Below are 72089 nucleotides of genomic sequence, written 5' to 3' on the forward strand. Positions count from 1 at the left end.
ACTGTTGGAAAATTAAATTGTTGTTTCAAGACTAAATTGTTTTGATAAATTATTATATTATCAATTGAATCAAATTATTTCTGAAACATGTGTGAACTTGGCATACTGTAAACTATTTGTTTTGGTCTCATGTTTATAATGATGAAATACCATATTTTGCGAAACTGATGTGTATTGATTATTGGGACCATGTGTGTATTTAGTCCAGGGAAATTATTCCACTGTGTGTGGTGACTCTGGCCACTAGGGAACAGATCCGGGTTGGGCCGTGATGACTCTAGTGCTCAACGATTGTAAGGAACAGACCTTTAAAAACAACTAGGTGACCTTCAATCGGATCGTCTTTGAGAAAAGGCCCAGGTGCCACCCTGAGGATGACTCTTAGTTCGGTATTGGATCCAACGGGGCTTATAGCCTGAGAAATGTGTGGCAGATTATTTGTTTTTATTGGTACCCAGAAAATTATTGGTGTTCATGTTATAATCTGTTTTAAGTGAAAAATGTCGTTTATCATGTTCTTGCGAGACATGAGTATTTTAAGTGTTGAATTGTGGAACCTTCTTTTTGAAACAGATTGTATTTACCAAACTGTATGCCAATCTAGTTTCTGTGATATATATCTTATTTTGGAATTGAACCCTGTTTTCAAAACTGTATTTACTATCCATGTTGCTACTCACTGAGCTATCAGCTGACTTAGTTGTTTACCATTTCCAGGTGTTAGAATGACTTAGAATGGACTCATGGCGTAGCGGGGACTCAATTGCATGGACCTCTAGGGCATTCCTTTAGTTTAGAGTGTTATGTCAAGTTTGTGCAAATTTATATTTATTCTTATCGAAGTTCATTTAGGATTATTTTTGATATGTGGGTTGTTTATATCCCATAAGTTTGGATGGCTTTTGATTACGGTTGATTTTGCCGTTTATAATTGTGGCATGTCTGGATTGAGTTTTGGTTATTTATTATTGGACTATTGTTCAGTTGTTCAATGTGATTGGATTCGTGTTTAGGCTTACGTGTGCCTTGGGCTAAGTCCCTGTGGGCCACGGCCGGTCATGCTCGGATTTGGGGTGTGACAATTGTGGTATCAGAGCTATAGATTTATCAAGTTACATATCTTGCATTTCATCATTTAGACGAGGTCCGAGTCCCTATAGTCCTTAGTATTGTATGGTTAAGTTAGTTTTTTTTTTTTTTAAGCTTATGTTGAATCTTTCTTGATTTCATTTTGAAGGTTAAGAGTTGGTACCTAGATATTTACACGGATTTTCGATTCTTTGTGAGCCTTTGATGTTTGTATTACCGTGTGTAATCCATTAGGAGAAACAGTAGTGTTGAGAAATGTTTGTAGATCTTGTCAGATAAAGATGGATGGTAGGATTTTTCAAGTGGATTTGATTTCTTTAGAGATGAAGGATTTTGATGTGATTTTGGAGATGGATTTGTTGACGAAGCATCATGCTTCTATTGATTGTTTTAGAATAGGGGTAGTTTTTGCTATGTTGAGGCAACTTGAGTTTTTCTTTCAGGGGGATAGGAAAGGGTCTTCTATCTGTTTTACTTCTTCCCTTTAGGCTAATCGAATGTTAAGTAAAGGGTGTCATGATTATTTAGCTTGTGTGGTGAGTATCGAACAACCAGAGTAGAAGTTAGAGTTGCCTATAGTAAGTGATGTGTTGATGTTTTTCTAAAGGATCTACCTAGACTTCCTCTAGATCGTGAGGTAGAATTTTCCATTAACTTGGTCCCTGATACAACACTTATTTCTAAAGTGCCCTATATAATGGCACCATTGGAGTTGAGGGAGTTATAAACTCAGTTATAGGAGTTGTTAGACAAAGGTTTTATTAGGCCTAGCATGTCACCTTGGGGAGCACCTGTGTTATTTGTGAAGAAGAATGATGGGTCTATAAGGTTGTGTATTGATTGTTGAAAACCGAACAAAGTCACAGTGAAGAATATGTATCCTTTGCCACGTATTGTTGACCTATTTGACCAATTGGAGGGAGTTCAAGTATTCTCTAAGATTGACTTGAGGTTAGGCTATCACCAGTTGAAAGTAAGGGATGAGCATGTTCCTAAGACAACTTTTAGAATCCGTTATGGGCATTATGAGTTCTTGGTGATGCCTTTTGGTCTCACATATGCACCAGCCGCATTCATGGATTTAATGAACATAGTATTTAAACCCCAGCTAGATAAATTTGTGGTAGTGTTTATTGATGACATCCTAATTTAATCGAGTAAGGAGGAACATGAGCCGCATTTGAGGGTAGTACTGCAGATCCTCAGGGAGAAGAGATTTTGTGCAAAATTTAAGAAGTGTAAATTCTAGTTGAGCAGTGTATCCTTTTTGAGCCATGTAGTGAGTAAAGATGGGGCATCTATGGATAGCATGAAGGTGATAGCAATTATTGATTGGCCACGACCTACTTCTGTGACAGATGTACGTAGCTTTCTAGGGCTTGTTGGATATTATAGACAGTTTGTGGAAGGATTCTCCCGTATTGCTTTGCCATTTATAAATCTCACTAGGAAAGAGGTAAAGTTTGAGTGGAATGATGATTGTGAGTGTAACTTCCAAGAGTTTAAACAAAGGTTGATATCAGCTCCAATCCTTGCCTTATCTACTAATGGTGGTGGTTTTATGATTTATAGTGATGCTTCACGACAGGGTTTAGGATGTGTGCTCATGCAGCATGGGAAGGTGATTGCTTATGCATCACGACAGTTGAAAATACATGAGAGAAACTATCCTACGCACGACTTGGAGTTAGCAGCAGTGATTTTCGCTCTTAAGATTTGGCGACATTATTTGTATGGAGAGTCATGTGAGATTTACACTGATCATAAGAGTTTGAAGTATATTTTCACACAGAAGGAACTAAATTTGAGGCAAAGAAGATGGCTTGAGTTGTTAAAAGATTTTGATGTGAATATTTTGTATCATCCGGGGAAGGAAATGTGGTGGCAGATGCCTTGAGTAGGAAGGTCGCAATTGGAGATATAGCTGCTTTGTGTATTAAGAGTTGTTTTGTGGAAGACATGAGACGTTTGAGGCTTGAGGTTGTTACGCCTGGTGATAGGGCTTATTGTAGTCAATTGAAAGTTCAGCTGACCTTGAGAGAACGGATTCGTTTAGCTCAGGAGATTGACCCCCAGTGTGAGCGTATTAAAAGAGAGATGGCAGAGGGTAAACACGTAGACTTTATGGTTAGTGATGATGGGTTGCTTAGATTTCGTAGCCGAATTTGTGTTCCTGCTAGTGGTGATTTGAGGAAGGAGATTATGACGGAGGCACATAGTTCTAGTTACAGCATTCATCTTGGAAGTACTAAGATGTATCGGGATCTTTATGAACATTTTTGGTGGAATGGTATAAAGGGAGATATTGCAGAATTTGTGGCTCAGTGTTTGGTGTGTCTACAGGTTAAAGTAGAACATCAGAAACCTGCGAGAAAACTATAACCCTTACTTATACTAGAGTGGAAGTGAGATCATATTACCATGGATTTCGTGTGCGGATTACCTCGTACTAGTAGCAATCACAATGCAGTTTGGGTTGTTGTTGATAAATTAACCAAGTCAGCACATTTTATTGCAGTACGGATGACCTATTCTCTAGCTCGATTTGCATAGTTGTATGTGAAGGAAATTGTTAGATTGCATGGTGCACCTATGTCAATAGTGTCAGATCAGGACCCTCATTTTGTGTCTAAGTTTTGGGGTGCGTTACAGTCAGCTATGGGTACTTGGTTAAATTTTAGTTCAGCTTATCACCCTTAGACAGATGGGGTATCGGAGAGGACTATTCAAATCCTTGAGGATATGTTGAGGGCTTATGCTTTGGAGTGGAGAGGTAATTGAGATGATTATTTGCCGCTCATGGAGTTTGCATATAATAATAGTTATCATTCTAGTTTGGGAGTAGCCCCTTATGAGGCTTTGTATGGAAAGAAGTGTAGGTCTCCTTTGTGTTGGTATGAGGTTGGTGAAAGGCAAATGTTGGGACCTGATTTGGTGGAGGATGCTACACAGAAAATTATCACCATCAGAGAGAGATTATTGACAGCTCAGAGTAGACAAAAAAGTTATGTTGATCATCGTAGGAAAGACTTAGAGTTTCATGTGGGGATATGGTATTCTTGAAAGTATCACCATGGAAAGGAGTGATCAGGTTTGGAAAGAAAGGAAAGTTGAGTCCTAGATACATTGGTCCATTTGAGGTATTGGAGAAGGTTGGTGAGGTTGCGTACCGTGTTGCTCTACCCCCTAGGTTGGCAGGAGTGCATAATGTGTTTCACGTGTCTATGCTGAGGAAATATGTGCATAGTTCGTCGCATGTGATAGATTATGAGCCACTTCAGATTAGAGAGGATTTTTCGTATGAGGAGATGCCTGTTCAGATTTTGGATTCGAAAGAGAAAAGGTTGCATACAAAGGTCATTAAATTGGTTAAGGTACTGTGGCATAATCATCTAGTTGAAGAGGCGACATGGGAATGCGAAGACGAGATGTGCGAGAAGTACCCACATCTATTCTCATGATTTACTCAGGTTAGTTTCGAGGACGAAACTTTTTTTTAGGAGGGGAGAATGTGAGAACCCGAATATAAAAATTAAGTAAATAATTAAATAATAATATTACAATCTCAAATATTTTGGTGGTGAATTCTAAGGTGCAAATTAAATATTATTGGAGGATCCTTTAATTAATTTTTAAACCTAAAATAAATTTATGGTGAAAGTCATTGATTTAGAAGCAAGATTTATTATTAAAAAAAAAAAATAGAGAAGAGGGTGTGACTTGAACTCTAGACCATAAAATTAATAAGTTGGGCTTTTACCATTTGAATTGCATGTAACTTATATATGTATTTTGTATATTTATCTATCTATTTGACCTAAGTGTGCCCACAACTAATATAAAATAAAATAAACACAAACCCTAACTCTTATTATAATTGTTTTCCACAACACTAGCAGCCCTAGCAGCCGTGGGTTTATGAAGAAAAGAGAGGGGTTTTTCAATCATCAAGATTATTGTTGTAGCCAAGAAGGAGAGCTTTGGGTGTGTTGTGCTGTGTGGCTTCCTAGGTTTTCTTCTCTTCTTTCTTTGTTCTTTATCCTAATAATATTGTTATTTAATTCATTGATGGAGAGATTGTAGGTGTCTGTATTTTGTGTATATATATATGCTGTTAAGAAATCTAAGGAGTTAAATTCATGTATAAAGAATCGGTGTGAATCTTAGTCCAAAAATTCTGCACATAATCGCTAACTTTAAAAATCAAGAAACTATATCAAACGGATGAATTTTAATCTGAAATTTTTACAGTAGATCAATTACACATTGAATTGCATATCTGAATTTTTTCATAATTTTTGGGAGTCGAAATCCATATAAATTGAGGTATTCAAATCTGTCCAGGAAACCAGTCCGAAACAGTAAATTCGGGATTGTTGTTCTCTTTGGATATAAATCCAAAAATTATCAAATTAGTGTCATTAGAACCGGTTACGAGTCTAGTTTCGTACCTTTTTGGCCTTGCATTGATTGCTCGTGTATATTAAGAGAACCGTCAATTCACTAAAAAATACATAATTGGGCCATAAAGAGAGACTTTAAAAAAAAAAATAGGCCTAATAAAATTGGGCTTATGACTAATACATATATATATATATATATATTATTTTTTCAATTTGGGCTAATAACTAACACTTATAAATATTTTTTAATTGGGCCAATCAGAATTTTTAGACCTTTAAACTGACCTAAATTAATAAAGGGTTACTTAACTAAAAGTCCTATTTACAAATGTTATGGTAGCTTAGATCCAATTTAAGATTTTTTGAACCAATAAGTCATATTTAATAAAACTGAGAATATTATCAATTTTTCTCAATTTTTAAAATTAAGAACATTATGAATTTTGCATAGTAATATTCTAGATAATTATTTCACTAACTGATGAAAAAAACAGAATATGAAATTAAGCGTTTTTGCCCTTCTACTTATTAGTTTGATTCAACCATCTAACAAAACTGAGAACATTATCAGTTTTTTTCAGTTTTAAAACTGAAAACATTACTATTTTTTTTTTTTTCAATTTTACACGTCAATGTTCTATCACCATGCTCCTTTATAGATAAAAAATTTCTAGTTTTGCATAAAAAAATAATTCAATTTTTTCAAAAAACAAATTAACTTTTTTTTCACATAATTTTTTTTAGTTTTTTTCAATTTGCAAATTGATGTTTTAAAGTTTTGAAAATCAAAATAAATGTAAAATCATCATATTTCTTTATAGATAATCATAAATGATGAACAATTATTATTTAAAGAGTAATTCCGACTATTAAAAATTTAATAGGACTTAAACATCTAAAAAATCTTAGTTAATAGAGTATAAGTTTATAAATTAGGACTTGTATATAAATATTCCATTAATAAATAACATATAATTGGATCATTTTAAGTTTTTACTATAATACAAGACTAATTAAGTTGGAGGCTTTTTTTGAGACCTAATTTTTTAGACTCCAGATACAGGCCTTACGAGTCTTAACCCAGGACCAGCCCTGGTTGTCGTTAAACGGCAGAAATAGGTTAAACAATTAAGAGCTAAAAGTCTTTGCACACAGAGATTTGAATTGGGCTAGTGGCACTTGGCATAATATCTACTTTTGTTGGGTTTATAGTGTTGGAAATAATGGTTTTATAGGCTTATTTTGGGTCATCTTTGAGCCCTAATTTGAATAGAGCCCATACGTCTTTTGGGGTGGGTCCAAAGAGGTGGTGTGTTCCTTGTCGTATGGTAAGTCACACAATGAAGACGGTTCGTGAAAACAATTCATGAGTGAATGTGAAGTTGACGTCATTTTCGGGTTCGTGAAATGGACAATTAAAGAATTAAATGTAGGTTTCCTTGTAAGGCTTGTCCCACATTGGAAACTTAAGAGAACTTATGTGTGTATATAAGTTCTAGGTGGCAACACTTGGGTTGGGCTCCAATGAGCACCCCAAGTTTGTAGAAGAGAGAAGTTATGGACAATGTAAACCTTAGGCAAAACCACCACACACGCGCACGCACGCAGCCGCTGCCGACTGAGCCGGGCCATGCCTAGGTTAGGTCAGTTCTAACTTTAATTTTTTGGGCAAAATTTATTTGAATTTTTTCTAAAAATACTTGCTAGGAAAATTAATTTTATGAATGAAATTAATTCAAATTTTGTGTCAAATTTGAATTCAATTTCTGTCCTAAATTCTTTCCTCCTTCGGTCCAGTTCCAGCAAGTCCAGCAGGTTCAAAAAGACCAAATATATTCGATTTTTTTCCAGGACAGAATCAAACTGCTTAGCAATTTCTGAACAGATATGAAACTGCTGCAGTTATCTGTTCAAAATTTGAATTGTATCTGTTGCACCTGTTCATTCAAAAACCTACCTATTCTGTTGGATTTTCAAACCTGTTCGCGTCTATATATACAAGGCCATTTCCAGCAGTCAAGGTATTCCGAAAATCATCTTCTTGCCTTCTTTTTACTCTCTTGCATAGATGTATTCTTCATATTATTTTAGGAAAAAATTCAGAGAGTAAAGAACACAGGTTTTTGTTTACCGTACAAATTATTTGGAGTGCTACTACAATTTGTGAAGATCACTGTATCCTAAGAGATAGACGCCATTAGTCCGTAAGCACCGTAGCGGGGCGAATCTGTCTTAAGGATAGAGTGTCACACACTCAACTTGATCTTTTTGTACTTTTACATTTCGATAAAATGAATTCGATAAGTAATTTATTTTTTATTTGTTTGATTTGTTTCAAGTTATTTATTTCACATAGAAGATTGTTCCTACAATCTTATGATAGATTTGAATTCTTCTATCTATACATAATTTTTCGTTTGTTTCCTTTTCTTCTTTTCTTCTTCTTACAAAAATTATTTTATGTGGTTTTACAAAGAAATATTCTGATTGAAAAAACAAATAGTAGTAATATACTGTTTATTTTCTTTGAGAACTAGTAATAATATACTGGTGTCATTAACAATTCAGAATATTTATTTGTAAAGTTTTTCAGAAATTAATTTTGGTTTTCAGAAATAATTTCTGAGTGTTCATTAATTAAAATTCTGTTTCAATATTTTAATTATTGAAGTGTTAGAGAAATTTAATTTTTTGTGTGGAATTAATTTGTTTAAATAAAATTTTATTTTATTTTCAAATTAATTGAAAATAAAAGTTACAAGTCTTGTTTCTTTTATTTTTACATAATTTAATTCTACGATTTTGGTTTAATTTTCTGTGTAGTATAAAATTCTAATTCTAATTTTGTTTTATAATTTAGAATTCATGGCTACTGAAACTGGTCAAACTAATGCTCAAAGAAGTACGATTATGGTGACTGCAATTTTGCTAACCTCTCCTCCTGTTATGACTATGCCAGTCAATCACGGTGAGAAGCCAAAGAAGTTCTCAGGAACTGATTTTAAAATATGGCAACAAAAAATGCTGTTCTATTTTACAACTCTAAACCTGGCTCGTTTTCTCCGTGAGGATGCTCCTACTCTGAATGAGGATGAAATCGACTGAGAAGTAGTTGCTGCGGTCGATGCCTGGAAACATGTTGATTTCCTTTGCCGAAACTACATCCTGAACGAACTTGACAACACACTATACAACGTTTACAGTCCTATCAAGATGGCAAAGGAATTATGGGAGTCTTTGGAGAAAAAGTACAAAATAGAAGATGTTGGCTCAAAGAAATTTATGGTTGGCAAATTCATAGATTTTGTGATAGTTTATTCTAAGACTGTGATCAACCAAGTTCAAGATCTCCAACTCATTCTAGATGACATTCATGCAGAAGGCATGTCTCTCAGTGAATCCTTCAAAGTTGCTGCCTTAATTGAAAAATTACCACAAGGCTGGAAGGAATTCAAGAACTACCTCAAATACAAGCGTAAAGAAATGACTTTAGAGGAATTGATTGTGTGTTTGAGGATTAAGGAGGACAACCGTAATTCTGAGAAGCGAGCTGGTAAGCATCCAATGGAGTCTAAAGTAAATATGGTGGAACATGCTCCAAAAGCAAAGAAACAGAAGTATTCTAAAAAAAGTTCCGTACAAGGCTCTAAAGGGGGGAACTAAAAAGTACAAGTTTAATGGAAAATGTTACATCTGTGACAAAGAAGGACATCGGGCCAAAGATTTTCGTAGCAAATGCAAAAGCAAAAGAAAAACAAGCAAAAAGCCTGCTCAAGCCAATATGACCGAAGTGGACAAAATTTCCAATGGTGTACATGACATAAATCTTTCTGCAGTTGTTTCCGAGGCAAACCTGATCGGAACTCCTAAAGAGTGGTGGGTAGACACTGGTGCTACTCGTCAAATCTATGCCGACAAAAAGATGTTCACATCTTATTCAGTGGTGGACAACGGTGAATAACTTATTATGGACAACTCCTCAACTTCCAAAGTTGAAAGACAATGAATGATTATTATGAAGATGACATCTGGAAAGGAACTCACTCTCAACAATGTATTGCATGTACCGGATATAGCGATTTTGATTTTTGACCCATCACTTACTATATTCTGGACTCGGGTTGGTATGGTTTAGAACGGTTATTTACATCTTGTTTCACTTGTTTCCCCTCTATTTTGGTGAGCGGATTGTAATTGTGCGTCATAGACATGTTGGTTGCTTGTTTTTCCAAACCTGTGATGCCTAGATTTTGGCTCTCCCGCTCGAACAGGCTCCACAAATTTTGCTCATCCACTCGAGCGGCCATTCTTGCGCTTGAGCGAGATTTGTCAATTCATAGCATTTTTGCAGATCTGTAAATACTGGGAGAATGCATTGGATGCTCGAGCGTCCAGTCTCACACTCGAGCGGGGTCTTTCATCTACAAAACTTCTGAAAATGCGTATCCTACGCTCGAGCGCCACTTTTCATGCTCGAGCGGAACTTTGTGTCTGATGCTCAAGCGTCACTTTCCACGCTCGAGCGGACTGCATGCATAACAATCCGTGAATATGACATTTTGAATCACTTTTTCTTCTCTCTCTCTCTATAACTTTCCAAAAACCTAGATCTACACATTCTCTCTCTAAAACTCACATTCTCTCTAAGATTTCATCAAGATCCATTGGGATTTCCATCCTAGTGCCTTTGAGAAAAAGGTAGAGCGCTTCAAGATCTTCATTCTGATCCAAATAGAAGTGGGTTTCGATGTTCTCGGCGTTTCACTCTTGCTTGATTCGTCTTCACTCTTTGAGGTAGGGATTTTTCTACACTCTCATATGGTTTTTAGCTTAGTTATTTGTTATTGTGTAACAATGGTGGGATTCGGGAGTAGTTTGATCAAACCTAAAGTTTGGGGGTGAAATAAAAAGAGGGGTTTTTGGTGAATATGAAATAAATAAGTTTGGGGGCTGAAAATATGTTCATGCTGCGTCAAAATGGTGGATTTTGGTATTTGGGTTGATATTTGGAAAAATGGGGTTTTTGCCCTAATTGGATCGAATTGTTATTTTGTATAAATAATTGAAATTATCATTGAAAATGTGAAATTAGATGATCTTTGATATAAATGATGCAATTGAATATGTATTATTTCACACATTTGGAAGTTTTGAATAAACTATCTGTTTGAGATTGAATATCTGTTTAGAGATAATTGTATTGAGCTATCGGTGGAGAATAACTTTGACTGTTGTAGAAATTGCATATGGATTAGGTGAATTGAAACTAATCTTTTGATGGTTGTCATTGAATATGGCCGTGTTAAAAACATTGTATATGTATGTTTGTTTGGGAAAAGAAAGGGGATGGACTCCATTGTTTGTGAAGAGAAAGGGGATAGACTTCATTATAATTAAGTTGGCCCGAATGTCCTACCTAAAAGTCCCGAAATTTTACATGGGTGCCTAACCCGCAGGTGAAATATTCGTGAAATGGAAACTTGAAATGTTTATGCATATGCGTTGTATGATTTGAAAATTATTGAATTGTAACCTCAATTCGATTGTTGACAAATAATGAAATTGACTCATGAATTGAGATAGAGAAGTGAATGGAATATGAATTGAAAGTAAATGGATTAGGACTTGATATTGATATCTTATGAGTATATAAAGTTGTGAAAAGTTTTACCACAAGCATTGTTTATGCACTTTGTACTATATCTCTACTAAACTTCATATATTGTGTTAGATGATTCCTATTGGGCTATGGCTCACCCCATTTGGGAAAAAATATTTTTAGGTAATGATGGAAAGCCTCCACCACCACAATAGCGTTTGAGAGATTTTTGGAAGCAAAAGCTTCTTATTTTGATTGTATATTTTTGGTAAAGCCAAGGCTTAAGATGTAATGAGCAAAGCTCACTTTTGTTGTAACCAAGACAAGGCTTGGAAAAGTGTAAGCCAATAGGGCATTTATTTTTGTCAAACACGTTTGTATCATTAACTCCATGTAATGAAAGGACTATTTATTTTGACTTATGCGATTATTAATATATGTTTTGGGTTGTATCCATTGTGTATATTGGGGGCGTGACACCAGACATTCACAAGAATCTAGTCTCTTGATCTCTGTTGAGTAGAAATAGGTTTAGGCTAGTTTTTGAAAGTGACAAATTTGTTCTTACCAAAAACGGGATGTATGTAAGAAAATATTACATGTCTGATAGCATTTTCAAAATGAATATAATGACTGTTGTACCCTCTGTTATTAATAAAAATACATCTTCTTCTTCCTTGGTTGAGTCTTCAAATTTGTGGCATGGTAGATTAGGACATGTTAATTATGGATCTTTACGTAAATTAATTAATATGGAATGTTTACCTAAATTTGATATTTATTCAAATCATAAATGTAAAATTTGTGTTGAGGCAAAATTATCCAAAACTTCTTTTTATTCAATTGAACAAAGTATGGAGCTACTTGAATTAATTTATAGTGACATTTATGATTTTAAATCAATTCAAATTAGAGGTCGGAAAAAATATTTAATCACTTTCATAGATGACTATACTAGATATAGTTATGTTTATTTAATTCGAACCAATGATGAAACTTTGGAAACTTTCATTTAATACAAGAATGAAGTTGAAAATCAACTTGGTAAGAAAATTAAGAAACTTAGAAGTAATAGAAGTGGTGAATATGAATCACCTTTTGGTGAATTTTGTAAAGAACATGGAATAATTCATCAAACCACCGCTCCTTACTCACCTCAGCAAAATGGAATTACTAAAAGAAAAAATAAGACTTTAAAAGAAATGATGAATGCTATGTTAATAAGTTTTGGATTATCTCAATACTTTCTGCTAATTATATACTTAATAAAGTACCCCAAAAGAAAGTGAATCAAACACCTTATAAAATGTAGCATGAGAGAGTACCATCCTATAAATACTTAAAAGTGTGGGGATGTTTGGCTAAAATAGCTATTCCTAGTCCTAAAAAGACTAAGAGTGGTCCTAAAACCATTGATTGTATTTTCATTGGTTACGCCAAGAATAGTAGTGCATATCGGTTTTTTATTCATAAATCAGAACATTCCGAAATGCATGTAAATACTATTATTGAATCTCGGAATGCATCAGTCTTTGAACATGTATTTCCAAATAAGACTGGATAAGAGACTAGTAATAATAAAAGATCTTATGATGCTATTACTAGCCATGATCAAGAACAAGATCAAGAACAAGAGCAAGAGATAGATCAAATTGATGAAGAGAAACCTAGGCGTAGTAAACGTACTAGAACCTCAAAATCTTTTGGTCCAGATTTTCTAACATTTTTGTTAGAAAATGAGCCTTTAACTTTTAAAGAGACTATGTCCAGTCTTGAAGCTCCTTTATGGAAAGAGACTGTAAACAGCGAAGTTGAATCCATCTTGCAAAATCACACTTAGGAATTGGTAGATTTACCACCAAGGTGTAAACCACTTAGATATAAGTAGATTTTCAAAAGAAAAATGAAAACGGATGGATCAATTAACAAATACAAGGCAAGACTTGTGATCAAAGGTTTTAGACAAAAAGTAGGTCTTGATTACTTTGACACATACTCACCGATTACTAGAATAACATCCATTAAAATGCTAATTGTTATTGCATCGTTGTATAATCTAGAAATTCATCAAATGGATGTGAAAACCACTTTCTTAAATAGTGAGTTAGATATAAATAAAAAAAAATTACATGGAACAACCAGAAGGATTTTCTATTCCACGAAAAGAAAAGAAAGTGCATATATTAGTTAAATCATTATATGATTTAAAACAAGCGCCAAAGCAATGTCATGAGAAATTTGACAAAGTAGTGATGTCAAATGGATTCAAAATTAATGAATGTGACAAATGTGTTTATATTAAAAACACAAACAACGGTTATGTTATAGTATGTCTTTATGTGGATAATATGCTCATCATAGGTAGTAATAATGATATGATTAAAACTAAACACATGGGGATTGCTGATGTAATACTTGGTATGAAAATTATCAAAATATCAGAAGGTTATGCTTTGTCACAATCACATTACATTGAGAAAATACTTGACAAATTCAGCAAAGATGATGATCATCTTGCTATAACACCTGCGGATGTTAATTTGTTTCTTTCTAAAAATGTACAGGAAAGTATTTCTCAATTAGAGTATGGCCAAATTATTGAAAGCTTAATGTACTTGATGAACTGTACTTGCCCGGATATAGCTTATGCAGTAAGTAAATTAAGTAGATATACAAGTAACCCAAGAGTAGAACACTAGAAAGCGATTATAAGAGTTTTAAGATACCTCAGATTTACTCGTAACATTGGGCTGACTTATACTAGATATCCTGCAGTACTTGAAAGATACTGTGATGCAAACTGGATATTGAATACTAGAGATTCAAAATCCACCAATGGGTATGTCTTTACTCTTTGTGGGGCGGTTATATCTTGGAAATCTTCCAAATAGACTTGCATTGCTAGGTCTACTATGGAATCAGAGTTTATAGCTTTAGATAAAGCTGAGGAAGAAGCAGAATGGCTTCGCCACTTCCTTGAAGATATTCTAATGTGGCCAAAACCAGTGCGTGCTATATGCATACATTGCGATAGTCAATCAACAATAGGTAGGGCACAAAGTCATATGTATAACGGTAAGTCACGGCACAATCGTCGTCGACATAACATTGTGCGACAACTACTCTCAAATGGAATTATTTCTATTGAATATGTGAAGTCTAAAGACAACATAGCGGATCCATTAACCAAAGAGTTAGTAAGAGAGCTAGTTGAGAATTCATCGAAGGGAATAAGAATTAAGCCTATTAAATAAGAGTTACCACAACGGTAACCCAACTTAGTTAACTGGAGATCCCAAGATCTAGGTTCAAAGGGACAACCGAGTTGTGTATGACTCAAAAGGATTACTGGGGAGTCAAACTCCTACCCATTTCTATGATGAAATAGTGATGCCAGTAACGTTTTAGGTTAAGTAATACTTTTAATGATTCTTATACCTAGTGGAGTATGGCAGGATACTCTTCATAAGAATCACCTATACGAATGTGAACTAAGTCGGTTCTATGAGATTTGTGAAGGGCTACAATTCTCAAGAGTACTCATGAAAGACCAGGTTGTTCAGAGCCAAAATAAACACAATAGTGAGAACTAAACTGTGTCTGGTGATATACTGTGTGATTTCTATTGTCTTGGTTTACACAAATGGCTAAACAGTTCAAGACATCATGTTCATTGATTAGCTAGTAAATCCAATAGTGTCTCATAAGGGAAGGTTCAAAGCCAAAAACTATCTATCATTTGCAGAATATTCTCAATTTTTGTACTCTCTGTAATTAGATCATGTTGTTGCATTTTCTAAAAGAAATATTGATTGCATTTTCTGAAAAAGCTAATACACTCTATGATTCAATTGTATATTAAACATGAAGAGAAGGCTCCATTATATAGGAGAGCTAATACAACATCATTATGATACTACAGCATGAAAGAAAACATATAGAAATAAAAAGCAGCTGAAAGTGGAAGGCACTACCTATACAACTAAGCAAAGCACTACAACAAATCATCTGATGGAGAAGCACTAACTAATATATATATTAAATATATATTAATGATATAAGCATGCAGCTGGTATTATTATATTAACAATAGCTTGATTTCTAACACTCCCCCTCAAGCTACGTTGTAGATGTTAATCAATCCCAATTTTTCCGTCAGATCTTCGAAGTTAACACGAGCAAGAGCTTTTGTGAGAATGTCAGCCTTTTGATAGTTTGTTAGAGTGTAGCTGACTTGAAAAACTCCTTCTTCAATCTTTTCCTTGATAAAGTGTCGATCTATCTCCACGTGTTTAGTTCGATCATGATGAACCGGATTCTTAGCTATACTGATGGCGGCTTGGTTGTCGCAGTATAAAACCATGGGATGCTCAGATGGAACCCGTAATTCTTCTAACAGCCTGTTCAACCAGATTCCCTCACAGATACCTAGTGCCATAGCACGAAATTCTGCCTCAGCACTACTACGGGCTACCACTGATTGTTTCTTGCTTCGCCATGTAACCGCGTTCCCCCAAACAAACGAACAATAGCCAGAAGTTGATCTTCGATCAATCAATGAACCTACCCAATCTGCATCTGAAAAAATCTCAATTTTTCTATTTGTTGTTCTTTGGAAGAAGAGATCCTTTCCCGGTGTCCTTTTTAGGTACCTCAATATTCTGATCACAGCAATCATGTGTTTTTCGGTTGGATTATTCATGAATTGACTGACCACACTAACAGAGAAGCCGATGTCTGGCCTTGTATGAGAAAGATAAATGAGTTTTCCCACAAGACGTTGATATCTCCCTTTATCACTTGGTGCACTACCGTCACTTTCTTCCAGTTTGATAGTTGTGTCCATAGGTGTTTCTGCCGGCTTGCATCCTAGCATCCCTGTTTCATTCAGTAAGTCTAGAACGTATTTACGTTGTGAGACTGCTATACCTTTCTTTGACCTAGCAATCTCCATTCCAAGAAAGTACTTAAGGTTTCCAAGATCTTTAATCTCAAATTCCTTTGTTAGGAATTTTTTAAGTAAGCCAATTTCCTCTTCATGATCACCTGTTAGAATTATGTCATCCACATAAACAATGATAATTGCCAATTTCCCTCCTAGGGAGTGCTTCACAAATAATGTATGATCGGATTAACATTGAACAAAACCGTACCCTTTCACTGCCTTAGTGAACCGTTCAAACCAGGCCCTGGGAGATTGTTTGAGACCATACAAGGATTTTCGGAGTCTGCAAACTTTGTTGAAATTTAATGTTGCCTCAAGTCCAGCAGGAATGTCCATGTAAACTTCTTCCTCTAAGTCACCATTGAGAAAGGCATTTTTCACATCAAGTTGGTGAAGTGACCAATCGAGATTAGCTGCCAAGGATAAAAGTACACAAACAGTGTTGAGCTTGGCAACTGGAGCAAAGGTTTCTTGATAGTCAATGCCATAGGATTGGGAGAATCCTTTGGCGACCAACCGAGCTTTATAACGTTCTACATTACCATCTGCCTTGTGTTTTACTGTGAAAATCCACTTACACCCAACTGGTTTCTTACCTCTTGGAAGATCAGTAATTGCCCAAGTACCATTCTTTTCCAGAGCCCGAACTTCCTCATTGACTGCCGCCTTCCACTTCGGATACTTGAAAGCTTCCTGAATATTCCGAGGAATGGGTATCTCCGTGATGCTAGAAGTGAAGGCACGAAACGAAGGTGATAGCTTATCATAAGAAATAAAGTTCCCAATGGGATGCTGAGTACATGATCTAACTCCTTTTCTCCAAGCTATGGGCATATTAAGAATACTATTTTCTAACTCAGAATTATCAGTACTATCTGTGGGAGGAAGATTGTCACCTGGAATGTTGCTTGGATTAGAACCCGGTTCAGCCTCATGGGATTGTTGAGAAATTGCTCCTTCCTCCGTTTCCTCTTGGATGTGCTCATTATCCCGCAAGTCAACAATGAACTCAGAATTTTCGGCAGGTAAAGATTGATTCAATGACTCAAGAGGTGTGGGATTTTTGGTGGTGATGGATGGCTCACTAAATGACTCAAGGGTCCAAAATTGATATTCCTGGGTTGGAGTCTCCCCCTGAATAACGATTTTAGGGTAGTAAGACTAGGTTTCAAAAAATGTGACATCCATGGAATTGTAGAATTTCCTTGTGACCGGAGAGTAACACTTATACCCTTTTTGATGTGACGAATACCCAATGAAGATACACTTGAGCGACCTGGGATCAAGTTTACTTCGATACTGTTGATGGATATGAACAAAGACAGAGCACCCCGAAAATTTTTGGTGGGATAGTGGAGATGAGGCGAGTAGTTGGAAAGGATTTTAGGAGAAGTTGACAAGGAGTTTGGAATTGTAGTACCCTAGATGGCATCCTATTGATAAGGTAGGCTGCTGTAAGAACAGCTTCCCCCCAGAAGAATTGTGGAACATTTGTGGAAAACATTAGCGATCTAGCAACATCTAACAAAAGTCTATTTTTCCGTTCAGCGATGCCATTTTGTTGTGGGGTATCAACACATGAACTTAAGTGAACTATCCCTTCTTTGGCTAAAAATTCTCCTAGAATGGAGTTGAAATAGTCCCGAGCATTATCAGATTTTAGAATTTGGATTTTTGACTGGAATTGTGTCCGAATCATAATTTGAAAATTTTTGAAGATTTGGCTTGTTTCAGATTTGTCTTTCATGAGGAAGACCCAGGTTAATCTAGTATGATCATCTATGAATGAGACAAACCACCTAGTACCAGTTACATTTTTTATTCTTGGTGGACCTCAGATATCACTATGAATTAGTGAGAATGGACGAGACGCTTTATAGGATTGAATGGGAAAATGGGACCGTACATGCCTAGACAATTGACAGATTTCACAATCAAAAGGTTTTGGAGTTTTAAATAATGAAGGAAATAAATGCTTGAGATACATAACATTAGGATGACCTAAGCGATAGTGCCACAACATAATTGCTCTATCGTTATTTTGACACGAAACCGAAAAAGAACTACCACGAATTGCCGTTTGAGGTTGTTCCTGTGGATAGTAGCGTTCCTTAAGGATGTAGAGTCCAGAGCATTCCTCAGCATTGCCAATCGTCTTCCCCGAATCTAAATCCTGAAATTCACAATGAGTGGAGAAAAAATTAGTAACACACCTCTTTTCCTTAGTGAGTTTACTAATTGACAATAAATTACAGTCCAAGTCAGGAACAAGGAGAACAGAGTTGAGAATAAGATTTCTAGACAGCACAACTGAACCTATACCAGCAACCTTTGATAGTGAACCATCTGCTATTCGGACCGTTAAATTATTTTGACATGAGCTATATGTATCAAAAATTGTTGCATCTCCCGTCATATGATCAGATGCTCCTGAGTCCACAATCCAAGGTTTTTTACGTTTCTTACCAACAGTAAAGGCGTTCAAAGAATTACCTTTGTGAGCCAAGGTTCCGGATCCAATGATGTGGTTGGAAGACGAACCAGATTGTGACTGTAGTAGTTTCTGGAGCATCTCCATTTGCTCCTTGGTGAAAGGGCTTGCTTCAGGTTGTGGTGATAGTTCATTTGTACCTACATGATTACCTCGTCCTTCTTTCTCAAGAGGCTGACGTGGCTTCCAATCTGCTGGCTTTCCATGAATCTTCCAGCAAGTTTCTCTCGAGTGACCCGGCTTTCTACAATGATCACACCAAGGCCTACCTCCTTTATTTTTCTGGCGGTTGTCAATAGGAGCGAATTGAGTCTTAAGAGCCGAGCTTTCTGCCATATTCAGTTGTTGATGGGATCCCATCATGAGTTTTTTCCGGCTTTCTTCGCGACGGACTTCAGAGAATGCCTCTCTAAGGCTAGGTAGCGGTTTTACTCCCATAATTCTTCCTCTGATTTCATCAAGATTTGTGTTTAATCCTAACAAGAATGTAAACACACGCTTCCCTTCGACAATCTTTTTATACAACAAACCATCAGCAACACACTGCCAGTTATGAACCTCAAACGTATCAAGTTGACGCCATAGACGAGTAAGGGTATTGAAATATTTAGTTACCGTAAGATTGTCTTGACGTAAATCGTGGAGGGAGCTTTCAAGCTGGATGATTTCAGATGTGTTTTCCTTGTCTGAAAACGTTTCTTTTGCCATGTCCTAGATCTCTTTGGCAGTATCAAATGACAGAAAATTTTCGCCAATGTCAGTGGTCATAGAGTTGACGAGCCACGACATGACCATGTTATTTTCAGCTATCCACCTTTTGTAGGTTGATGCTGTGGTTTCTGGTAGTGCTGAGGCTCCGGTGATGTAGTCGTCTTTCTCCTTTCCCCGTATAAACATTAATATGGATTGAGACCATTGCAAATAATTTTGCCCATTCAGTTTATGGGCGGTGATCGGAAGATGAGAGGTTTCCATTTGATGAGAGGATAAAGATGATGAGATGATAATATCAGAAGAAGAGGAGGATGAGTCGATAGCCATTCCAAAAGCTAGACCGTATTTAGGCATGAAATAGAAGAATAGATTTGAGTAGAAGAGAGAGAAAAAAAATTAAAACAAAAAACTCGAATACTGACTGAAGAGGCGAAAAATGATGAGACGGGATTACACCTGCTCTGATACCATGAAAGAAATATTGAGAGAGTGATTGAAAGAGCTAATACACTCTGTGATTCAATTGTATATTAAACATGAAGAGAAGGCTCCATTATATAGGAGAGCTAATACAACATCATTATGATACTACAGCATGAAAGAAAACATATAGAAATAAAAAGCAGCCGAAAGTGGAAGGCACTACCTATACAACTAAGCAAAGCACTACAACAAATCATCTGATGGAGAAGCACTAACTAATATATATATTAAATATATATTAATGATATAAGCATGCAGCTGGTATTATTATATTAACAATAGCTTGATTTCCAACATTTTCTTTCCGTCAAATTCCATTCATGTGAGGGATTGTTAGAAATAATGGTTTTATAAGCTTATTTTGGGCCATCTTTGAGCCTAAATTTGAGTGCGGCCCACACGTCTTCTGAGGTAGGTCCAAAGAGGTGACATGTTCCTTGTCGCATGGTAAGTCACATGGTGAAAACGGTTCATCAAAACCATTTATGAGTGAATGGGAAGTTGACGTAGTTTTCGGATTTGTGGAATGGACAATTAAAGAATTAAATGTGAGTTTTCTTGTAAGGCTTGTCCCACATTGGAAACTTAAGAGAACTTATGTATATATATAAGTTCTAGGTGGCAACACTTAGGTTGGACCCCAAGAGGCACCCTAAGTTTGTAGAATGGAAGAATTATGGACAATGTGAACCTTAGCCCAAACCACCACAAACGCGCGCGCGCCGCCGGCCATGCCATGCCGGGCGTGGGTGTGGGTTGTGGGTCGGGTCGGGTCGGTTCTAACTTTAATTTTTTGGACAAAATTTATTTGAATTTTTTCCAAAAATACTTACGGGAAAATTAATTTTCTGAATGAAATTAATTCAAATTTTGTGTCAAATTTGAATTCAATTTCTGTCCTAAATTTTTTCCTCCTTCAGTGTAGTTCCAGCAAGTCCAGTAGGTTCAAAAAGACCAAACATATTCGATTTTTTTCCAGGACAGATTCAAACTGCCCAGCAGTTTCTGAATAGATATGAAACTGCTGCAGTTATTTATTCGAAATTTGAATTGTATCTGTTGCACCTGTTCATTCAAAAACCTACCTGTTTGGTTTGATTTTCAAACCTGTTCGGGTCTATATATACCAGACCATTTCCAACAGTCAAGGTATTCTGAAAATCATCTTCTTGCCTTTCTTTTGCTCTCTTGCATAGATATATTCTTCATATTATTTTAAGAAAAAATTCAGAGAATAAAGAATACAAGTTTTTGTTCGCCGTACAAATTGTTTGGAGTGTTACTACAATTTGTGAAGATCATTGTATCCTGAGAGATAGACGCCATTAGTTCGTAAGTACCGTAGCGGGGCAAATTTGTCTTAAGGACAGAGTGTCACGTACTCGACTTAATCCTTATGTACTTTTCATTTCGATTAAATAAATTCGATAAATAATTTATTTTTTATTTGTTTGATTTGTTTCAAATTATTTATTTTACACAAAAAATTATTCTTACATAGAGAAGGGGAAATATCCCATCAATATAATTTTACAAAAATATTTATAAATTAATAAAAAAAACTTTATACATAATAATAATAATAATAATAATAATAATAATAATAATAATAATTGTAAATTTTTTCATAATTGAATATATTATTTGTCTGACACGTGTTGGAGTGATTGGCCCTTTATAGAATTACTGCAAAACCTTTATGCATTGAATAACATAATGTTTTGGAACAAAAGTTAAGCTTCAATTCACATGATGATGTGCCTGGGATGGATAGTATATATCTTATTCAAAGAACAAAAATGTTTTGGAATTTAGAAAAATGCTTGGGAGCACTAATTAGTGCTCCTATTAATTAGGTGGCAAGGTTTTAAAAAGCGGCCGCAACCGTTACGTAACGCCGTTACGTAACGGTTTTGGCGGTTACCGCCACCCGTTACGGCCGCTTTTGCAGTGTGATTGAGATTCACAGGTGTGTCGGCCGTAACGGCTGCCATGGCGGTTGTAACAGCGCCGTAACAGCCGTAACGGCCTGTTACGCACCATTACGTAACGGTTCCAAACTGTTTCTTTCAAAAAAACACACAAAAAAAAAACTAAAAATGGGGGAAGAGAGATAGAGAGAAGAGGGAAGATAAGAGAGAAAATGGAAGAGCAAGAGATAGAGAGAGAAAAGAGGGAAGATAAAGAATATGTTATTGATTTGTTGAAGCTGTAAGACCTATGTTATTCTATTCAGCTGCTATCACTCAACCATTTTGTTTGTATGTGTCCATCTATATATTGTTTGAAAATAATAATAATAATAATTGTGGTCATTATTTATTTGGCTTGTTAAAAATATATATATTTAGGCACTTATTTATTCCCTTACTTTTGTTATTGTTTATCTTATATATAATAGTTAGTGACTGATTTTTTGTATAATATAAAGTCATTAATTATTAAAATAAAATGTAAAAAACTCAGTTTATAGTGATTTAAAAATATCAAATATATTGGATCATACTTAAAAATTTACAAAAATTGATCAATATTTATTTTTAACCCAATAAATATGATCATGGAAAAAAAATATGCGTATCGATAAGTTTTTTTCAAATTGTGCGAAAAATAAAAAAATTCACGGTTCCGGTTACCGCAACCGTTACACTACGGCCTTTACACCCCGCAACTGCAACCGCGCCACCGCCACCGTTACGGCGACCGCAACCGCTTTTCAGAACCTTGGGTGGCAGTGAGTCTTGTCATTAATGATGTGATGTTTTGGTCTTGGAGTTGTATTTTTTTTTAATTTTTTTTATTTTTTTAATGTATTAGTGCTATTAGTGGTGGTTTTTTTAGTGGGATGAACCATTGTTGTGGAATTTAATATGGGAGTTTTAATATGTACGCCCAGTCTATTTGACGAGATATTTTGATTTTTTTTTTTTTTTTTTTTCACGCTCAATTAAAGATTTAGTTTTATAGAGACGTATCATACTGATTCATGGAAATGGGAAAGATTCGATGACTTCAGGTGGAACAAAAGAATAGGGCATTTGTGGTATCCAATGTGCATTTATTGCCAAAAATAGGGGAAGAAAATGGAAAGAAAATAATAGAAAAAAAATATCACATCAAATAATGTTATAATGTTATAATATTATATGTATTAATTAATGTATTAATTAATATATTAATAGATGATGTGGTATAATTTTAATAGTTTTGGGTATTTATAATCGGTGGTGTTACATATACCAATTAATGTACCAACTAATGTTATGATATTATTATTGACCACATTTGTTATACAAGTTACAAATACCTAAAACTATATAAATAATGTCACATCATCGGTTAGTACACTCACTACAACATTTTCTTAGTTTAGTGACATTTGAAAGTGCCACAAAACTATTCTTCTAATGACATTTTTTGGTCTTGTGACATTTTGAACAAGTGCCACTTCTATCGGTGCCACGGTAGATACGAGTGCCACGGTAGATACTTGCAAGTGCCACTGCACCATCATAGCTGAAAACTTTCAATGACATTTTAATGTCATGGTAGATATTATTTGTGGCACTATCAAGCACCATTAAAAAAAGAGTTAGTGACACTTGTAAGTGTCATTACACCATCAAGACTAAAACCTTTCAGTGACACTTTAATGTCATGGTAGGCACTATTCGTGACGCTATCAAGTGCCATTCATGACAATAATTCGTTGTAGAACAATTTGATCCGCTCTTGCGGAGACTCGAACCGCCAACCTTCCTCATCATAAACCTTATACACCACACTCTTCCCACTACACCTCTATAGCACCACATGATTATATATGCAACATATATTGTTTATATAGTACATACATCCATATTAATATAAAAGTATATGTATAAACATAATTATTTTATTGAACATAATTTATGTAAAATAAACTATTTACTACCAAAATAAAAAAGGACCACTTTTGGCGACTAAAAATATTTTTTAGTCACCAAGTCTATACTTTTGGCTACTAATCATTTTTTAGTTGCTAAAAAACTTAACTTTTGTCGACCAAAATCAGATTTGGTAGCTGAAGATGCACTTTTAGCTACCAAAATTTTGGTCACCAAAAAATTTTATTCCCGCCTTAGCATTTTAGTTTTCCCGCGCTAAAAATGACCACTTTTGGCAACTAAACTTATTTTTTAGTCGCCAATTGTAGACTTTTGGCTACTAAAATTTTTTTTGACACCAAAAAGCTTTACTTTTGGCTACTAAAATTTTTTTAGTCGGTAAAACCCATATAATCAACGACCAAACTTATTTTTAGTCACCAATTGTAGACTTTTGGCTACCAAATTTTTTTAGTCGCCAAAAACCTTTACTTTGGGCTACTAAAAATTTTTTAGTCACTAAAACCCATATAATCAGCGACCAAACTTAGTTTTAGTCGTCAATTGTAGACTTTTGACTACTAAAATTGTTTAGCCACCAAAAAGCTTTACTTTTGGCAACTAATGCTGTTTTGGTCACTGAAAGCTATACTTTCAGTGACCAAATTTTTTTGGTCAGAAAATTTAGTCGCCGAATATGCTTTTTCCTATAATGTATATTGAGTTTAATTTATTTATTTTTAATCATTTACTGCATTTTAAAAATTTAGAAAATATATTGGCATTTTTTGTTTTTTCAAAAATGTCATTATATGCTTGGAAAGTTTTTGGCTTAGTGGCATTTCTCAAAATGCTATAAAATATTTGTTTATGACACTTTTCACCTAAGTGCCATAAAAAGTAATTTGCACCTACCTAGTGTCCCGACATTTTTTAAAAAATGCCATTGCAAATATTCAGAAAAATTTTTTGTAGTGACATTTTTGTTGTAGTGAAGTGACACTTTTTTTAATTGAAATGCCACTAGAGCCTTATATGTTTGTGGCTCTATGACATTTTTCTAAAAAATGCCACCAAATATTCTTTTTGTGACATTTTTTAAGAACATGCCACTAGTATGGTGTCACTAAAATATGTTTTTGTTGTAGTGTTGTGACACTTGTTCATTGAAATGTCACTAGAGCCTTTTATGTTTGTCGTTTTGTGACATTTTTCAAAAATGTGCTACTAAATATCATTTTTGTGGCATTTTCTAAAAATATGTCACTAGTGTAGTGCCACTAAAGTATGTTTTTGTTGTAGTTTTGTGACACTTGTTCATTGAAATGTCACTAGAGCCTTTTATGTTTGTCGTTTTGTGGCATTTTTCAAAAACGTGCCACTAAATATCATTTTTTGTGACATTTTCTAAAAATATGCCACTAGTGTAGTGCCACTAAAGTACGTTTTTGTTGTAGTGACTAGTGTATACATTAATTGATACATATAGCATTATTCATTTATAATTTGTATAATAAGTGTGGTCAGTAATAATGACATAACACTAATTAGTACATTAGTGTAGTGTGTATATTAATTGGTACATATAGCACCACCAATAGAAAAAAGGCTCAAAAAAGAAGATTTTTAATGACAAATCCAACAAAAACATGACAAAGAGGGATGGTTGAGAGATTTAAATTTATTTATTTATTTTTTTGGGTGTTGGAGAAGAGATTTAAATGTTAGACTCAAAATAAATGCATCATGCAAGTCTTATTATCGCGTATTAGGAACAAAATAAATAGGGTGATTATTTGGTAGTTCAGGAATATGATTACGTAGTGTTTTATGATAGTATGATTGATAGAAAAGAAGGGATATTAATTAATTATTTGTGTTAGATTATTAAAAAAAGTATAATAAATAGTAATTGATCAGGAAGAACGATCACATGTATTCCAAGAGTTCCTAATAATTTTCCATAAATGGATAAGAGATTTGAGTAGAGTGATGGTTGTTGCTTTTAGCTTTAAAAGCTCAAAAATGCTAGAGACCCCAAAAATTCTACTAAAAATTTTACCAAATGTCTCACATGGGTGTGGGACCCACATGGGACCCATATTGTGTGGATCCCACACTCATGTGAGACATTTGGTAAAATTTTTAGTAGAATATTTGGAGTCTCTAACATTACTCTTAAAAGCTTTCTTAACTCTTAATTTGATTTTTTTTTTCTTTTCTTTTTTTCCTCCTTCTATTAGAGGGCAAAATTTCACTTTAAAAAATTCTGAATTTTCACTTTTACAGTGGACACAATGAAATAATAATCATTTTATAACCCTCAATTTGGAATTTTAGCATTCAAATTAAAATTAAAATTAAAATTAAGTACTCTAATTTTTTTTATTGTCCTTCAATTTTGTAATTTTTATTCCCTCATTTTGAAATTTCTCTATTTAAAAAGATATGAAATTTTACTGCCCATAAATAGTTGAATTTCACAATTTGAAAACAACGAACACAATAAATTTGTCATTTTTTTCTCTAAAATTTTTATATTCAACACATATATCTTGACGAAACTATTTCAAAAACACTATTTTTATAAATAAATAAATAAATAAAAACTTGTAGAATAAAAGTTACAGAATTTTGAATTTTAAAAAAATGAAATTAATTAGGAGCATGTTTGATGAATTTTATTTTACTTTATGTTTTTTTTTTTTTTAAATCAAAACAATTGAAGGAAAACACTTTATTCACACATTTCCCCAATTGCTTAATTTTTTTTATATAAAATCTCAACTTTAATATCTTGGACGAGTATTTTGTATAATGAGTACACCATGCTGATGTATTCATTATTATTTTATTTTTTTTTTATTTTTTTTTTTTTTTTGAACAAGATGTATTCGTTATTAGCTCCTCTCCTTACCTTCGTCTCTCTTTACTCCTCCACACCCGTCTTATGAGTTCCAACCCAAACCCACACCAATGATTCCAATCATCTACCACAATATATTGGTCATTCACAAAAAAAAATCAATTTCATATCGGATATTTATAAACACAAACAAATCACATTTTACATTAATAATCTTTACTGCGAGTTACAAAATGGGGAACTTACTGATAAGTCCCATGTAACAAGTTCAAAACCCAACTAATCCCAAAACAAAATACTTGCACCAATTAGTCCAACACATTTTTAACTGTTACCAAAAAATTCTTTTTTTTTTTTTTAATTTATAGACACTGTTCACATCTTACTACCGTCGGACTTCCGTTTAACGGTCGCCGGAGGCTCACCGGAATGTCTAGAATATTTCCGAAAAAAAAAAAAATTAAAAAACATGTTATGAAACTGTAAAATTTTACAGTTCTAAAGAATGTTATAAAACTGTAAAATTTTACAGTTTTAAACCATGATTCATTCCAGCACCAAAAAAAAAATTTGAAACTGCAAAATTTTACAGTTTTCACCGCCTGTAACTAAAACTCGAAAACTGCTTGTTCAGAATTCGAAAATATTCTCCATTAGAACAGAAAAACAGAAGTATATAGCAGAGAGAGAAAAAAAAAAAAAAAGAGATCGAAGGGGAAAGACGGATGTCTAACCAAATCTGTGTAGATCTACTCAGATCTGATGTAGATCTGAGTAGATCTATATCAGATCTAAGTAGATCCATTCATCTTCTTCGTCGGAAAATATATCATCTTCTTCGTCGGAGTTGATTTCAATGCTTGGTGGTTATCAATGAACCCCGATCAATGGAGAAAGATATGATCACCGGTGGTCCTCTTCCATGACAAACACGGTGACAGAAAAATGTAGAAAAAAAAACGAGAGAGGAAGGGAAGCAAAAAGCAGAGAGAGAGAGGAAAGGACTTTTGGGTGTAGTGAAAAAGTTATGAGATTAAATGGAGATCACATGTTTCCCATGGGACCTATGGGTAATTTTCCCTTACAAAATAGATAGTTCGGATCATCTATGTGTGTCCACGATAGGGCCCACAATAAGAGTATGGGCGAGTATGACCTCATCCCTTATATTTAAGTACATAATTATATTTAAAAAAATTGGTAACATGTTAAATGTGCTTAATTGGCTACTTAAAATGACAAGGTTTCCTAAAATCAAAGGATTTTGTTAATCCTCTACTCTGTACATATATTTCACATAACAAGCAAGCATTAAGTCATAAACCACTCCAAACAGAAGTAGAAGGAGGTGAGATGGTAGCACTCAAGGTTTTCTTTGCCTTTCTTAGTGTCCTTCTTATCAGTGCACAAGGTGAATTACCTATCAATCTTTTTCTCTTTTCTTTACTTTTATTTTTTATTTTTTATTTTTACACTGCTAACATGGTCCATATCTATGAACACCGAAAGGAGTAGACAAGGTAGGATGTTGCCTGAGAAAACAAAGGTCTTAAACATCTTCTTCTGGTGGCCCTAAGGGTTGACTTGGTAATGGCATGATTGTTTGAGTTTTTTTTTTCAGCGAAAGTCAATTGTTTGAGTTAGAAGTATTACGGGTTCTTTCGCCCACCTCATAAATTCTCAGTTCATATCATTTTGTTCTTTGAATATATATCAACTGTCGAGTACCATTTTGTTGGGATATAGAACAACTTTTGAGTAAAAATCAGATGTTCGGATGTAAATCCTATTTAGTATAGTTGATATATGAACAATTACTTTTAGTTTAAAAGTTAAATAATTGAAAATTGAGACAAAATGTGATGTGTAAGCTCCTGAGTACTATACATGTGCTTAGGGACTGACAAGTGCTCCAAGACTTCTAAGCTCCTTCTTAGGTTGTCCTAAATCTATGATCCAAATACGGACTTAAGAATTAAAAAAGAAACAAATTTTTTCTTTCTTTCTTTCTTTACAACAGAAATTTGATATATATTGTCAACCATATTCTTACAAACCATCTTCAAAATGGTTAGTTTAGCAAACATTTTTTCTTTTGTTTTTGGTACAAAGCAAAGATCAGCAATGCTAGGAACACTAACACAGATAGATGTCTCATAGATGGTGAATCCACATGTGAGTCTCATATTATGTAAGTCCCACACTTTGTGAGACATGCGTGCACTTTAGATTTCTTGTTGTTTAGAAGTAGTTGGTGTGCTAACCATTGTATATGTAGGTTTCGAAAAGTGTTCTCTATCTTCAATCAAGGTGGAAATAACAAAAACTGGGCGTGTTGTGAAGGGACAACCAGAGTATGAAGTTGCATTTAGTGTCGATGACGACTGCCCATGCGTTGAAGTTCAGGTTGTAGTAGGATGCAATGGATTCAATAGTGTTGAGCCGATTGACCCTTTCATTATTAAGAAAGACGATTCTGTGGGTGGATGCTTGTTGAAAAATGGCGGATCACTTTTTCAAGAGGAGCCACTCAAGTTTAAGTTTGCAGGCCAATTACCCACTGATAATTTCAAACCTATAAGCTCTACGATTGCCTGCTCTTAATCTCAGTAATGAATCAATCCTGCAACTGTGTGTGTGAGAGTGACAGAGACTTGTATCAAGAATTATGTTATTCTTCTTCGGATTTGAATATGAACTATGATATAAATAATTGGTAACATTTTTTTGTTAGCAGTAAAACATGTTTTTTATGATGATGCTCATATGTCGTATGAGAATGTAAGGTTTGAAGTAATGTGGCCAACATATTACTCTCTACTCATCAACCAATTATCTTGTTAACACATCATTACAAAGTGAGTTTACAAAATGGACTTGTATTGAAAAATGCTAGAGATCCCAAAAATTTTATCAAACTTTCTACCAAATGTCTCATATAGGTGTGGGACCCACACCATGTAAGTCCCATGTGGGTCCACTACAACAATTTACACTTTTGGCGACTAAACTTTTTTTAGTCACCAAAAGTTCTAGAATAGGTGACTAAAAATTACATTGGTCGGTGTTGAATATGGTTTTTAGCTAATAAATTTTTTTAGTAGCTATATCTTAATTATTGACGATTGAAAAAAATTTAGTCACTAAATATGCCACAATAGGCGACTAAAAATTATTTTAGTCAGCATTAATTCATATTTTAGGCTACTAAAAATTTTTTTAGCCGTCGTATATCAATTTTTGTCTACTAAAATAAATTTAGTCGCCAAAAAGCTAGCATAATGTTTCCTATTAAACTTTGGCGACCAAAGTTTTGGTTTGCAATTATTCATTTTCGATGACTAAAAATTTTTAGTCGCTATACAGTAATTTTTGCCTACTAAAATAATTTAGTTGCTAAATAAAAAGCATAAATTTTACTTTTATCTTTGGTGACGAAAAATTTGGTCGGTGAATATTTATTTTCGATAACCAAAACAACCTTAGTCGCCAAAAGTTCTACAATAGGCAACTAAAATTTTGTTTGGTCGGCGATGAAAGCAAATATTTTGGGGGGAAGTTTTTAAGATTTGGAGCCAATTCATTTATTCTATTACTTTTTTCATATTTTTTTTTATCAGTCTATCCAAACAAAAACTAGACTCTTGAGTCTTGCTCTCCCTCTTTCTCACTCTCATGGACGACGCACCATCACTTTACCTCCCATCACTCACCGTTGATCTTCCACCATCATTCACTGTCGATCTTCCACCGTCACACCGCTACCACCGTCACTTGCCTCGCATCTCCTCGCCTTGCCTTGCCTCGCATCTCATCTCTCTCTCTCTCTCTCTCCCCCCCTCTTGCCTCTTTTTTTTTGTCTACCTTTCTCTATTTTCCCATTTCACTCTACTTTTAGGATTTAGTCTTTTATGGTGTAGAGTTTTGATTTATGTGAAATCAATGAAAAATGATTGACATGGATTTCTATAAAATGATTGAAGGAACATGTAATTTATTAAGGATTTTTTTTTTTTTTTTTTTTGCCAGAATGAAGATTTCCCCATTTCACTCTAGTTCATGTCAAAATAGGAAATTTTGATTTTTGGTTATCTTGTTGATTGGGTTTCTCCCTATGAGTTCACTAGATTATTTGGTACTGTTATTTTGTTTAAAGATTCAAATTTTGGTTTGCTTGGTAAGGCAGAATTTTTCAAAGAGGAATGCCCAAAACAACGGAAAAAGAAAAGAAAATTATATGCAATGTTGGGGTTAATAATATTAAAACCTAGAAACAAAGTGATGCATAATAATTTTGGGCTAAATAAGTCCTTATTACCCTTAGGCTTGATGCAAGGACATTTAATTTGGGGGGTTTAAGCCAAAAAGGAAGCATTTACACCTTTCACAAGTTTCCTATTTGATTGAAATTCCTTCATAAATCTAACATCTCCCTTTTTGGGTACCCAAAATTTTTTAATGAATCAAAGGTTTAATCCATTTGCCCTATATCTATGTTCCCATCACAATTGATTACATCCAATGGGGGGGAAAAAAAAAACATTTTCCCCTTGTTGTTTCTATTCAAGGAACATAAATATGTAACACAATCATTTTTTACATTTTTTAAAAGAAAAGCATGACAAATAAGATGTTCGATTTAGAAAAGGAACATCAGGGAGAGATAATACCATCACAGTGGACTGGTTTAGATATATAGCCCTAAAATAACATGCTCTGGACATAAGAGGAGGACAGGAAGCTGGAAAGACAATGCCATTATGTTTCTTTATGAATAAAGACTAAACAATGTATTTCTATTTGTCACATTAAAAGTATTATTAAATAGTAAATATATAAGCATGTAATACTTGCCTTGGTTTAACATATACCATTACTGATGGCCTTTACAATAGTTGTATCTTCTAAGCAACCAAATTAACCAAATGACACTTCTTTTTCTCTCTATGTTCATTATGGACAAAGCAGGGCAAAGGATGCAAAAATTCTATCTCAAAGTGATGTTGTACTAACCACCTATGGAGTTTTATTTTCAAAATTTTCAACAAAGGTAAGAGGGAGTTTTTATGAGCATTAAGGCCGAGCTAAGCCCAGGCGTAGTAATAGGCCATTCTAATGGCTGTGGTGAAAAGGGCTTAGCAAGTGGACCTTAGTGTTAGCTCGGTCCAAGTATGATTACAGTCACCACGGTCGGAGTGGTGATAATTAGCTCGGTCATGGTATTCGGAGCCGAGGTATTATGGCTTCTTGTGGTGGACCTTGCTCTGATTAGCACGGTCAAAGCTTGCTGTAGTTAGCTCGGTCTTAACAGACAAAACCGAGGTACAAGTGAACAAGAGCTGAGCTATGAGTTGCATGTGAAGGCGCTGGATTAAGTATGACAAAGTGCTAGTGTTAGCTCGGTCATACTTTCATCCAACCGAAGCAAAACCATCTCACTTGGTTTAAGCAGTGAGGGGGGTGTTGAAGGATAAATATTATCTTTCAAGAGTGTGATTCCTAAGAGGACTCTACGTGGAGAAATAAGAGTCATACTAGGATTGTGCCAAGCAAAAACTATAAAAGCTCACAACATAACCTATATAGAGGTAACACGACTTTGATTCCCGAATACATAGAGCTTTTGTCTATTTGTCTATTTTGGCTGACTTAGGCATCGGAGAGGTATCCGGCACACACCCGCCGACTAGCTCACGTTTGTGTTTTCAGGGAGCAAAGCGACGACGTTTAGAGGAGCACAGACTTGATCAACAGGATTATACGAGAACATTATTTCGTGCTCGTACAAAAGGTATCCTGAAGGATTCTTGTTTGAATTTATGTCATATCTTTGAGTACATCTTGCTTAAGTAGCATGTACAGATAAAATCAATATAAATTTGTCTTTCATTCTTTAGTTTTACTTTGTAGAATGCTAAAGAAAATTGGGGACTTTACTCAGTGAGATGGTTTAGGGTGGTGCTTGACGAGGCACATACCATAAAATCTTCTAAGAGTCAAATTTCTATGGATGCAGCTGCACTTACTGCTGATCGTCGATGGTGTCTTACTGGTACTCCTATCCAAGTATATTAATGTAATCAAATTGTGGTGTTGTATTGAGATTATTATTCAGTTAACCATCTTTTTCTTTGAACAGTTTATATTCTGTCTTGTGGTTTACCTTAACCATATGAGCAGAGTACAACTTGGGCATGTTCATTATTTAGCAATTTCATTTTTTTTTTCTTGTAATTTAAACTTTGTTATGAACTACAGTGTACAATTTGGACAAGTTATTCCTTTTTGGATGGTTGGTTGGAAGTGAAAATGGACGCAGATTGTGGAATGGTTGATAATATATGTATTGTATTGTTTTATTTATATACATGATACATGTTGTATGGAATACATACAGGCTGTGAACAAATTAATTAAAAAAATGATATTTTTTGTGACTAAACAATTGGTAGCTAAAAAGGAAGTAAATAATTTTAGCAACTAAACCTTTAGTACCTAAAAATAAACAAAATAAAAAAAAAAAAAAAAACTTGTTGGCGACTAAATATTTAACCAAAAGAATCAGACTTTAGGTGACTAAACATTAGTAGCTAAAAAAAAATAAAACAAAAACAAAAATTTTGGTGACTAAATATTTAGTGGCAAAAAAAAAAAAGTTTTAAGCAACTAAAACTTTAGTATAGCTAAAAAAAATTTGGCGACTAAATATTTAGTAGCCAAAAAAAAAAAGTTCTAAGCAACTAAAACTTTAGTATAGCTAAAAAAATTAAGATGAACAAAAAAAAAGTTGACGACTAAATGTTTAGTCGCCCTAAATAATATAAGTTTTTGGTGACAAAAAGCTTTAGTAGTTGAAAATGCGCTATTAATTTTATTTAAAACCTTTTGGTGACCAATTGGCAACTTTCGGCGACTAAACCTTTTTTAGTCTCCAATTACCTTTCCCGACAATCATTCAACGACTAATTTGGTGACCAAAAATTTTAGTCGGTGAAAGTGCCATTTGTTGTAGTGGTCCCACACCATATGAGACATTTGGTAGAAAATTGATAAAAAATTTAAGATCTCTAGCATTACTCCTTGTATATCATTTTCCTATTAGCAATCATCAACATTTATTGAGCAAAACAAAAGAATAGTTTTAGGTACCCACTCTTATCTAGCCCGAATGTGATTTTGTGATTGTGATTGAATTTGAGTGGTGAGTGGTCCATGTATAGAATGAATCTAAATCATAAGATAATAATTCTGGGTAAATTCGGGATAGATAAGGGTGGGTTTGTAGTATTACTCCTAAAAAAATTCATCAACATTTATTCACCATCATAGTGTCTTAGGATCTATATTTTTTGAGATATATTACATTGTGCCCCTTTCATGTTTGGCTACTTTTTCACTTTAGCTCTTAAAGTTTTTTTCTTTTTGTTTTTTTTTTTTCACTTTGACCCTTTACTCCTAAAGCAAACTACGGTTAAAAATTAGACAAAAACTGACACATTAACAATCACGTATTCACACATCTGACGCAAACTCAAACCCTAATATGAAAATAATTTTTTTATGTTATATAAAAATTATCGTGATATTTTTTGTCTATTTTTGAACAAAAGTTGGTTTTAAGAGTAAATTAAAAAAAAAAATTGAAACATAAAGAACATGAGAAAAAACAAACATGAGGTAAAGTGAGAAAGTAGTCAAACATGAAAGGGCAAAGTATCTTTTTATATGCTCTAGAGGCACTTGTTAGCCAGATTCATTTAAGCTGAGGGCAAATTTAGTGTCGTAAACATAGCAAAGCCTTCCAAATTGGAGGTCCTAACTTGGTAAAATTAAGTGTAACATCACATGACAAGCTCATCTTCTTCTCCAACTTTCTTTTCTCCTCAAAAAGAAAGAGGGAATGAAAATTGGAAGAAAGTGTCTTCAAAATCAGAAACTTCTCCTAAGATTGTTGATTTGTGAGAGAATGGTTAGTGTTATCACACAAATTCTGGACTAGTTACAGTGGAGGAATATAATACCAATCAGCCAAACCCAGAATTCATCATCTTCCAAGGCCACTGTTTAAAATGCCAATAATAATTTTCCTTTTCTATTTTCTTCAGCACAAAAGAAATGGGAGCTCCATGACCAAGAACTAAAGTCAGTGATTGGAAACGAAAAGGCTTATGAGTAAAAAACTGCTAAAAGATGAGGTTCGGGGTAAGAATTGATAGGGAGTAGTTTGTATTATGCTACTGTGCATCACATGTGATTGTATACCTGGATTAGTTAGAGAGAGAGTAGGTGGTTAGCAGTTATATTGGTTAGGTAGTTATATAGTTTGTTACATAGATACATATAGATATATACATATGGTAGCTAGTATATATAAAGCTCTTGACTATAACTGATTGATTAAGATGAATGAATAAACTCTGAAGTTCTTCATGGTATCAGGAGAAAAGCTAAGGATCATGAAAAATTTTTCATGAAAATGATCATGAAAGAATTATGACCTTTGGATTACCTTGATTAGTGTGTGGTGCTTTATTTTAAGTGTAATCCAAAGGTCATAAATCTTTCATGATCATTTTCATGAAAGTTTTTTCATGATACCTAGTATTGCTCTGGTATCAGAGCCCTGTTAAGCTCCACTGAGCAATCCATGGGTTCCTCTACAGAATCTTTATCTTCTTCTTCTTCCTTCCATCAAATCTCAACATGCTGATTTCGAATCTAAGTTCTCTTGTTACCGTAAAGCTTGATAGCACAAATTTTATCATCTGGAAAAACCAGATGCAAAATATTCTTCGTGCAACAGACTTGTTGAAGTTCGCCGATGGTTCGTTTCCATGTCATGTTGCTCATATTCGTAGTTCTTCAGCAACAGAGGTTAGCAATCCAGATGCGATTCAATGGCGGATGATTGATGCACATCTCTTGAGTTGCGTCACAGCTACGCTTTCACCTGTAATTTTTACAACAGTTCTTCACCTACGGTCCAATTCTGTGGTGTGGACTGCACTTGACAAACGTTTCACGAATCTTTCTTGCTCACACATTCATCAACTGAAGAACAGATTGAATTCTATTTCGAAAGGCTCCGATTCAATGGAAATCTATCTAAACAACATCAAATCTATTGTTGATCAACTCAGTATTGCATCTTCCTTTATTGATGATGAGGATATCGTTCTTATCGCCTTGAACGGCTTACCGGCTGAGTATGATTCTTTCAAGACAGCCATCCGAGCGAGGCCTGAAAGTATATCTATGGAAGATCTATTTTCTTTGCTCTGCTCAGAAGCTCTTCATATTGAAGGCAAGTTACAACACAACTCAGATCCTCATTTTGGTCCTGCAACACAGGGAGATTCCAATGCCAATGCTTCCAAAGGTTATGTTTCCTATAATAATAATCGTGGCTCTTCTCGTGGTATTCTCGAGGCACTTTTCGTGCAAATCGATTCAGTTCTAATCGATACTCTTCTTTTCGAGGAGGTCGTTCTCAAAATCGCACCAGATCTTCTTTTGGAACCATTTGCCAGATTTGTGGAAAAGCTAATCACTCCGCTTCTGAGTGTGGGCATCGGCTTGATCTTCAATATCAGCCCCAGCCACATTAGTCTCAACAATCACCCTACTGCTTCTTCATCTGGTGCTTTTATGCCTCATCAATCCAAGGCTTTTCTCACCACCATCCCTGATGATACTGCCTCTCATGTTTCTAGTCCTTGGTTCTTGGACTCTGCTGCTTCTGACCATGTCACAAATGACCTTCATAATCTGTATTATTATCAGTCCTATACTGGTTCCGATCAAGTTACCATTGGCAACGGAACTTCTCTTCCTATACATCACACTGGCAAAGGTATTCTCCTCACCCCACACCACTCCTTTAAGCTTGCAAAAGCTCTTCATGTTCCTTTCATACAGTCCAATTTGCTCTCTGTTCAACAGTTGGCCAAAGACAATGATTGCTCCATAATTTTGGATAAATCTACCTTTTCCATCCAGGACAATCATTCTAAAGCAATTCTTCACAAAGGTTTTCATGTTAATGGCCTCTACCATTTTCCTGTGGGTTCTTGTCCTTCTCCACATGTTTTTGCTGCGTCATCAACATCTCCTTCCACTGCGGCTATATGGCACAAAAGACTTGACCATCCTTCATTTGCAAAATTTCAATTACTAAAATCTCAATTGTCATTGTCTCATTCTTTCAATAAAACTGATTTGTCTTGTGTTGTTTGTTCCACTTCTAAATGTCATAGACTTCCATTTGTGCTTTCTAATTCTAAAACTGATGTTCCATTAGCTTTAATTCACACTGACGTTTGGGGACCGTTTAATTGTTCCTCTAGTGCTTATCGCTATTATGTGTTGTTTGTTGATGATCACAGTCGCTTTACATGGATTTATCCTCTTGTCTATAAAAGCAAAGTCTTTTCTAAATTCATGATGTTTAAAGCATTTGTGGAAAAACAATTTGGTCTTCAGTTCCATACCAGTCAGTTCCATTTGCATGCTTACAGTGACTCAAATTGGGCTGGGGACTCCACTGACCGCCGATCTACTTCTGGCTACTGTATCTATTTGGGTACCAATCTCATCTCTTGGTCCTCCAAAAAGCAAGCCACTGTTTCCCAGTCATCCACTGAAGCTGAATACCGCAGTCTTGCTCACACTTCTGCCGAGCTGTCCTGGTTACAAATGCTTCTCACTGAGTTCTCCATTTCTCCATCAACTCCTCCTACGTTATGGTGTGATAATCTCTCCTCCATGTCCTTGGCTACCAATCCTGTTTTCCACAGTCGATCCAAGCATATTGAAGTCGACTGCCACTTTGTCCGCGAAAGAGTTGCTGCCAACAAACTTCTCCTCAAATATGTTCCTTCTGCTGATCAAGTGGCTGATGTTTTTACCAAACCTCTCTCTACTGCTCAGTTTTCCTTTCTCACTGCCAAGCTCATGGTTTCTTCAGCTCCCATTAGCTTGTGGGGGCATGATAGGGAATAGTTTGTATTATGTTGTTGTGCATCACATGTGATTGTATACCTGGATTAGTTAGAGAGAGTATGTCGTTAGGCAGTTATATTGGTTAGGTAGTTATATAGTTTGTTACATAGATACATATAGATATATACATATGGTAGCTAGTATATATAAAGCTCGACTGTAACTGATTGATTAAGATGAATGAATAAACTCTGAAGTTCTTCAAGAATCACCCAAGGATTACTGTCTTACGTGTCCATAATTGGGTCATGATAATCTTTAGAAAGTGGAGACCATCATTCTATCATATAAAATATTTACAAGGCAATCCATTATTCCATGTGACAGAACATTTTCATGTTATTCACATGAACTCTCTATTCACTGTGCCTTAATCTGAAGAGTCCCAATTGCTCAAGCAAGGCCTCACTATGCTCGGCCCAATCCAATCTAATTGGACCCTCTTCATCTTGTAGGAGATCAACCCAAGTTGAGTTGGCTACAGAGATTTTGGCCATGTGAAGGAAAGTAGCAGCCAGCTACATGGTGGGGAAGCCATGTGAGTTGGCCATGAGGCCATGAAGCAATCTGGAAAGCCACCGAAATGGGCTGGCAGCCAGCTCATTTCAAAGGGTGCCTCTTGCCTTTGTAATCTCTATATATAGAGAAGTGATGGTGAGTTGAATAAAGGGCATCATAGTTGAGAGAGTGTGTTATATAGAGAGACAGTGAGTTGAGAGTGTGTAATCTCCTCCATTTGTTGATATATAACAACATCGCTCCCGTGGACGTAGGCCGGTTTGCCGAACCACGTTAAAAGTCTTGTGTTTTTGCTTGTGAGTGTCCCCTGGTGTGCCCCCGATCCACAACAATTGGTATCAGAGCCCGGGTGGAGAAAAATCGAGTTTTTTCCGAAAGTGTCCAGATTTCGAAGTGGTCGAAATCCACTTTTGACCATACCAGGAGGAAGAACTCCCCGAGAGGAGTCCAGAACAGCAAAAACAGAGCCCAGAGGAGCTTCCACGCGCCCTCACGCGCCTCTAGAAGTTTGCGCGTGACTCCCAGTCTCATCACGCGCCCACACGCGCCGTTCAGACTCCCGGCGCGTGGTCCCAGTCTCACCCACGCGCTCCACGCGCGGACGAAGGAAGAAGACGCGTGAGTTCACGCGCGACACGCGCCGCACGCGCGCACCAAGCCACCGGAGCCGGAGCCGCGTTGACCGAGCTGGAGCCGCTGACCGAGCCGCTGACCAAGCCGCTGACTGAGCCGAGGACGTCAGCCTGACGTCAGCAGAACCGGAGGAGTTATCTGGTGCTTCTCAGGCGCACCAGATTCAGCAGATCGGAACCGTTGAAACTATTTTGGCTAGATCTAGGCCATTCGGAGTCCGTTTTTGGCGATCCAATAGTGAGTTTCAACTATTTGGAGTATTCCGGACACATCCGTACGGTTAGTTTTTGAATCGGAGGCATTCAAACTCTTTTGGCTAGATCTAGGCCATTCGGAGTCCGTTTTTGGCGATCCAATAGTGCGTTCCAACTATTTGGAATATTCCGGACCCATCCGTACAGTCAGATTCTTAAATCGGAATTTCTTTAAAAAGGAAAGAAATTTACAATGGCAGGAAAAGGTTCAAGTTTCATGATTGAGCCTTTTAATGGCAGTAATGACTTTACCCTGTGGCAGCAAAGGGTGAAAAACATTTTAACACGAGAAGGTCTGGTGAAAGCTCTTCTCAAAAAGTCCAACAAACCGGAAGACATGAAGGATGACAAGTGGGAGGAGTTGAGGGAATTGGCAAACAGTACAATTCAGTTGTATCTCGGGAACAACACACTCCGGGAAGTCATCAGTGAAGTAGATCCGGCGGAGCTATGGGCAAAGTTAGAGATGAGGTACAAGTCAAAGTCTTTGACAAACCGGTTATCTCTGAAGAGGCAGCTATATACACTTAGAATGCCAGAAGGTGCAAACCTCACAGAACATCTGGACGAGTTCAATAGGATCACAATGGAATTGGACACCATTGGAGACAAGACCCAGGAGGAAGATAGGGCTATGATCTTGCTGGTCTCTCTACCTGCATCATATGAGCATCTCAGGACAACTCTATTGTACGGGAAGGATGCTCTTGGACTGGATGAGGTGATTGCTACGCTCATTTCTCATGAGTCGATGAAGAAACAGGAAGGTAGCAGTAGCAAACACCCAGAAGAAAATGCCATGGTTGCCTCAGAAAATGAGCAAGGCAGAGGTAGGTCCAATAATAGACGGGGTAGATCCAAATCAAGAGGACGTTCGCAATCAAGGTTAGGCTTCAGGAGAAAGTGTTATTACTGTGATCAGGAGGATCACCTCATAAAAGACTGTGCAAAGCTCAAGGAGGACAAGGCACACAAGGAACAGGCGAGCTCATCAAATGTCGCTGCTGCAGTAAATGCTAAGGATGAGTATGCATTTACAGTTTCGTCGAGTATGACGAAACCTGACTGGATCTTAGATTCCGGAAGCACATATCATATATGCATGGATAAGAAACTTTTTTCTACCTACCAAGCCAAGGATGGAGGTATTGTTCGAGTGGCTAACAACACTGTGAGTAAGATTGTTGGCATGGGAACAGTACGGCTGAGAATGGAAGATGGAAAAATTTTCACGTTGGATGGAGTCCGACACGTGCCAAGACTGAAGAAGAATCTAATTTCCTTAAGTATGCTAGACATGAAGGGTTATAGCTTCACATCTAGCAAAGGAAATCTCAAAGTCATCCATGGAGATACGGTGATGCTACATGGACGACTGGAGGGGAATCTGTACAGGCTTGTGGAGAAGGTTGTGACAGACGGAGCTACTGTCACTTACCAGGCAAGATGTACAAGACATGCACAGAAGAGACATAGGGCCCAGCAGATATGGCAACCAAAGTGTACAAGAACGCATGGAGGCAGTTCGGAGGTGCACAAGACGGAGCCATTGTGGCCAATTTTAAAGACAGCTCAGAGCAAAGAGACCAAGACAGCAAAGCATGTCCCAGGGAAGAAAGTTTCTTTTGCTCTTGAATTAGAGACATATTGGGATCTCTCCAAGACTGGATGGAAGGGAGAGATGCCATCTCAAAGAGTTGCAAAGTAAGCTTTGCATAGCACCCCAGTGAGGGGGTGCCGGGCACTCCAGGCAGGGGGTGCTATTATGGATCACCTCATATGGGTTGAGGGGGTGATTTGTAGGAGATCAACCCAAGTTGAGTTGGCTACAGAGATTCTGGCCATGTGAAGGAAAGTAGCAGCCAGCTACATGGTGGGGAAGCCATATGAGTTGGCCATGAGGCCATGAGGCCATGAAGCAATCTGGAAAGCCACCGAAATGGGCTGGCAGCCAGCTCATTTCAAAGGGTGCCTCTTGCCTTTGTAATCTCTATATATAGAGAAGTGATGGTGAGTTGAATAAAGGGCATCATAGCTGAGAGAGTGTGTTATATAGAGAGACAGTGAGTTGAGAGTGTGTAATCTCCTCCATTTGTTGATATATAACAACATCGCTCCCGTGGACGTAGGCCGGTTTGCCGAACCACGTTAAAAGTCTTGTGTTTTTGCTTGTGAGTGTCCCCTGGTGTGCCCCCGATCCGCAACACATCTCTCATAGAGAAAAAGTTGTGTAAATCCACCTGTTCAACCCAGAATCAAGGGATCTGGAATTATACCACTCCGGTATAGGTGATATGAAATGCAAATAATTTCAATGCCACCATGCTTGTATTCGGATTGCATATTTGTATTTGTTCCTTTTTCAGAAAAGAAAGCCAGAAACGCTGATAACAAATGAGGATGTGGTATGCAAAATAGCACATCAACGTCTGCAAAACCTTTCATAGTTGCCTTACAGGGTTGAGAAGGCAACAAGAGAATATCAGAGTGCCCAGAGAAGTGGGAGAGCTACACCAAAAGGAGATGCAGTAGCACAGATGCCCAGAGGCCTCGAGCCATAAAATAGGTCTCTCTAATTGAATCATTCACTACAACAAATGGCACTTTTAGCGACTAAATTTTATCTCCAAAGGTCAAGTTTTAGTCACCAAAGGTTTTTAGTGACAAAATATTTTTGTCGCCAAATTGGTCGTTGACTAATTGTCGGGAAAAGTATTGGCGGCTAAATTTTTTTAGTCGCCAAAAGTTTTGATATAAAATTAATTTTAATTTTCAGTGACTAAAACTTTTAATCGTGGATGAGTTTTAGTGACAATATTACTACATTTAGGAACCAAAGAATTTAGTCACCAATTTTTTTTTCATTTTATTTTATTTTTTGCTACTAACTATTTAGTCGCCCAAAGTCTCATTTATTTTTGGCTACTAAATATTTAGTCACCAAAAAAAATTATTTTTCATCTTATTTTTTTTAGCTACTAAACTATTTAGTCGCCAAAAGTCTCATTTATTTTTGGCTACTAAACTTTTAGTCTCCAAAAGAAATTATTTTCATCATATTTTTTTAGCTACTAAACTATTTAGTCGCCTAAAGTCTCACATATTTTTAGCTACTAAATTTTTAGTCACCAAAAATCTATAGTTTATTTCTGGCTAACAAATGTTTAGTCACTAAAAATATTAATTTCCTTTTTGGCTACCAATTTGTTAGTCGCCAAGAAGTTCACTTTTTTTTTTTAGCTACTAAACGTTTAGTCGCCAAAAACTTTATTTAGTGTTTTTTTATTATTATTAATTTCTCCACAACCTATATTTATTTCTTACAACCTGCAACCTGTATACAAACAAAACCATATATATACATGTTTCTATTTCACTTTCAACTATTCAAAAATTTAGTCTTTTAATGTCAAATTTCATACAAGCTAAATATAATCCACCCTAAAATAATAATTCCATACAAAGAGAGAATCATATAAAAACCATGTCCTTCGTACACAAAAAAGAAATATCCACTAGTAATCTATACCACGCCAATAGGAATACGTTTCATGCCAAAAGTAATCTCCACCTTGAATCTAAAGTCTTTGCATCTCCACCTCTCGTTGTGCTCCAACATTTGATCCATACTCGGAGGAAGAGAGTTTTGGGTTGACCCCAAATCCTCTTAAATATTCCTTCTTCCCAAGCACCTATCTTGATATTTCCTCTTGTGTCATCGATGTTCCATACTAGGAAGACTTATCCCATACCCTCACTTGATCTCCTTGTCATTGACAAATATAAACATACTAGTCAGATAAATTTACTAATGTCACGACCCAAACCCGCCCCTATAAATTTAGCATTGTAACCGGCCAGTAATCCTAAGATTACCGAAGGCCTCTGAAACAGATTAACAAAATAAGGGCCTAGCGGAAACAAATACATAAATATAATTGTCCAATGAGCTGTGTTGACTTATATGAGACAAAATATTTAGAACTTTATACACATCCAAGGTCATTCTTACATTATACCCACACACATTATAGCATCTTAAATACGGCCAACAAAACAAACAAGTCTCATACACAGAAACAACCAGAACTTAAAACACGTGACACTTCCAGAACATCCACGTGAGGCACAATGGTTGGCTGACAACAGAACACAGATCCAGACAAAAGCCTTCAGGCTCAATCTCCAGAATGCCCACCTATACATATATATACACACAGTGAGTTAAAGCCCAATGAATAACATTAAGGTAAAGGAGTTAGTGAACGAATTCCGAACATTTCATAATCATAAAAACATATTATAACATAATCATTCTCATGGCTGAACATAATAATAGTACATCTAATAGAACATATCACATCGTCATCCGACTAGAGTAATCGGTTCCAGACACTGATTAAACACATATCACCACAATGAAGTGGCTAACGAGACCTTGTAATCACATATATGTCATGGACCCGCATTAACATGCCGTCCCCCGTGACTTGGGACTATCTATGGATGTCATAATAGATTTCAAAAATAGGACATTCGTTCACGTAAACAAATATTATTTCAAAAATCATAACTTATGAAATCACATTTGGAACATAATTCATATGAACATATCTTTACAATAACATTACTCATAGTGGGCTCTCGTGAACGGTCAATCAATCTTCGAGTCTTGACCTACAACCATAAAGTACATAACACAAACATATCTTATCACTATACATGTACTTGGCCATTACGGCTTAGTTATCTTTACATAGGTTTCTTGTTCTTGCTTAATGCATTGCTCAAAATATGCACTTGTAATCTCTTAACTTAGTACATTCCTTTCTTAATGTGTCTTTAATTCATATCCTCATTACTATGGCTTAATTAAGACTTAGGAATGCCTAAAATGCAATGAGGATGCCAAAATATGAGTTGAAACACTTGGTCAAATTTCTAAAAACAGGGTCCCCGCTCGAGCGTAGCTTTTCTCGCTCGAACAGACATACAAAACGTGAGTGGTTGCTCGAGCAGTCTGCAAAGACATGAAACTTTTGGGAGCTTGCATTTCATGCTCGAGTGAACTTCTGGTCGCTCAAGCGGAAGTACAAGGTCATAGAGTGGTTGTTTGAGCGGAGAATCCGTCGCTCAAACGGGAAAGCAGAATCTGGGATTTCCAAATTACACTTCCAAGCTCAAAACTCGAATTCAACTCTCCAAAACTTAACTCTTGGGCACCAAAACTTGAGATAACATTTGTAAACTTGCAAAATATGATGAATTAAGGATTATTTCATGAAATCATGGCCCAATAGCTTGCCAATAGCTCAAAATTCATCTTGAAACATATGAAACAAAGCATGCATGTAAAACCTTTCAAACTCTTTTCTCCAAAACTGATGAAGTTAGCAAATTGAGCTTATAAGCTCCAAGTATGTAAGAAATCCCTTTTCAAAACATGAAATCAAGGTTCAAAACATGATAATTCAAACATGCATGTACCAATCAATTCACAATAACACCTTGAATGCTCAAGCTCAACTCAACATGGTAAAACTCTATATGTGCATGTATGCATGTGGACTTCTCTTCCAAATTCTTTTTCAAGACTTCAAAAACATGAAATTGACTTACAAAACTTGGTGAAATATGCATGCATGTACATTTCATCTTCCAAATTCAACACAAATAATGAAGCTCATAGCTAACATGATGATTTAATACCTCCATGAGCATGCACATGTGAATTGTAACCCAATTCTTCATTCTAAGCTCAATTTACACATTTAAACACATAATCTTCGTGTTGATAACTTAGATTCATAAATTGGGGGTTGAATTCATACCTATAGTCTTGTATTAATTAGATTCTTGCACAATATTGATGATATAATAACCCGACCCTCCTATGTGCCTTTTATCTCTAGTTTTATGAGAAATCATATGTTTAATATGAAATTTCATGTAAAGTTATGCTTACATGTGGGAATAGTTGAGTTATAGTTATCTACCTGTTGCTTGTTGAAATACATCTGTTAAAATGAAATTGTTAACTTGACAATTTAAAGCCGTAGAGGCGTAATAGACTGAGATTGAGTATGGGAACATGCTAATAGGAATTTTTAGAGCCATTTGGGAAACTTAATTGAAAATCTATTTTGTCTGAATCGTTAAGGCTCGTTTGGCTAGGATAAAACCTAAACTTATATAAGTGTTATATAAGCCCTTTTATTTGGACTCATTCTTTGAAATATAAGTGGAGTGGCAATCTAGAGAACTTGGTAGAAGGAAGAAAAGAAGAGAGAAGAGGGAAGTCAACAAATTTGGGGATTGAGAAACTTGTTAGGAGCAATTAAGGAATTCAACTTAAAGTGAGCATAGATCATTGGTACACTCTCAATTCATCTTAAATTGATTTGAATTAAACTTTATATTGAAGTATTCTTCCTCCATGAAAGCTAGGGTTTGATTGGACACATGATCATGTACCTCTTGAATGTGTAAGATAGCAGCATAATCACTTGATTTCTCTATGCTTTGCCTAATCTCACTCTTTTATGTGTTTGAATTCATATCAATGAATAGCTAATCAATTGTGCATGTATATCAACATAGTGAGAGTGAGAAATCATGGAAATTTGAAGTGTAAGAGGGCAAAGAGCTAGAATTACATGTTTATGTGTCGTTATGTCATGTTTTAATGCAAATCTATCTTGAGTTTGGCTATGAAAACTACCCCCCTTGTGCCCCAAGATTGTGGAAGTTTCGGACTGAAAAACAAGGCAGACGACTGCACATGTGAGGCCCATGACCGCACATGTAGGAGGCACAACCTCATGTGCGGGGCTCACAGCCGCACGTGCGAAAAACAAGGGAGAAGGGTAAGAGCATTCTGCTAAAAAGGCACGTGCGGTCAACCTTTCCGCACGTGCAGCCTAAGCCGAAAAATTTCACGATCTTCTCTCACTCTTCCCGACCTCTTAAAAATATGGTTATGTCCGTTTGATGCACCCCTGATACACTTAATTACGTGAAGCGTAGCAAATTAAATAATGAGAAATAAAAAGAAAAGTGATGTGCTAATGATTTATATGCTTTGTGTAGGGCATCCGCAGGAAAAAACCGGCATCCGCCCCCATCACTGTGAGTGATAGTAGCTTACTAAAACGTTCTGTTCACATTTTGTGTTTATAAATGTTGTTTAAGACCCAATTCATTGGGTGAGTACTTTATGTTTTATGCAATGTGTCTGTTATATATGTATATATGTTTGAACCCTGACATATGAGATATGGACCCAAGGTCGTTCTGTTTTGTTACTACAATGGGCCTGAAGCCGTTCTGTAATGAAATGGGCCGAAGGGCGTTCTGTAACATAATGGGCCTGAGGCCGTTCTGTGATATATTGGGCCCAAGGTTGTTATGTGTTTTGATGGGCCTAAGGCCGTTTTGTATTTAGCTGGGCCTGAGGTCGTTCTGTCTTATGTACATCCAAGACCATTTAGAAAAGGGAGTCATAACTAAGCGTGTAACTTGAAAAAATGCACCATTAATTTATGTTCATACTTCTAATTTGTTTATACTACCATCATCCACTGAGCCTTGCTCACTTTACTTTTCTGAATGTATTGTAGGTGACCAGCTTGTGGATCGACCCTAGACTAGCCCAGAAGCTTGTAGCTGAACCTGCTTTGTTACTCACCCAAAGTGACACTTTTGTCTCATTTTGGTCAATTGCTATGATAACCTGTTTTGTTGTAAGTTTTGGGAACAATGAGCATGTGTATAAAAGTTAGTAATACTTAACTTCTAAGTTGTTTTTCTTTTGCATTATGTATTGTGAAACGTTCATGGAATGTTATATATGTATGACAAAGCAACACAATCCTGGCATTTAGACACAGCTCAATGAACGTTCATTCTTTTATTGTTTCGCTTCCGTTTGAGCCCTGAGGTTAAGTGTTATTAAAGTAACTAAGTTTAGGCCTCATGTGAGGCCGATCATGTCCAAACTTTTAGGGGCTGGTTTGGGTCATGACAGATGAACTCTAGCAAAATCTTTAACTTTTACCTTGAATCTACACTTTCTCTCTCTAACATGGAGTTATCTCTCTCTAGGATGTATGAACTCAGATTTTGGCACTAAGAAATGAGAGAATTGAGCTCAAGAATGAGCTTAAGGCCCATTTATATAGTTGTAATGCCATAATACATTAATTAGAACATTAGGCTTGTCAAACACAACTTAATTAATCAAACTGATTCAATTTTTAATAAAAATTGCCATATGGTTCTAAAAATTCCAAATAACAAATTAACATAATCAATTTTAGTTTCAAATATCGATAAGGCTTTCAATTTTCAGATCAAAACAGAATTCCTAACAGATATCACTACGAGTAATAGATAAAAAGCCAAATAATATACAAAACACATAATAAGTACATAATTTATTTTAACCATTTAATTAACATCTTTAATTACGAATTAGCACTTAATTACGGATCGGGGTTGTTATAACTAAACACTCCAACAAAGATTCAAAGGCTTCTCAAAGTCATCATGTAAAAAGAACACAACTCACAGAAGAACAATTTAAATATATGTTCCAAGGGGTTGACATTCTTGGTAAGAAATCATCGTGGAAACATCTAGTTGAGGTGGCATGTTAGTACACTATTGGAACAACTAAATAAAATTTTATGGATGACATGTAGGTTCCAAAAAAATTTAGATGAAAGTAAACTAACAAGAATATAGGATTTTTCTAACCAAGGATAGGCAAATGACATATGGTTACTAGAAAGTAGAATCAAAACCAAAAAGAGCGAGAAAAAAAAAAAACATATATAACTTAGAAAAATCAAGGAAACTATTTGTATCCGCTAGATAAATTTAATCAATATTCAAAAACTAAACAACCAATTAAACAAAAGTTAGGAGTTGAAGGCACCTTCATAGATTTATGCATAGAAAGGTAAGGTACAACACTAAAAAGAACTAAAGAATATCATGGAAATGGGAAAAAAGCACCACTCTACTCCAATTTTAGGGAAATCATAAATAAAATTACAAGTCTTAATAGCCAAGTCATATAGCTCAAACATCAGTCATTTTAATACCAGTATGTCATTCATAGCAATGGGTTCATTCCTTCCAACTTTCCTAACAAAGTATTAGTGTAAAATAAATAAATAAATAATAATAATAATAATAATAATAAAAAGGAAAACAGAGAGTGGGAAGAAAGAATTCAAATACTACATAACCAACCATAAGTAGTAAACAAAGCAATCTACATCGTGCCTTGGTTCTGAGTCATGCTTAATTTTTCTTTTTCTTCAAATTTTTTCTTTATTGTCCATCTACCCCATACACTAGCCACGAGAATGAAACATCTTTTGCAAGCAGATTATCTAGCAATCAATTCATTGAAGATGAAACATCTCTTGTAGGTAAATAAATTACCTACAAGAGATGTTTACCTACAACTACAAGAGATGTTTCATCTTCAATGAATGACCAAATTTTCTACCCAATGAATGACTAGATGTCTCACATGGGTGTGGGGTCCAAAAAAGTGTAGACCCCACACCCATGTGAGACATTTTGTCATTTTTATTTGGTAGAAATTTAGTATCCCTATAGCATTACCCTTTTGTTAATCCGCTACTCTCTATATATATTTCACATAACAAGCAAGCATTAAGTCATAAACCACTCCAAACAGATGTAGAAGGAGATAAGATGGTAGCACTCAAGGTTTTCTTTGCCTTTCTTAGTGTCCTCCTCATCAATGCACAAGGTGAATTACCGATCAATCTTTTTCTCTTTTCTTTATTTTTATTTTTTATTTTTACACTGCTAACATGGTCCATCTATGAACACCGAAAGGAGTAAACAATGTAGGATGTTACCTGAGAAAACAAAGGTCTTAATTGTCTTCTTCTGGTGGCCCCAAGGGTTGACTTGTATTGTTTGAGTTTTTTATTTTATTTTAATTATTATTATTATGTTTTGCATCAGCGAAAGCCAATTGTTTGAGTTATTATGGGTTCTATTCGGCCACCATATAAATTCTCTGTTCATACCATTTTGTAATTTGGGTATATATTAACTGTTTAGTACCATTTTGTTACTGGGATATATATCAACTTTCGAGTAAAAATGAGAAGTTTAGATATAATTCCCTGTTCAGTAGTTGATATCTGAACAACTACATTTTGTTCAACAGTTAGATATTTGAAAAGCTCTCGAGTACTACATGTGGGACTGGCAAATGCTCGAAGACTTCTAAATTCCTTTTTAGGTACTTCTAAATTTTGATTCAAATACAGACTTAAGAATTAATATATATATATATATATATATATATTTTTTTACAATAGAAATTTGATGTATATTGTCAACCGTACTCTTACAAACCATTTTTAAAATGGTTAGTTTAGAGCACCTCCAATCGAAATGTCAAATCTTATGTGGCACAACATCTCAATTTTGACATGAAGAATGAAGTCCACCCAATATGTCAAATATTGAGTTGGCATTTGGCATGAACTCAACATGTCAAATTTGACATGCTCTATATTCATGTCAAATGTTGAGTCCATCAAATAAAATAATTTCATTTTTAAAGATAATAGAATAATAAATTTGACATATTAAGTGGAATGTTTCTATGTCAAATTGACATATACTAATTTGCCACCCAAGCCCTCAAAAAAAATTTGGCACACCAAATTTTGAAGGTTTGGATGGAGATGCTCCTAGAAAACAAAACATCATGCTTTTGCTTTTGTTTTTGGTACAAAGCAAATATTAGGAACATAGATAAATGTCTCATAAATTATGAGTCCCACATGTGATTCTCACATCATATGAGTCCCTCACTTAGTGAGACATCTGTGTCCCTTCTGTGAACTTTAGACTTCGTTGTTTTGAAATAGTTGGTGTGCTAATTAACCATGTTATATGTAGGTTTTGAAGAGTGTTCTCCATCTTCAATCAAAGTAAAAATAACGAAAACTGGACATGCTGTAAAGGGACAACCAGATTATGAAGTTGTGTTTACTGTCGACGACGACTGCCCAGGAGGTGAAGTTTGGGTTGTAGTAGGATGCAATGGATTCACTAGTGTTAAGCCGATTGAACCTTTCATTTTTAAGAAAGACGATTCTATAGGTGGATGCTTGTTGAGATATGGCGGATCACTTTATGCAGGGGGCCCACTCAAGTTTAAGTATGCAGGCCAATTACCCACTGATAAATTTAGACCTATAAGCTCTCAGATCGAGTGCTCTTGATCTCAGTAATGAATCAATTCTGCAACTCTGAAAGACTCTTCAAATAAATGTGTATGTATGAGAGAGAGAGAGAGAGAGAGAGAGAGAGAGAGATTTGTGTCAAGAATTATGTTATAGTGCTTTGGATTTGAATATGAACTATGATATAAAAAATTGTTTACATTTTTTGTTGCAGTGAAACATGTGTTTTATGATGATGTTCATATGTCATATGAGAATGAGATAAATAGAAGTTTGAAGTAATGTGGTTAACATATCAGCAATCATCAACGTTTATTCACCATCATAGTGTCTTGGGATCTATATATATATATATATATATTTTTTTTTTTTTTTTATCTGCTCTAGAGGCATTTGTTATTCATTAAAGCTTAGGGAAAATTTAGTGTCGTAAACATAGCGAAGCCTTCCAAATTGGAGGTCCTGACTAGGTAAAATTAAGCATAAACATTGCATGACAAGTTAATCTTCTTCTCCAACATCCTTTTCTCCTCAAAAAGAAAACGGGAATGAAAACTGGAAGAAAGTGTCTTCAAAATCAGAAACTTCTCCTTGAGATTTGTGAGAGACGGGTAGTGTTATCACACAAAATCTGGACTAGTTACGATGGAGGAAAATGATGCCCGAAACCCAGAATTCATCATCTTCCAAGGCTACTGTTTGGAATGCCAATTAATTTTCCTTTTCTATTTTCTTTAGTATTTGCGGATCCAAATGTGCTCCAACCAAGAAGATGGGGAATATGTACCCTAATATTGCAAGATGCATCAAGAATTAAGAAACCTCACATGTGGGATGGAATCAGCACAAAAGAAAGAGTTCCATGACCAAGAACTATAACCTGCACATCGGAGTGTATTGTTAGTGTTGCCCGGCTATATGTTTGGCTGCCAAATAGACTCCTCCGAAGTGATTGGAAACAAAAAGGTTTATGAGTAAGAAAATGCAAAAATTTGAGATTCGGTGTGTGCATCATCTTCAAAGAGTATGATGTTTGTTCTCTAAAAATCACTTAATGATAACTGTCTTACATGCCCCTAGTTGGGTGATTATCTCTAGAAAGTGAGACCATTATTCTATTATATAAAATATTCACAAGACAATCCGTTATTCCATGCGACAAAATATTATCACGTTATTCACATGAAATTCCTAATTAGTGTACCTTAATCCAAACCTTAATTCAAAGGGCAACTATGCTCCGCCCAGTCCAATATTGCTAGCTTAATTTGACCCTCTTCATCTCTCATGGAGAAAAAGTTGTGTAAATCCACCTGTTCAACCCAGAATCAAGGGACCTCGAATTATATCCACTCCAGTATAGGTGATATGCAATGCAAATAATGTCCATGTCACCATGCTTGTATTCAGATTGCATACTTGTATTTGTTCCTTCTTCAGAAAAGAAAACCAAATATGCTGAACAAATAAGGATGTGGAATGCAAAATAGCACATCAACATCTGCAAAGTTGGCTTACAGGATTGAGAAGACAAGATCAGAGTGCCTAGACAATTGCGAGAGGGCTGCACCAAAAAGAGATGACGTAGCACAGAAGCCCAGCGGCCTCAAAGCCATAAAATAAGTCTCTTCGATTGAATCATTCCTCCCACACCTGCACAACATTATGTAAGATAATAATCAACCCCTCTCACAGGTGGAAACATTGTGGGTATAACATTGTTCATAGGATCATACATGAAACAAAACCATTAGGCAAGGTTCCAATTTAAGCTTGGGGCAATCATAGCGGTAAGGCAACCACCACGGCAACACATTTAACCACATTAAGTTAATCAGATTCCTCCAATAATTTTACCAAATAAAAATATTATGCAGCAGACTCTTATTTAAAGCAGATATGAAAGAGAACTTCAAATTCATAAATTTGAGCATCACTGTTGTTTAACAAAAACAAAAGCTTCCCAATTAAACCTAGATAACACTGAATTTATCAACAAAAAAAAAAAAACAGAGACAAACAAAAACAAAAACTGGATAACACTGACATAACAAAAATCCAGGATTGAAGAAAGTCAACAGACAAGCCTCATCCTAGCAAGTGAGATACATATGATTATTAAGTCTTCTCTTAGTTCATCCTTTGAGCAGCTTCCTTCGCAAGAAGCCTCTCTTTGGCCTTTGTTTTGGCCTGGGATTTGGAACCCATGATACCACCACCCCACTTCTTCCTGTACTCATCATACTTGTCGTTGAAGTTAGCCTGAAACAGCAAAACGACAGAAATAGGAATGATCATAAACAAAACCACAATGGTACATGTGCCACTAGATTCATGAAAAAATTACACCACCTTAATAGCCTCCAAGATTCTGCTGAATTCCATCTTGTCTTCATTCTTCACAGTGGTCAGGCACAGAACTGAAGCGGTTTTCTTATGGACGATCTGTAAGTTAAGGCTATATAAATTAGTATATCAACCATCAATTCAGGCTTTCCGGAGCATTTTAAGAACACATTTCAACACAAGATTGTGAAACACTTACAGTTCCCAATCGAGATTTTCCTTTCACGATGCAGTACGGAATCTCCATCTTCCTGCACAGTGCAGGAAGCCAGACGACCAACTCTATTGGGTCCACATCATGAGCGATAATAACCAATTGTGCTTTGTTCTGCAGGAAACATATATGTAATAGCTGTTACTTGAAAAAGAGGCCACACACACAGTACCATAGTATTTAAGAAAAAAAAAGAAAAAAGTAAAACCAGACCTGCTCAATGAGGTAGGTGACATGGTTGAGACCATATTTCACAACAATTGGCTTTTTAACCTCCACAGGTTTTCCTTCAGCCTCAGCCTGAGCCCTTTTCAAAAGGCGCTCCTTTTTTGCTGCTTTATCTTCAGGCCTGTACTTGAGAAGCGTCTTAAATAGAGTCGTTGCTGCATAGTTTCAAAGAAAGAAAGTTATTAAGAAACCATGAAAATTTGAAAACCATTGACAAAATGTTCATCATGGATGCAAGAACTGAACTAAACTTGTGTTTAGTTTGAACTGGCAAACTACAGATATCAGAAGTACAGTGGCAATATATGAACCTGGTTAGAATATTTTAATTTCAATTGACCAGTAAAAGAACAAATGTTCACTTTACAAAGCAACTAGGATATCATGCCATAAGCCAATCATGTACTTTTAATTATTCAGGTTTGTTTAACAAACCTAGACGAAAAATTTAGTCCATATGTCTCAACATGTGTACATCAAAATGGCATATTTTAAGAAATGATACTAACAGCTTGGCAAAAAAAGAGCTATAGACAGAGCAGAACTTTATAAAAGAATAATATATATTCCGGAAGACACAAAAACACATACATCAAGCATCCAACACAGTATTCAACACTGCAAGGGAAAAAATGATCTCCATGGCCATTGTGGAACTTGTCAACTCTACATAATCCAAGATACAGTAAATATGGGCCCACACTGCAGTGAATAATGTCTTAGACCAGTCCCTATCATCAGTAAAGACATATATGACAAACACATTTCTTCTCACCCAAATGTACAATTAAACATCGCAACTTTGGATAGCAATAAACCAAGTCCAGGGAAAACAAGTGCCAAAAGGAGTTTCACAATAGCATCTGCCATCAACCATTAGGATTTAAGTTATTCATTAAATTTTAAGGATCTGAAATGAATTGATTTGACATTACTAATTTAAGGCACATTCAATTCAATGTACCAATGGATTTGAGAGCTTTACATTGCTGGATTTTAAATAACACGGAGAATACAATTATTGGAAATCTGCCTAGAAAGTATTTTATATGTACAAGGATCATACCAAAATCAATCTCTCACACACTATTCAATCCTCCACCTAACCTTGCTATAAATTTGAAAAATCTAACCTCATAATTAGGCACAATTAAAAATTTTGAAATCAATGAACAAGCTATCCACACGAGTAAATCACCTTTGCATTGGACTAAAGACAATATTTGTAGAGGATTAGATGCAAATTAAATAATAGTTTATGAATGAATTAATTGATGTTCTCTCACCAAGGTTCTTGTCAAGGGTCTTGGTGAATTGGTTCAAGGGAGGTGGGACCTTCAAGCGCTGGTTGAGGATCCTTCTCTTCCTCTGAATTTGAACAACCTTGGGCCACTTCACAAACCGGTGCAGATCTTTCTTCGGAGGCAATGCCCCTCCTATCCCAAACTGCTTTGGACGCTTCTCGAACAGCGGGTTCACTACCTTCTCCTATACCATATATATACCATCACATATCAACATATTAACTACAGAAAAAGACTGACTACTTATTTGTGCAAATTAATAGAGATGTGATTCTATACCGGTTTCTTCTTAGCTGCCGCAGCTGGTTTCACACCTTTCTTTGGGGCCTTCAAAGCATAAAAATGAAATTAGCATCGATGATTAATCAAAACCAAGTTTTCTCAAACTGAAATCAAGTAGCATGAAATGTAATCGTGATGAGCTTAAGAAATGTAATCGTAAATACCATGAAAATATGCCAAGTTGTGAACAGCACTGAGACATATAAAATACATATATATATATATATATAGAGAGAGAGAGAGAGAGAGAGAGAAAGATCTGGCTCACCATTACTGGATTGCGGGCAGAGCTCAGCGACTACGGCTTGCGGACGGCGAAACGAAAACCCTAAAAATTGTAGCAGCCCCCTTTGAGCCTGGAGTGTAATGGATTATATATAGTAGTCTGGTCAAACGCTTTAAAACGCCGTCGTCTGTTATCCTATTATTGGGTGTTTTGTTTTTCAGGGCTCTCTTGTGAAATGGGCTCCATGTCAACTGTACCTACATTGATAGGGCCTATACGCTTGTACAGGTGAACCAATTCATACGAGACAATTGACGTAAAATTAAGGCCCATAATTCTAGCCCAACTAACAACAGTACCATTTTCAAGTCATTCCACATCACCATCTCAAAACAAATGAAATAAAATAAAATAAAAGGTCATTTCACATCTTTTTTTTTTTTTTTTTTTTTAGACTTAACTACTCATAAATTATTCAAAATTATTAATTTATGATTCAGATTTATTCTACACATAGACCTTATACTATACAAATCTCAACCACACATTTTCAAAAGGGGTAAATTCATGGTGGTTAAGGTAATGCTCACTAGGTGATCCTGAAATACAGCCACTCACGTGACCCCAATGTGTTTTGATTAGTAGAGAAGGTAAAACTCATAATTTCGTATCGAGTGATTGAGAAACATGAGAGAATATAATGTATGATAATTAGTTCTAAAGTATCAACACGTAATGCTTCAAGAAAATTGAGTTGTTTTTCGTGATTAAGGTGGAATTCATTATTCTATTTTTTTGGATAAATTATAAATATAAATATGCTAATTATTTATTATAGTTATAAAAATTATATTTTCTCCTTTAAAATTATCATGTAACAAAACCATTAAGTCAATTTATAGTTTTGAATAATATCAATAATATATTTCAATTAATAATTCTAATAATTTCATTATTACATGAAAATATAGTTATAAAATTTACTTTCTATAAATTTTTTAAAATATTAAATCCTAATAAGAGTTATCTATAATTTTTTAAATCATAAAAAGTAAATTGCATTCTAAACAAATTGTGTATTTATAATTTATTTTTCTAAGCATAAACACTATGAGTTTGGGATAAATATAATTAAAAATTTTAATGTATAGTGTGAAGTGGCTCAACCATTAAACTATTTAGCTTATTATTGTCTCAAAAAAATTATTTATTTTTTTATTAATGATCATTTTAATTTTTTTTAAACACACGAAAATAAGGTATCAATTTGATGTTTAACTTAAGTCTCAACAAATAGCTTAACCAAATACTATTTAAAAAATAAATAAATACTATTTTAAATCGTAACTAAACATTACTTTAAAGGATAAACAATTACACTTTACAATAATATTCAGGTTTAAATCCTTTATAATTTTTATTAAAAATAAGAATACATAAAATTACAAGAAATTTTAAAATGAATTATGTCCCAATTGATTTTTTAAAATTTAATTTATAGTATAATTCTTCCATAATAATTATAATTATTGACCATTGATAATGAAATAGCTATGCCAAGCTTGGTTCAATTGAAGTAACACAGTTATCTGTCTATTATGTGATTAAAAAAAAAAAAGGATTACTAACTCACTATTAAACTGCCAATTTATATAAATTGGCGTGTCTATACACCTACTTCAATTGATAATGAAATAGCACTCATATTTTATCTGATTGATTTATAAGGTAAAAGTACCTTCAAAATTTATACAATATAAAAGGGTAGGGGTTATCTGCTTTATTAAAGTAATGAGTGAAGGAGAAACCTTATCACTAACAGACACAAATAATTACAGACATAAATATTTACAATAGCTATTCGTCGTTTCTTGGAGTGCTTTTCTATGATTGTTGAAGAGAAGCTTTATCTTCTAAATTTTTGTCCTTTTCTTCTGAGATGCCAATAATTAATGTAAACACTTGGATGATGAATCTTCAAGGTGAATCAAAATTTCAAAGAGTCAAAATCAAAAATCTACAAGGAATTGTAATACTTCCAAAATATTATACAATACACTGCTCTAATGATAAAAGAAATTGATATCTTAATTTTTAATCTTCTAATTCTTGTATAAGCTCAGTACTAGTTTTGATTTTAATCCTAAATTCTTCTTCTATAGATATAAAATTTTGATTTTTAGAATTCTTTTATGGACAATATTTCCTTAATATTTCTACTCGGGTTGCTCTCCTTGCATTCTAAAATTCTTTTTCTTTGGCATACTTAGAATTTTTGAGAGGGTTTGGAATTTTTTGCAAAGTAGAGTGAAGGGAAATTTTTCATTGCTTCTTCCGTTGACATGAACGCCAATTTATACAATACAAAAAGAAGATAAAAACAAAAACTCAAAACCTAGACTTAGTACCCTACGTCCCAACTTTTCCTAAAAATCGAAGACCTATTCAAGCCTAGACATAGGCTTTTTCAAAATCTGTCTTTAAGTAATAAAGACAAAGACTATGTATACAATTTTATGCCTATTTTGACAAACTTTCTACACATATAAAAACAAGTAGAGGGTTTGGATAACAATGCCGGGTACTACTTTGGGCCCCATCGCACATCATTCAATCCTCCATTTTTGATAAAATTTTGACACTATAATTTATTACATGACACGCGTAAAGATTCTCACAGCTTTTCTTTAATGAAACAGGGTAGAGGTCATCTGCTTTATTAAAGTAGTGAGTGATGGAGAAGTCTTATCACTGGTAGACACAAATAATTACAGACATAAATATTTACAATAGCTATTTGTCATTTCTTGGAGTACTTTCTCTGATTGTTGAAGAGAGGCTTTATCTTCTAAATTTTTGTCATTTTCTTCTGAGATGCCAACAATTGATGTAGACACTTGGATGATGAATCTTCAAGGTGGATCAAAATTTCAAAGAGTCAAAATCAAAAATCTACAAAAATCTTCCAAAATATTATATGAGTCTAATTATGTGAAGTACAACTTTTTTTTTTTTTTTTTTTTACCCATACATTCTATATGAGAGATCGTCAAGATCTGCTGCTGAAAGTTGGTCGTAAAAATCATCCCCCATAGCTGGTTCATTCCCCCATTGGTTATCTTGGTCATCTTCTCCCATTAGTGGTGACTCATAAGAGACGATGTGCTGATAGTTGGGATACTGACGTTCATCGACGAATGTTTCTTTGTTGAAAAGATAACCTGGGATAGCCAGGTTACAGTATATCTTCTGATTTCTATCTTCGCAAACTAGATGTCCATAATTTTCATTATATGCTAATAGAGGATTATTATCAAATTTCCTCCATTTATTGAGCTGATCTCTGAGTGAAAATTTTCTATATGGCCAGGGTCTCCGATTGAAAAGTCCTGGGTATCCTGGAAATGTTGAAGTTTCTCTAAGGTACATTTTATGCTTGGCTGGGATGCACCTTATTCCTTTCCATTCTGGTAACTTGCTATCAATCAACACTTCTACATATGGATGATGCTCTTCCATTACACAAAGTACTAAATGAACAAGTTTATTTCCAAAACTATCTATCTGATCTAGATCTGAGAAAATCATTCTAGAGACAAAGTCGTAATCTAACAATTGTGAGGCTATTAGATAACGCGGTTTGCCCATAATCTCTATCTCCAATGGCTCGAACATTGCTAGATTTATCTGGCAAAGGCAGATGTTGAAATCTAGATTACACTAACATCTATCAAAATATTCTAGCCTGTCTATACATCTTTCCTCTTGTAAGCAGGGTTGCTCTTCATCCTTGTAGAGATAAGTCCATTGATAGGCTATACCAGGGCATTGAACTCCTGCTATGGAGAGATCCTGAAGAAACTGCTGTATAGTGACTAATTCACTATTTCTGCTATCTTCGGCTAAGGAGTATATATAGGGTTTAAGGTCCTCTATTTCTTGGCTTTTCTAACAAAAAGATCGAATGATAGAATGCCTGAAGAAATACATTCTAGCACTCAATTGTTCAAATTCCTCACTGGTGAGTTGTCTGGTTTCTAGGTCAAGAAATGGAGTGGGTGCTTTTTCTGGAGATAGTTTTTTAAGCTGGTTGGTTAGGGTTCGAATGGTAGCTCTCAATTGTTTTACTTCGTCTCGGAGCTGGTCTAGCTCTTCACTGACCTTTTTGCCTTTATCCATAATTTTCTTGAAATTTCTGGTAAGGCCTTCACAATGTCTGCACATTTGGAGAGGATTTTGAGAATCTGTCTGATGGTTAGTATTACTGCTTCCAATTATCTGGCTAACTGGAACTCCACTAGTAGTAAGAATGGTTGACTGCATCTTGCCCAATGTGTCCAGATAATCTTTAGCTATTTGACTGATAAAGTAATCGATCCCTATTTGTCTACGGGCATATGTACTGGCTGACTTGAAATCATAAAATCCTTTAAACTGAGGTACGGGAAAAATTTTAACTAAGGGTTCAACTTTTCCCAATCATGGTAAATACCAGGCTTGGTTCCTTTAGCTACTGCATAAAAAGAAAAGCTTTTAGACAAAGGTTTATTCTGGATTTTTGAAAAATATATACTAAGTGAGTTTAAGGCTGACAAACGTTTAGCTTGGTGGTTATGGTTGTTCCAAAGGTTATCTAGAAGACACTGTTGAACTGGGTCTAGCTCGATTCCCGTTAATGGTCTGAATTTGTTTCTGCCTTCATAAATGGAAAGGGCAAATCCCCCAAAGTTCATGGTTTTGTTGTTCTCCATTATCTGCACAAAAATTAAACTAGTTATTTTCTTTTTCTAAATAAATCTTCCTACTTAGCCAATCTGTTAATTTATTGTCACTCCCTTTAATATGTTCAGATTCTACTTTATATCCTTGTCCTATTATACAATCTAAAATTTTTGCCCATCTTCTGGTACTTTGTTTGCGCTCATTAAGTTTATTATGAAATCTAACTATAGCTTCACAGTCTGTTTCGATTGTAAAGGGCTTGTGTAAGAATAATTTAAATTTGTTTATTGCATATACTATACCTAATATCTCAAAATCTAGGCTGGTCATGGTTGTATCTTTTTCTTTAAATTTTTCATAACTATATCTACAAATGCGCTCTTTATTTTTACTATCATACTTACTATGTTTAGCTAATAATACTGTTCCCTATCCTAATTGACTTGCATCTGTTTCTACGACTATATATTATGATTTTAAAAGAAGTTGTAGGTCGGGTAAATTTCTACAAATATCTTTAATTTTTCTTACTAGAGCAATATTTTGTTGGTTAAAATATTTTTGTCCGTGGGTATGGTCTTACTATATAGAGGTCCTATTATTTTACTGAGGTTAGGAATGTACATTCGTGCATGATTTAAAATTCCTAAAAATGATTGAAGTTGTTTGGTATCTTCTAATTTATCTGGATAATCTAAAATTTTCGTAACGATGTGAGATTATAACCTAATTTTTCCATCTCCTAACTCCATTCCTAAAAATTCTATATGAGATTTATTTAACACCATCTTTCTCTTACTAATTATTATTCCATTATTTATGAATTCTTCTAATACTATATATAAATGATCTATGTGACTATTTTTATCTGGGCTAAAAACTAATATGTCATCTATATATACCAGTATAAAATTATACTTATTAAATATACTATCCATCTTACGCTGAAATATGGAATATGCATTTTTTAGTCCAAAAAGCATGACTAGCCATTCATAATGTCCTTATGGGCAACAGAAGGATGTCCATGGTATACTTTCTTTCTCCATTTTTATCTGCCAAAATCCTGACTTGCAATCAAATTTGCTAAATATTTTTGCTGTCTGTGTTCTGTTTATAAGCTGATCTTTATCTGGTATATTATATTTATTATCTTCTGTATTGTCATTTAATCTTTTATAATTTATAACCATTCTAGCTTTTCCTCTTTTTCTCTCTGCATGATTTCTTACCATAAATGCGGCACTCCTATGTGGACTATTACTCAGTCGAATTACTCCTAAATCTAATAACTCTTTAATCTGTGTCCTAAATTCTTCTATGCCTGCTGGCGTATGATCTATTTGTGTTGATGTAATCCTATAATCTTTATTTTTTATATCTAAACTGGCTAAAACTTTATTTCTTTCCCAGTATTTCATGGGCCGTTCTCCTAAAATTTATGTTTTTCAGCTAATATTATTATTTCATCTAAATCATTTTTTGTTCTTCTGTATACTGGTTTTTTCTTTAATTTTCCAATTTTTGCAAAAATTAATTCTAGGTTAACAATTTGTTGAAAATCTTCTAGGTTCCAATAGTCTTCTTTTTCTTCAAAATCAAACTCCTCTAAATCCTCTAATTCATATTTTTCTATGTCTAAATTTTCTGAAGAAGTATTTGCTATCTCATCAGGTATATACTTTTGGGCTAGCTCAGGAAAAATATTTCTACTAGGAAATAAAAAACTAGCAGGAACAGAATCTACTCTTATGGTACCACCATGCTTCGCACGCAACTCTGATGAATGGGCAATGGTGTTAAGGGCATATGTTGTGGGTGTATGTATAGTCCATTTTAAGAAACTGATGTTGTTTTGGCTGATGAACATGCCCCCTTGTAGACTAAGTATGAATTAATTCCTAAGATGACAGGATGGTTTTGTCGAGTATTTCCAATCCATACTTGAGGTAAAGGGAACCACTCTATATGTTGAGTCTGAGAACCTAGGTGATGAAAACTAATCTGGGCTCCATTGATGCAATGTGTATATGTCTGTTTAGTACCATCGGCTATGCTGACTAAAGCTGGGGTTGTTAAAGTTGTGCTCCATCTGGGTAGAACTATGTGTTGTTCAATATATGATTTACTGACTCCTGTATCTATTATGGCATTAATACTAAGTGTTTTTTTTGGCAAATTTAATTACACAAAAAATTTCAACTAAATTAGGCTTGGGTATGACAGGGTAATTGAATGGTAAATATGTATTATTTGACTGTGCTTGGGAGTATTGACTAAAGGGTTGAGAATCAACTAGGTTGACTAATTCTAAAGAGTTCATATGTTCTTCGACCAATTTATCTTTTAAAGGGTATTTAGTACGAAACTGTTCTACCTATTGTTTAAGTTGTCTATTTTCTGTTTCTAAACATTCTATGTCAAAATTAGCCTTAGTTTCTACCTCTCGTATTTGTAACTTAAGTTCTCTTACCTGTATTTCTAATTCTCTAATTGTTAGATGTAATTCTCTACTTTCTATACTATGATCTTCTAGCATCTTGTTGTTATTTCCTAATGTTATCTTGTGTGTCATGTTTAATTTTTCTAGACAGATTACACAATAGGTTATACTGCATAATAAACACTGAGCTCTCTTATCTTTAGATGGAAACCAATTACAATAACTGCATCTAGTGGTATTAAATCCTAGTCCTCTTTGAAAATTATGCTGACATTCAGTATCTATATTGCATTCCATCATAAAGAAAGTCATGAGAAGGAGTCATTCCTATTTCTTGATTAAGTTGTCCTAAAAGATTATCTATATTTGTATCACTATCTGAACTTATGGCTTCTATTTGGTATTCATAATCACTGACTATGCTATAGACTTCTAAATCATCACTGTTTATGCTATAAACTTCCGAATCATCACTGTTTATGCTAACTATATCTTCTTCTAAGTCTTCTATAATATGTAGTCTTTCTATCTGTTTATTAGTATTAGGCCTCTGTCTTTTTGGACAGGTTTTTGCAAAATGATTGGGTTCTCCACATATAAAACAATTGCATTTTTTACTGTTAGGTTCTCTAACATATTTTTGTTTTCTTTTATCTATCTCTTCTTTAGGAAGTCGCTTCTAATTTATCCTATTAAAAGTTCTACTCTTTCTAATGAATTTTTGTTTTTTCCATGGTTTTCTCTATTTTTTCTTCAAATATTTTTCTTTTCTATATTTTCCATATTTCTTATATTTTTTCCTATTATATTTATCTTCATATTGCCGAGGAGTATATATTACGCTGCTACAGAAATCATAATTTTGTTTTTTCAAATCTTTTTGTATTTTAACTTCTATACATTTTTCTCTGAGTTTATGAAATGTAAAAACTATTCTAGGTCCTATTCCTAAAGTTCCTCTTATTTTTACTTCTTTTGAAACTATTTTTGCTGATAAATTTGCATAATAAATTAACCATTTATTTTTTATTTCTCTTCCTAGCTCTCTGGGTAATTTTCTAAAATATTTATTTCCTATTTGTTCATCAAAACTTTTTCCAATTCTGGTTGCTATGGCTAAATATTCTTTACTAAAGGGTACAACATATTTCCAACTTCCTAATGTTATCTGATCTAACTCAGTTAATGTCATGCTTTGAGTATAATCATTTCTTCTAGAAGGGTCATATCCTATAAATATTTCTTTTATAAAGCTAGTAAAATTCCATGGGTTATCTCCTAGTCTTTTAAGTTGTCTGATTGTCTCCTCATATTTTCCTTTAAAGGTTAAATATATATTAAAGCTAAATCTCCTAAAAGTGTTTCCATATATTCCCACATATCAGTTGATTCAAAGGGATTACTCATCCATGTTTTTACCACATCTTTTTGCCATTTTTCTATCACTTCTTGCCATATCTGAGGATCGAATCTAGCTAAATCTAAAAGGGTTCCTTGGTTATTAGTTGGTTGTAATTGTATACTCATATCTGGCTGTCTACACTTTCCATGAAATCTATAACTTTTATTTGGGTCTGCCTTACTACGCCCTGTATTAGTTAATGGTCTTCTTCCTCTTACTGCATAATGCATTGGTTCTACTAGATCTTCTACCATTTTTTGTGGGTTACTAGTTCCTGTGCTTTCTGTGTTCATATAAAAAGTATCTTCTAAATTAGATTGTTTTGGTATTCTAAATATTTTGCTAGGACGTATTTTATCTTCTATGATATCGTCTACATATTCTATATGAAATTCTTGATCTAAAAATGATACTGCTTCATCATGGGTATCTCCTTTGGCTATGTATTCGAAGTATCTGGTATCTAATATTTCATTCATATCGCTTACGATGAAAATTTTCAAATCTATCTCATCAATATTATATATCTTATTTTGTGATATTATTTTTTCCTTTGTCATTATATAAAGCTGATTTATGTCACTATGATTATCTTGGTTTTCTTCCCTATCTATACTACTAAATTCATCATCTTCAGATTTTTTTGATGCTACATACGTATATTGAGTAAATCTTACTGCATAACTTCCATCTGCTTTTTGATATAATAAGTTATCTTGAGGGCTAACCTTTTTTGTCCTAGAAAATCTCCTAAATTCTAATCTAATGCTGCATTATCTTCAAAATTATATTTTTTAGCTGGTAGTGCCTTTATTCCTTTTGCGCCTAATAACTTAACTATCTGATCATTTGTAAGTCTATAAGGAGTATTGCTTTCTGAGACTGCTAAGCCTAAAAATCCCGTGCAAACTAATAAATTCTTTTCTCATTTTTTCATTTTGTATCCTCTAGTTTTTATCCCTATTTTTATCTTTTTATGAAAGGTCGAGGTTGGTAGTAGGAAATCTGGTGTAAAATAAACTATTCCTCATTTTGAGTTCATATCTAATTCATTTTGAGTTCATATCTAATTCATAGCTGTCTAAAATACTTTGTCCTACATCATTAAACATATCATCAAAAAGACATACAAAAACTTTAATTCCTAAATTTTCCCTGGTTAGAGCCTTAACTCGTACCACAATTATTCCTAAGTGAATCATTTTGAGGTGTTCATTTATTGCATATTTATAGCTTTCTCTATTTATTAAATTTAGCTCTATTTTTTCATCTTCATGGGTTACACTAATCATTTGTTCACCATAGTGTTTAAATAGATATTGTTTTTTATGAATCTTTCCTAGCTTATATACATATTTAGCTGGGATTAACTTTAATTTTTCCTTCTTAAATTTTTCTATTTGTTGTTCTACATCTATAAATTCTTCCATTTTATCATATTCATCCTCATTACGCTTTTTACTGCTATTTCCTTTTACTAGTTGTTTAAACATTTTTATTTTTTGTAAGTCCTACAGGCGGGTTTCTCTAGTTATATCTTCTTCATTTATCTGAGACTGGGGTTTGTTTGATTGTCCTTCTACTCCTTTTCCTTTTTGAAGTATTATTCTTTCTAAAGAAGCTAGACGTTTTTCTAAGTTGTGTAGTTGTTCTGATAGCTCTTCAAATTTTTCATACAATCTAATTAGAAATAAAATTTCTATATTATTTTGTCTTACTGATATTTTATCTAACTGATATATTCCTTGATAGCTACTGATTCCTTCTAGGTTATTATGAAAGTCTTCTGCTTGTTTTAAATAGCCTGGTAGTTCCTATTAGTTTTTTTTATCACTACTAATAAACTAAGATCTTATTTGTTGTTCTAAAATTTCTAATTTCTGTTTTAAATTATCTTGAATTTGGTTGTTTTGTTTTATTTGTTTAGCTATTTGATTTATCTGACTATGAATTTTTTCAATTAGTTGCTTAAATTCTAACTCTATTTGGTTTGAGCTACTAGCATTTATGGCTAAAATTAGTATTTCAATTTCTAGCTTGATGGGAAATTTTTCTAAATTTATACCTGTTTGTTTTTGTAAGATTGAACTACACTAGTCTTGGATATAATTTAATTTTTTATTTTGATCTTTAATTATACTGCGAGTATTACGAAGATGGTCTATAGATAAAGTAAAGAGATTATTAATTTTATCTACGTCCTTTTTAATATTTTCTGCAAAATTAATCTGATGATCTATGATACTATTTAGCTGAGAATTATGTTCACTATGGAGTTGATGTGTAAAAGTACCTTCAAAATTACAACGAAATTTATTTTTATCTATGTTAAGACAATGATTACGATTGCTGAGTTCTAAATCTAAGTATTCTACTCTTTTCATACACAAAATTAAATCCTACTTTAAAATTATTAAAAGCTACTATAATATGAAATTTATAACTAAATTGTCCAAAAATAAAAACTACTCTATTACCATACGCAAAATGCATAAACTAACTTAAACTGTCCTAAAACCGAATACTGCTCTGATACCAATTTTGGGGTTGGGTTGAATTAGTGATCTACCACTATTTTGAAATTAGGCTGAGAATTATCTAATTAATTCTACAATTATGGTAATAAGTCTTCGAGCTGTTGTATAGCTAGCGGTAAGGCTTCTTGTTTCACAGTTATCTGTCTATTTATTTGAGAAATTTTCAAACTATAATTTTCTAGAGATCTACCAGAAGCTAATGATAATAGAAATTGATATCTTAATTTTTGATCTTCCAATTCTTGTATAAGCTCAGTACTGGTTCTAATTTTAATCCTAAGTTCTTCTTCTAAAGGCATAAAATTTTGATTTTAGAATTCTTTTATGGACAATATTTCCTTAATATTTCTACTCGGGTTGCTCTCCTTGTATTCTAAAATTCTTTTTCTTTGGCAAAACTATTTTTAGGCAATGTTTTTTTTCATTACATGTACTCCCACCTTGAAGCTAAGTCTCGTTCAAAATAGTATATTCTTATTTTCTATTCTTTACCTTTCCCTTTCTGCCTACAATTTGCCCTCAAACGCCTAACCACGGCTCACACGGGCTCTTCAGCTAAGATCACTCAATAACAAAATAGAAAACAACAGATACTACGAAGGTGCAAAGCATGTAATATTGATGAGCAAACAAGCATTCCATAAACTTAGTATTTCCAAAAAGAAAATAAATTTTTTAGAATAGAAGAGTTACCATTTTGAAATATTTAAGGAAAAAGAGAGACTAGTCATACTTCATATTAATATATAATATACTTACAAAGATTATGTTACAGTCTTTGAGTTTCCAAAAGACTTGGAACACTTGGAATTTTTGAGAGGGTTTGGAATTCTTTGCAAAGTAGAGTGAAGGGAAATTTTTCATTGCTTCTTCCGTTGGCATGAACGCCAATTTATACAATACAAAAGGAAGATAAAAACAAAAACTCAAAACCTAGACTTAATGCCCTACGTCTCAACTTTTCCTAAAAGTCTAAGACCTATTCAAGCCTAGACATAGGCTTTTTCAAAATCTTTCTTTAAGTAATAAAGACAAAGACTATGTATACAATTATATGCCTATTTTGACAAACTTTCTACACAGATAAAAACAAGTAAAGGGTTTGGATAATGATGCCGAGTACTACTTTGGGCCCCATCGCACATCATTCAATCCTCTATTTTTGATAAAATTTTGACACTATAATTTATTACAGGACACGCGTAAGGATTCTCACAACTTTTCTTTAATAAAGCAGGGTAGGGGTCATCTGATTTCCCTGCTTTATTAAAGTAGTGAGTGAAGGAGAAGCCTTATCACTGACAGACACAAATAATTATAGACATAAATATTTACAATAGCTATTTGTCGTTTCTTGGCGTGTTTTTCTCTTATTGTTGAAGAAATGCTTTATCTTCTAAATTTTTGTCCTTTTCTTCTGAGATGCCAAAATTTGATGTAGACATTTGCATGATGAATCTTCAAGATGGATCAAAATTTCAAAGAGTCAAAATAAAAAATCTACAAAAATTTACAAGGAATTGTAATACTTCCAAAATATTATATGAGTCTAATTATGTGAAGTGCACCTTTTTTTTTTCTTTTTTTTTATCAAAAAATTAATCCCTACTCTACTCAAATCAATTGAAGTGGGATGATTTTTACCACCAACTTTCAGCAACAGATCTTGACGATCTCTTAGATAGAATGTATGGGTAAAAAAAAAAAAAAAAAAAAAAACAAGAAAAGAAGAAGGTGCACTTCACATAATTAGACTCATATAATATTTTGGAAGTATTACAATTCCTTGTAGATTTTTGTATATTTATTTTGACTCTTTGAAATTTTGATCCACCTTGAAGATTCATCATCCAAGTGTTTACATCAATTGTTGGCATCTTAGAAGAAAAAAACAAAAATTTAGAAGATAAAGCCTCTCTTCAAATATCAGAGAAAAGCACTCCAAGAAACGACAAATAGCTATTGTAAATATTTATGTCTGTAATTAATTGTATCTGTCAGTGATAAGGCTTCTCCTTCACTCACTACTTTAATAAAGCAGATGACCCCTACCCTGCTTCATTAAAAAAAAGCTGTGAGAATCCTTACGCGTGTCCTATAATAAATTATAGTGTCAAAATTTTATCAAAAATGGAGGATTGAATGATGTGCAATGGGGCCCAAAGTGGTACCCGACATCATTATCCAAACCCTTTACTTGTTTTTATCTGTGTAGAAAGTTTGTCAAAATAGGCATATAATTGTATACATAGTCTTTGTCTTTATTACTTAAAGATAGATTTTGAAAAAGCCTATGTCTAGGCTTGAATAGGTCTTAGACTTTTAGGAAAAGTTGAGACGTAGGGCATTAAGTCTAGGTTTTGAGTTTTTGTTTTTATCTTCCTTTTGTATTTTATAAATTGGCATTCATGCCAACGGAAGAAGCAATGAAAAATTTCCCTTCACTCTACTTTGCAAAAATTTCCAACTTCTCAAAAATTCCAAGTGTTCCAAGTCTTTCGGAAACTCAAAGTCTGTAGCATAATCTTTGTAAGTATATTATATATTAATATGAAGTGTGACTAGTCTCTCTTTTTCCTTAAATATTTTAAAAGGGTAACTCTTCTATTCTAAAAATTTATTTTCTTTTTGGAAAAACTAAATTTATGGAATGTTTGTTTGCTCATTAATATTACATGATTTGCACCTTCGTAGTATCTGTTATTTTCTATTTTATTACTGAGTGACCTTAGCTGAAGAGCCCGTGCGAGCCGTGGTTAGGCGTTTGACGGCAAATTGTATGCAAAAAGGGAAAGGTGCAAAATAAAAAATAAAAATATACTATGTTGAACGAATCTTAGATTCAAGGTGGGAGTCAATGTAATAATAGTTTTGCCAAAGAAAAAGAATTTTAGAATATAAGGAGAGCAACCCGAGTAGAAATATTAAGGAAATATTATCCATAATGGAATTCTAAAAATCAAAATTTTATGCCTTTAGAAGAAGAATTTAGGATTAAAATCAAAACCAGTACTGAGCTTATTCAAGAATTAGAAGATCAAAATCATTAGCTTTTGGTAGATCTCTAGAAAATTATAGTTTGAAAATTTCTCAAATAAATAGACAGATAACTGTGAAACAAGAAGCCTTACAGCTAGCTATACAACAGCTCGAAGACTTATTAGCATAACTGTAGAATTAATTAGATAATTCTCAACCCAATTTTAAAATAGTTGTAGACCACTAACTCAACACAACCCCAAAATTAGTATCAGAGCAGTGTTCGATTTTAGGACAGTTTAAGTTAGTTTATGCGTTTTGCCTATGGTAATAGAGTAGTTTTTATTTTTGGACAATTTAGTTATAAATTTCATATTATTGTAGCTTTTAATAATTTTAAAGTAAGATTTAATTTTGTGTATGAAAAGAGTAGAATACTTAGATTTAGAACTCAACAACCATAATCATCTTCTTAACATAGATAAAAATAAATTTCGTTGTAATTTTGAAGGTACTTTTACACATCAGCTCCATAGTGAACAAAATTCTCAGCTAAATAGTATCATAGATCATCAGATTAATTTTGCAGAAAATATTAAAAAGGATGTAGATAAAATTAGTAATCTCTGTACTTCATCTATAGACCATCTTCGTAATACTCGCAGTATAATTAAAGATCAAGATAAAAAATTAGATTATATCCAAGACTAGTGTAGTTCAATCTTACAAAAATGAACATATTTAAATTTAGAAAAATTTCCCATCAAGCTAGAAATTGAAATACTAATTTCAGCCATAAATACTAGTAGCTCAAACCAAATAGAGTTAGAATTTAAGCAACTAATTAAAAAAATTCATAGTCAGATAAATCAAATAGCTAAACAAATAGAACAAATCAACCAAATTCAAGATAATTTAAAACAGCAATTAGAAATTTTAGAACAACTAATAAGATATTAGTTTAGGAGTAGTGATAAAAAAGCTAATAAGGACTACCAAACTATTTTAAAACAAGCAGAAGACTTTCATAATAACCTAGAAGGAATCAGTAGCTATCAAGGAATAAATCAGTCAGATAAAATATCAGTAAGACAAAATAATATAGAAATTTTATTTCTAATTAGATTGTGTGAAAAATTTGAAAAGCTATCAGAACAACTACACAGCTTAGAAAAACGTCTAGCTTCTTTAGAAAGAATAATACTTCAAAAAGGAAAAAGTGTAAAAGGACAAACAAACAAACCCCAATCTCAGATAAACGACGAAGATATAGATAGATATTTCGAAAAGCTTAAATTACCAAAGAAACTCGCCTGTAATACTTACAGAAAATAAAAATGTTTAAACAACTAGTAAAAGGAAGTAGCAGTAAAAAGCGTAAAAAGGATGAAGATGTTAAAATGGAAGAATTTATAGATGTAGAACAACAGATAGAAAAATTTAAGAAGGAAAAATTAGAGTTAATCCCAGCTAAATATGTATATAAGTTAGGAAAGATTCATAAAAAACAATATATATTTAAACACTATGGTGAACAAATGATTAGTGTAACCCATGAAGATAAAAAAAAATAGAGCTAAATTTAATAAATAGAGAAAGCTATAAATATGCAGTAAATGAACACCTCAAAATGACTCACTTAGGAATATTTGTGGTAGGAGTTAAGGCTCTAACCAGAGAAAATTTAGGAACTAAAGTTTTTGTATGTCTTTATGATGATAGGTTTAATGATGTAGGACAAAGTATTTTAGGCAGTTATGAATTAGATATGAACTCAAAAGGTGGAATAGTTTATTTTACACCAGATTTCCTACTACCAACCTCAACCTTTCATAAAAAGATAAAAATAGGGATAAAAAGTAGAGGATACAAAATGAAAAAATGAGAAAAGAATTTATTAGTTTGCACAGGATTTTTAGACTTAGCAGTCTCAGAAAGCAATACTCCTTATAGACTTACAAATGATCAGATAGTTAAGTTATTAGGCGCAAAAGGAATAAAGACACTACCAGCTAAAAAATATAATTATCAAGATAATGCAGCATTAGATTGGAATTCAGGAAATTTTCTAGGACAAAAAAGATTAGCCCCTCAAGATAACTTATTATATCAAAAAGCAAATAGAAGTTATGCAGTAAGATTTACTCAATATACGTATGTAGCACCAGAAAAATATGAAGATGATGAATTTAGTACTATAGATAGGGAAGAAAACCAAGATAATCATAGTGACATAAATCAACTTTATGTAATGACAGAAGAAAAAATAATATCACAAAATAAGATATATAATATTGATGAGATAGATTTGGAAAATTTCACCCTAAGCGATATGAATAAAATATTAGATACCAGATACTTCGAATATATAGCCAGAGGAGATACCCATGATGACGCAATGTCATTTTTAGATCAAGAATTTCATATAGAATATGTAGACGATATCATAAAAGATAAAATACATCCTAGTAAAATATTTAGAATACCAAAACAATGTAATTTAGAAGATACTTTTTATATGAACACATAAAGCTCAGGAACTAGTAACCCATAACAAATGGTAGAACATCCAGTAGAACCAATGCTTTATGCAGTAGGAGGAAGAAGACCATTAGCTAATACAGGGCGTAGTAAGGCAGACCCAAATAAAAGTTATAGATTTCATGGAAAACGTAGACAACCAGATATGAGTATACAATTACAACCAACTAATAACTAAGGAACCCTTTTAGATTTAGCTTGATTCGATCCTCAGATATGGCAAGAAGTGATAGAAAAATGGGAAAAAAATGCGGTAAAAGTATGGATGAGTAATCCCTTTAAATCAACTGATATGTGGCAATATATGGAAACACTTTTAGAAGATTCAGTTTTTAATATATATTCAACCTTTAAAGGAAAATATGAGGAGAGAATTAGACAGCTTAAAGGACTAGGAGATAACCCATGGAATTTTACTAGCTTTATAAAAGAAATACTTATAGGATATGACCTTTCTAGAAGAAATGATTATACTTAAAGCATAGTATTATCTGTGTGATACCCCTATTCCGTAATATTCTAATTGGTCCTTAATTTGAGTATGATTATGTGTTTACCATGATTTTGTGTGCCATTATGTGATTTTGAAGTTTTATCTGTTCACCGTAGGGATATCTGTTTGAATAATTAGCTTTGGAAACTTAATTGAGGGCCTTATTGGCCACAGAACCCGAAATTGATTACGCCATTGTGATTGGCATAATTTTTAGAGCCTGTGGTGAAATTTAATTGAAAGACTGATTCGGGCCAGAT

At 34.3% G+C, this 72089-nt stretch overlaps 3 protein-coding genes and 1 long non-coding RNA gene across 4 annotated transcripts; 2 read left to right on the forward strand and 2 right to left on the reverse strand.

Annotated features, from left to right (window-relative positions):
- Positions 1-28616: 28616 nt before the first annotated feature.
- LOC114288358 (uncharacterized) lies at positions 28617-29060 on the forward strand. Its single transcript, XM_028231892.2, has 2 exons — positions 28617-28647; positions 28735-29060. The coding sequence occupies exons 1-2, from the start codon at positions 28617-28619 to the stop codon at positions 29058-29060; spliced, it is 357 nt and encodes a 118-aa protein (XP_028087693.2).
- A 19535-nt stretch (positions 29061-48595) lies between these two features.
- LOC114288210 (uncharacterized) lies at positions 48596-50151 on the forward strand. Its single transcript, XM_028231728.1, has 2 exons — positions 48596-48653; positions 49826-50151. The coding sequence occupies exons 1-2, from the start codon at positions 48596-48598 to the stop codon at positions 50149-50151; spliced, it is 384 nt and encodes a 127-aa protein (XP_028087529.1).
- Positions 50152-50384: 233 nt separating this feature from the next.
- On the reverse strand, positions 50385-51765 carry LOC114289269 (uncharacterized). Its single transcript, XR_014328498.1, has 3 exons — positions 51631-51765; positions 51317-51546; positions 50385-50992 (listed from the first exon to the last, which is right to left on the reverse strand). It is a non-coding gene; the product is annotated as an uncharacterized LOC114289269 (long non-coding RNA).
- A 247-nt stretch (positions 51766-52012) lies between these two features.
- Positions 52013-54969, reverse strand: LOC114289187 (large ribosomal subunit protein eL8y). The gene is made up of 7 exons (XM_028232881.2): positions 54755-54969; positions 54484-54531; positions 54187-54388; positions 52886-53055; positions 52658-52786; positions 52465-52557; positions 52013-52374 (listed from the first exon to the last, which is right to left on the reverse strand). The coding sequence occupies exons 1-7, from the start codon at positions 54755-54757 to the stop codon at positions 52243-52245; spliced, it is 777 nt and encodes a 258-aa protein (XP_028088682.1). The 5' UTR covers positions 54758-54969; the 3' UTR covers positions 52013-52242.
- Between the last annotated feature and the right edge of the window lie 17120 nt (positions 54970-72089).

The sequence above is a fragment of the Camellia sinensis genome, chromosome 4, assembly GCF_055761805.1.
Source record: "Camellia sinensis isolate YWXY chromosome 4, ASM5576180v1, whole genome shotgun sequence".
Lineage (NCBI taxonomy): Eukaryota > Viridiplantae > Streptophyta > Magnoliopsida > Ericales > Theaceae > Camellia > Camellia sinensis.

Excerpts from the sequence above, each read along its gene's own strand:
- LOC114288358 (XM_028231892.2), top strand. The coding sequence starts at position 28,617 with ATGGTGAATCCACATGTGAGTCTCATATTAT. Across the intron at positions 28,648-28,734 it reads ACATGTGAGTCTCATATTAT|GTTTCGAAAAGTGTTCTCTA; the intron begins GTAAGTCCCACA and ends TTGTATATGTAG.
- LOC114289187 (XM_028232881.2), bottom strand. Across the intron at positions 52,787-52,885 it reads TCACCTACCTCATTGAGCAG|AACAAAGCACAATTGGTTAT; the intron begins GTCTGGTTTTAC and ends TGTTTCCTGCAG. Across the intron at positions 52,375-52,464 it reads GAATCTTGGAGGCTATTAAG|GCTAACTTCAACGACAAGTA; the intron begins GTGGTGTAATTT and ends TTGCTGTTTCAG.
- LOC114288210 (XM_028231728.1), top strand. The coding sequence starts at position 48,596 with ATGGTAGCACTCAAGGTTTTCTTTGCCTTTCTTAGTGTCCTCCTCATC. Across the intron at positions 48,654-49,825 it reads CCTCCTCATCAATGCACAAG|GTTTTGAAGAGTGTTCTCCA; the intron begins GTGAATTACCGA and ends TGTTATATGTAG.